The 71,423-nt window shown below is 45.4% G+C and overlaps 5 protein-coding genes and 2 pseudogenes across 7 annotated transcripts; 6 read left to right on the forward strand and 1 right to left on the reverse strand.

Moving 5' to 3' along the window:
* LOC136461837 (LEAF RUST 10 DISEASE-RESISTANCE LOCUS RECEPTOR-LIKE PROTEIN KINASE-like 2.1) overlaps positions 1–1,177 on the forward strand; it is a 1,238-nt pseudogene extending 61 nt beyond the window's left edge.
* Positions 1,178–3,424: 2,247 nt separating this feature from the next.
* Positions 3,425–4,225, forward strand: LOC136460333 (LEAF RUST 10 DISEASE-RESISTANCE LOCUS RECEPTOR-LIKE PROTEIN KINASE-like 1.2). Its single transcript, XM_066460073.1, has one exon. It carries the CDS (start codon positions 3,425–3,427, stop codon positions 4,223–4,225), a length of 801 nt encoding a protein of 266 aa, XP_066316170.1.
* Positions 4,226–12,161: 7,936 nt separating this feature from the next.
* LOC136461828 (LEAF RUST 10 DISEASE-RESISTANCE LOCUS RECEPTOR-LIKE PROTEIN KINASE-like 1.2) lies at positions 12,162–31,941 on the forward strand. Of its 3 annotated transcripts, none has more exons than XM_066461150.1 (4): positions 12,162–13,033; positions 29,462–29,494; positions 29,644–29,898; positions 30,040–31,937. In XM_066461150.1, the coding sequence occupies exons 1-4, from the start codon at positions 12,271–12,273 to the stop codon at positions 30,981–30,983; spliced, it is 1,995 nt and encodes a 664-aa protein (XP_066317247.1). In that variant the 5' UTR covers positions 12,162–12,270; the 3' UTR covers positions 30,984–31,937. The 3 variants fall into 3 exon arrangements, with proteins under 3 accessions (XP_066317247.1, XP_066317249.1, XP_066317248.1); XM_066461152.1 differs by lacking the exon at positions 12,162–13,033 and adding an exon at positions 21,476–22,744 and having other exon boundaries at positions 30,040–31,941; XM_066461151.1 differs by lacking the exon at positions 12,162–13,033 and adding an exon at positions 27,208–28,277 and having other exon boundaries at positions 30,040–31,940.
* LOC136461838 (uncharacterized) lies at positions 26,221–27,119 on the forward strand. The gene has a single exon (XM_066461161.1). It carries the CDS (start codon positions 26,339–26,341, stop codon positions 27,035–27,037), a length of 699 nt encoding a protein of 232 aa, XP_066317258.1. The 5' UTR covers positions 26,221–26,338; the 3' UTR covers positions 27,038–27,119.
* A 1,550-nt stretch (positions 31,942–33,491) lies between the features above and the next one.
* Positions 33,492–34,649, forward strand: LOC136461845 (uncharacterized; annotated as a pseudogene).
* Positions 34,650–49,529: 14,880 nt separating this feature from the next.
* LOC136461844 (16.9 kDa class I heat shock protein 1-like) lies at positions 49,530–50,328 on the reverse strand. Its single transcript, XM_066461167.1, has one exon. The coding sequence runs from the start codon at positions 50,197–50,199 to the stop codon at positions 49,756–49,758; it is 444 nt and encodes a 147-aa protein (XP_066317264.1). The 5' UTR covers positions 50,200–50,328; the 3' UTR covers positions 49,530–49,755.
* A 7,691-nt stretch (positions 50,329–58,019) lies between these two features.
* Positions 58,020–58,797, forward strand: LOC136461841 (16.9 kDa class I heat shock protein 1). The gene has a single exon (XM_066461164.1). The coding sequence runs from the start codon at positions 58,136–58,138 to the stop codon at positions 58,589–58,591; it is 456 nt and encodes a 151-aa protein (XP_066317261.1). The 5' UTR covers positions 58,020–58,135; the 3' UTR covers positions 58,592–58,797.
* Positions 58,798–71,423: the final 12,626 nt, after the last annotated feature.

The following is a 71,423-nucleotide window of genomic DNA, read 5'->3' on the forward strand; positions in this document are numbered from 1 at the left end:
TCATCAACAATGCATCATCTGGTACGATCTCCTCTGCATCTGTTCGTACTGCTCTTCTTCTCCAGCCTCGCCGCGGCCTCTGCAGCCACAGAGCGGATAATCCCGAACTCCACCACGTCGTCGTCGTCGTCGTGCCCGTCGTACCGGTGCGGCCACACCGTGGACATCCGGTACCCGTTCTGGATCGACGACGACGGCAGCGCGAGCTCGAGCGCCGGCAACGCCTCCTCCTCCTCCTCCTCCCACTGCGGGTACCCGAGCCTGCTCCTGGAGTGCCGGCGCGAGACGCCGGTGCTGCCGCTCCCGTCGGGGGACTACGCCGTGACGCACATCATGTACGGCGACCGCACGCTGTCGCTATTCGACCTCGGCGTGTTCTCGCTGTCCAACACCTGCCCGCTGGTGGGCCGCAACCTGTCCCTCCCCTCCGGGTCGCCGCTGTCGCTCACGCCCCGGGACGCCAACCTCACCTTCTTCGTGCACTGCTCCTTCGTGGGCATCCCGGCGCACCTCGTGGCGTGCCTCGAGGGCGACGGCAGGCACCACTCGTACGTGTTCCGCGACGGCGACGAGCTCGCGCCGTACGGCTACGCGGGGCTGTGCCAGAGCGTCATCAGCATGCCCGTGCTGCGGAGGTCCCTGCTCGGCGCCGCGGGGGTCGTCCACCAGCCCGCTGGACGCCGTCGTGCCCGCGCTCAACATGGGGTTCGAGCTGAGCTGGAGGCCGGAGACGGACGGGGAGTGCGGACAGTGCGAGAGAGCCGGCGGCCTGTGCGGCCGCCGTCGACGGCAGGAGGGGCACGGGCCGTGGACCTTCGCGTGCTTCCGGGCTGCGGCGAACCCAGCGTGGATTCCTCCGAAAACTCCAGGTACGCTGTACGCGCATATATTGCTCTCCTCAAGGCGTTTTTTATAGAGATTTCCTAGATTTTTGCTGCGTCAAGGTTTAATTATAAATGGGCTTAACAATATGGAGCTCTCCGAGACGCGTAGTTAAGACTTGGCCTGACAGCAAGTCAGGCAAACTATAAAGGAAGGCCCAAGTACACTGGGCCTTAGCCCGTATAAGGTCCGGTCTCCGGTGGACTTAAGATTTGTTGAATTGGTGCAATCGGCACGCTGAGACGTGAGACCTCTCTCAAGCCGGTCACAATTAGCAGCTTTAGCAGAAAAGCCATACAAACATCCAAAGAGGATGAGCTGTTTTTTTTTTTTGGTCTAAAAGAGGAGCTGGAGCTGTTTTTTTATGAGGGAGCTACTTCTAGAGACTTCTATTCTAGCTCCGGTTACTGTGGAACTTTTGGAAGATGAGCCGTGTCAAATATAGGCACTAAGATTTTACCTTGTCAGTTGTCTGGTCCATTCCCTATCACATCTATTTCGGTTTATTGACCCTAGGCAACCCAAAGAGCAAATCACCACAGTAGGCACGGCTAGCACACTATGATGTTGTACTCCGAGTCGAAATCCTAGCACTATGATCATGGTGCTCAACGAGTTAGCACTATGATACATTACCTTCGGTGATCATTAGCCCATCAGGGGTTGTGTTTCAGGGTTTGTCGGTTGACAAATAGTCCAAACCCCAAACCCTAGCATATTACCTTTATGGTCATTTGGGTCGAGTTTTAGGATTTGTGGGTTGTCGAATACCCAGAAACAATATGTGTTGGAAGGTGGATCATGCAGACACGCCATGGCCATTGGCGACGGAAGTCTAGTTGTGGACTTGTGGTATAACATATACTGAATGGTGTGTGTTCAGATAATGTAAGGTCGAAGAAAGTATTGATGGAGTCGACAAAGATAGAAGATAACGGTGGGAAAATGAGAAAAGACACCTAGACCACTGGTCAAAACGTGGGGAAGTAGGTTGGTAATATTCTAGGAAGATGACAGCTTATAATGAGATTCCAATCAGGATTAGCGAATTTCAATGTTTCTACTGATAAACAATATATTATTTTCCATTAAAATTGTACTTTTAATTTTTTTAGTGATATATAGTTTCTATGTCCACTGTTGAGAACATGTATGCCGTATTTAGTGCAGGCTTACAAGTAAGTCACATGATAAAAAAATGGAGAAAATAAAGAACTAGTTGGGTGACCAAGCTAAAGATAGGTATCCTAGGAGACTGTCCGCCAATTGGGCTAGGTGAAATCCAATGAAGCTTAAGATGCATGCCCCAAACCTTGTGGCGTCGTGCGGCGTATGCCACTTTAATTAGATACAGGCGGAGTAGGTAACGATGAACACATCACCCCAATACTTTTCTCTCACATCAAATCGGCGAACGATACTTTTCAGCCTGATTTTTCAGCGAAACGAACGAGACCTTAGGATGCATGCCCCAAACCTTTTGGCGTCGTGCGGCGTATGCCACTTTAGTTAGATACAGGCGGAGTAGGTAACGATGAACACATCACCTCTGGAGGATCACGCGAGTGAGGGTAAGGCTGTGAGTCTTTGGGCCGCTTTGCTGAAAAATAGGAAATCCCATCGACTCAGATTACCACACCCAGCTCCGTAATCCGTATGTGCCCCATTGGGCCCATTCACCCAGCTGTTGCGGTTGCAGGCAACCAAACACCGGTGTCAATGCACGCCCCCGACTTCAGTTATCACTATCGTAGGAGACGCGCAACTTAATTGTTCCGGTTCCACGACTCTAACAGCCTGTTCAGGAGGCCGTATCGTATCGTGGATTATTTACTGCTGGCTGATTTGGTGTGAGAGAAAAACACTGTTCCCGACTGGAAATTTACGATCGTTTACGAGCAAGCAAACAGGCTGTAAGATTCTACGAACTCATCTATCGTCTGCAAACGCGACGCACGATGCACGGTAACTTAACATGCAAGCGTCGTCTCTCGATGTCGAGTTCTCTTTTCACCCAAGAGGCACGACGCGTGATTTGTTCCACTCCCAAAATTCCACGTACGTACGTACTCATCTTCAGTCTTCACTCGTTTTCGCTGACAAAGTGGTAATGGTAATTGGTAACACGTACAGTCTTCAGAGCGACCCACACTTACTCCACAGACTCATCAGACTCCTCAGACCTCAGTCATCAGCTTGGACTAGCAGACACGTTCTTTTGTTCTAGTTAAAAGATGTTTCAGCACGATCCTCACCAAACAGATCTTGGGTCGCTGGCGAATGGGCCACACGGCATATGGACCCACATGAGGTCCACATCAGCTTCCTGCTCAGCAAAGCCTCCTGACCTCCTCCAGCGTCTCGGTCACCACCCAGAGCAGAGAAGTCAAGCTCGGACCGGTCAGCTAGCTGATTCGGCTTCCGCAACATCCACTGCGCCTTCCACGCCGCATGCATCATCTTCTTCTCTGTGTTCTTCCCAAATCGCATTCGTCTCAGTCTCTTCCTCGATCGTCCCTCGGTGCTATCTCCTGCCGCAGAGATGCGTGCGTGCCTTCCAACACCTGCCCTGCTTTGCCCAGCCATGCTGCTGCTTCTCACCCTGGTAGTCAGTCCCACTCCAACCACTGCCGCCCAAAACACGACAACGACGACGACGACGCCGTCCTGCCCGCCGGCGTCGTGCGGCGGCCTCAACATCACCTACCCGTTCTGGCTCACCGGCACGCATCCGCCGGAGTGCGGCTACAAGGCCTTCCAGGTCACCTGCGACAGGAGCAACGCCTCCCTCAAGAACTCGTTCTTGCAGTACCAGATCCTGAACATATCCTACGACGAAAGCTCGTTCATACTAGCCACCAACGTGGACCTGTCGGACGGCACTTGCAACTGCGAGCTCTTCTCCGACGCCTCCACCGACCTCGGCCTCGCGCCCTTCACGATTAGTTCCCAAAACCTGCAGCTGTTGTTCGTTTACGGCTGCGACCTGCGGGAACGGCATGCGCCTCATTCTTGGGCGCCCGTGAACTGCACGGACGAGGATGACTCGTCCGAGTCGTTTGCGTTGCTCGCTGGGAATTACACGCCCGGCGACACCAGTCCAGAGATGCCGCTGCCGGCGAACTGCATCTTGTCGATGATGCCGGTGCTGGGATACGAGGGGGCGACGGGGGCGGACTATCAGCGCCTGTTGAAGCGTGGATTCCTGCTCGAGTACACGGACGACGGCTGCGGGGATTGCACCGCGAGCGGCGGCCAGTGCCGGATCGACGTCGCCCACGACGTGTCCTCGTGCCACTGCTCCGACGACGACGAGCAACCCTTGCCGTATATTTGCGGTTAGTATGCATATTACGTTTATGATTCAGTAATCTCATTCTTTTTCTCTACTGTTTCCTCCATCTTTGTTTTGATTGCCTGCACAATATTCGACTCATAACCAAAGGCGTATTCGGATTTCTCACCGTGTTGCCTCGCCTGGCCTCGCTCGGCTAAGCCAGCGGAGGTGAGCTAAATTGGCTCTCTCGAGCGGGAACCGGGAAGGAGAAATCTTGAAAGCGCGGGTAACATAAGACAGAACGGTAAAGAAACCAAATACTGTGAACTTTGCTCAGCCAGGCAAGGCGAGCACCGCTGAGGAATCTAAACATGCCCCCAAAGTGCTTAAGCTTGACATTAGCAAAACACACGTAATATCAAGCACGCAAGAAAATTTCTTTACTTAAAGCGTCAATTAAATTGTTGTTTAACCTGTGTCACGACTCAAGTGCGCCATTATACAAATACAATGTCAATGGAATGCACTACCATTCATTGATTCGAGTTTACAACGTCACCCATCATTCCATCATCATGGTAAACTCAAAACAACCAAAGATACTTTCGAATGTTGAATTTTCAAGATTACTGTATTTTGGTAATAATAATGTGCGCGTGTGTGGGTGAGCAAGAGTATAATGCATAGTTTGTACCATGTGCCACGAAACTCTGCTTAAAAAGCATAGAACTCATTTTTAAAACACATAACCTGTTACCAAATGCCACGTCGAATGTGTTTCAGATGGTAGACTCGGTGCATGACTCAAACTCACTATAAAATCCAAATCATGATGCACACACTCATAATACAAAAAGAAGATTTAAACATTCTTATTTGGTAAGGTGTAGACTACCCACACTATAAAAATATATGAAAATGCGCCCTTTGGTGAAAAAGATTTATGCTTTATGCCTTTTCGTTTTGGTGAAAAGGAAAAATCTCTCCATCATTTATAAATTTAATATCAAAAAGATATATATAATTTAATCTAACGGATGATTATGTATAGACACGTGGCATGAATCCACAGTGGGTGCCCATGGGTGCATGGTGGGAATAGTCCCCACCCAATTTTTTCCATTAGTTCATGGAGAAACCATTGGTCCTGGTCATGTGTAGGACTATTTGTATCCCATGGTTTAAAGTTTATGCATTAAGCTTTAGACCATTTTAGCTCTTGAGGCTCTAAACAAATGGTCTAAAATCCCGTCTAAAGTTTAGCCAACATCACAAAAACTTTAGACCACACAAGAGAGCAAAAGTGGTCTAAATTAAAGTTTAAGTCCTCAATTTAAGCCATTAAACTTTAGATAGAGAATTCAAACATGCCCTAAATATTAAAACAACAACCTTTTAAAAAAACAACAAAGATAATATGGAAGCAGTGAGTGACGATCTTTCAAAAAAATGGAGAAAGTTTAGACTGAGTAGCTAACTTAGATGTTCAGTGTTTTTTTTCGACTTCTTCTGAAACACTTGAAAACACTTAAAAGCATATCCTTGCAACATGCATGCATATGCAACATTCAGATCTACTTTTCCAACATCCAGATAAAACACTTGCAACATACGTCTGGAACAGATGAAACATTTGTAACATACACTTGAAACATACGTGTATAGCCATTACAACATGTGCAACATCCCGATCTACTTTTGCAACATCGATATACAACACTTGCAATATATCTCTGGAACATCTAAAACACTTGAGACGTACCCTTACAATATGCGCTAGTCAGGGGGACGTCAACGGCCCAGCGTACACCCAGACGCAGGCCTCCCCTTCCTGCCGGCATGCGAGGTTGATGGGGGCGCAGGCGCAGGCCTCCCAGGCGCATGCCATCCCTGCCTCCCCTTCCACGATGGGTGAGTTGGATGGAGGCACGACACTAGATGGTGGCACGGACCGCGGAGCAGCCAGGGATGGGGCATGCGAGCAGTTAGGGATGGGCGCGGGTGCGGCGCCGCCGCGCTTGAGAAGGTCGCGGCAGGCGGGTGCGCTTCCTACGGCGTGTGGCCCTGCGCAACTGCGCTGGAGAAGATGAGCAACTTTTGTTTGAGATACAGAGGCGAAGTGTTTGAAGCAGTGAGCGGAGTGAGGGTGCATGGCATCCGGAGGGACGGACACCCGCATCCTATCATTACCGTTTATAAAAATAGCTTATAACTTATTCGCATAGCATGTTTTCCACGTCCACAATTGTCTTTGGTTTTTTTACAAACCCTTAGGCAAGCTTTATTGATTGAGAATAGTTACATCATTAGCTAAAAATCAACAATAAAACTAGAGGATCATCGTCCCAGATATAATTTTCTTTTGTAAGCATAGCTTGCCTGGCTAGTTCATGTGCCACTTGGTTTGCTTCCCTGCTTAGGTGCTCAATAGAAATCTCCTCGAAACCACTCCAAGCAATGTTACATTCATCATATATTGCGGCCACTGAATTCGCCGTAAAACCTCCATTTCCCATAATTTCAACGACCTCCATACAATCGGACCGAACGATCAGGCGGTTTCCTCCAATGTGTTGAGCTAGCATCAACCCCTCCTTTAGAGCATATGCTTCCGCCATTGGCGCATCCACTAGATGGGAAATAAAAGTACTAGTTGCTGCAATCATACCACCCAAGCCATCTCTGATAATTGCGCCTGTACTTCCGCATCCCCTAACATCATCATAGGAAGCATCAATGTTTAACATAATGTAACCTTCTGGAGGTTTTCTCCATCCTTGTCGTAACTGAGCTCCTTTCTTTGCCGCCAACTTATAGTTCTTTGCTAGGGAAACAATAGCTAGTCCTGATCTTGATAGGAGTTGAATATTTTCTCCATGCATTAGTTGCCGCCTTTCCCACCACAGGTACCAGCCACCAGTTAGGATAAGTTCGGCTAGTCCAATCTTAAGCCCATGGACCTGCTCTCCTCTATAGATAATTTCTTCCAACACAATGGACCCCGCGTGATCAATGTTCAGCAAACCTCTGAGTTTCTCCCAAACTCCTATCGAATTCCATGCTGCTCTAGCCCAATCACAAGGAAATGTCATGTGTTTAATATCTTCTCCATTATGGCACACCGGACTCTCCCCATCAGGAATAATATGTCTATTTGCCAATATTAATCTGCACGGCATCAATCCATGAAGAGCTCTCCAACCAAAAATTTTAATTTTCCCCGACACTTGGAGCTTCCATAGATTTCGCTATACCTAACGATTGCTAGTCCCACTGCCCTGTGCAACAGCTTGTCTAGCTCCAAATTTCTTCTTTCATTGGCCATGATAAGCTGATCTCACCGAAAACAAACCGTTTCTATTATAATGCCAAGCTACACAATCCTCTTTCCCCTGGGTAATCGGTATCTGTAAAATACGATTTGCATCAACACGCTCAAAAATAGAACGCACCAGATTAGCATCCCATGTTGAGTCTACAAGATTGATTAATTCATCCACTGTGCTTATTATGTTATTGCCTCTCCGTATCTGAACTTTCATATTGTGGCTGCCTAGGATCCAATTATCCTCCTAGATCTCGATCTGTGTGCCGTCCCCAACACGCCATATGTATCCAAGTTTAAAACAGTTGAGCCCTGCTAAAACACTTTGCCAAGTATAAGACATTCCATGTTTTATTCTCGTATTTAGCAATTTTCTATCGGGATAGTAACGAGCTCTTAACACTCTAGCACATAATGATTCTGGATTACATAGAAGTCTCCAAACTTGCTTTGCTAACATTGCCATATTGAAAGATTGTAAATCTCTAAATCCCATACCTCATTTTCCTTTTGGCATACAAAGTTTTCACCACTCTTGCCAATGAATCATCTTATGGTCATTGTCATCATCCCACCAGTATTGCAAAATAGCATTTGTTATTCCTTTGCAAATGTTCTTCGGAATTTTAAACACCATCATCGCATACACTAGAACAACTTGAGCAATAGATTTAATGAGGATCTTCTTTCCTCCCAAACTCAACAATTTCTCCTTCCACCCATTGATTCTAGAATTCACCCGATCAATAAGATGGCGAAAACAGTCGCTGCGATCTGCCCCCACCATCATCGGTAAGCCCAAATATTTATCACTGAGAGATTCAATCATTATGTTCAACACTTCACACACCTCTGTCTTCACATCCACTTCTGTATTGCTTGAAAAGTATATACTCGACTTTGCTTCGCTGACTTTTTGCCCCGAGTTTGCACAATATCTATTCAAAATATCACTCAAGCAATCTGCATTTTTCTTGTTGGCATGCATTAAAATGAGTGAGTCATCTGCAAAAAGCAAATGTGAAATAATAGGGGCTTCCCTGCACACCTTAACACCCTCCAATTCTCCCCTCTCTTTAGCTTCCTTCAACATACAAGATAGATCTTCATCAACTAGCAGGAATAGATATGGTGACAACGGGGCACCCTGCCTCAAACCCCTTGTTGGTGAGATAGTGTCTATTTCTATAGAATTGAAACGGACCCTATATTTCACTGATTTGACACAGGCCATAATGAGGTTCACCCATCTCCGATCAAAACCAAGTTTCATCATAATTTTCTCCAGGAAAATCCATTCAACTCTATCATATGCTTTATGCATATCAAGCTTTACAGCACACAGCCCCCTCTTTCCTTTCTTCTTTTTCATTGTATGGATGCATTCATACGCTAGTAAGATGTTATCTGTAATCAATCTTCCTAGAATGAATGCACTTTAGTGGTGGCTGATAATTTCTGGTAAAGTAACTTTAAGTCTACTCGAAAGTAACTTTGATATTACCTTGTAGACCACGTTACATAAAGAGATTGGTCTGAACTGAGCAACTTTATCTGGGTTCTCTACCTTTGGAATCATGACTATGGTAGTATCATTCCACCCCTCTGGAATAGTTGAACTGTTAACTACGTGCAACACTTCATCAATCAACTCCTCTCCCAACATATTCTAGAATCTTTTAAAGAAAATAGCATGTAAACCATTGGGGCCAGGGGCTTTAAGATCACCAATACTAAAGAGAGCTTTCTTCACCTCCTCTCTTGAAAAAGGAGCCATGAGAAGCTGATTCATATCTATAGTAACCCTATGATTTACATCCATCAGTACTCCTTGATCTACCTCCTGAACTTCCGATGCAAAGAGATTAACAAAATACTCCTTCACCATCACATTCATCTCATCAATGTTCTCATGTCTTACTCCTTGTTCATCTACAAGCCCCTTGACCATGTTTCTTCTCCTCTAGGTCAACGCATAATGATGGAAAAAAACTAGTGTTCCGATCTCCATGCTTAAGCCATCTTGCTCTAGCTCTCTAGACCCAGAGAATTTCTTCCTGCTCCAGAAGTAGCTCTAATCACAGGAGTATCTCCTTCTGTGCCGCTAACGATTCATCAGTCGACGGTCCATGCCTCAGAATTTCAAGCTCCCTCTTCAATTTCTTCATACGCTGGATAGGCTTCTTCAGAACTTCACAATCCCAAGCACACAAGTCATTGTGCACAACATTTACCTTTGTCATGAGCTTTAGGCCGTTGCCCATCGCCGCAGCACGTGCCCAGGCTGCCTGCACTATTTCCTCCACCGTTTCCTCCTTCAACCATCTAGCCTCAAATCTCCTCAGCCCTTCCCTGTTAACAATTGCTCACTACCACATTCTATTTCAACAATGATTGGGCGGTGGTCAGATTTGACCATCTCTCCATTCACGAGCTGTGCTTCTAGAAATATAATGTTCCATTGTGTATTAGCAACTCCTCGATCCAATCGCTCTCTAATCCTCCCTCTCTGCTAGGTGAACACATCACCTAAAAACCTATATCAGCTAGCTCGCAATCCATAAGAGTGTCCTAGAAAGCTTGCAGTTGTGCTTGCGATCTTGCCCGGCCCCCTTCCTTCTCATGATGGAATAATATCTCATTAAAATCCCCTAGAGCCAACCACGGGAGGGACAGATTGTCATGCAAAGACCACAGCGCCTCCCATGTCAAATGTTTATAGTCCCATCTTGGCTCTCCATAAATTCTTGTTAACCTCCACTCCTCATTGCCTTTGACCACCACATCTATGGAATACTACGAAACGCTTTGGCATTGAATCACTATCTCCTTCCTCCATAACATAAGCAAACCCCCACTTTGACCATCACTTTCGTTGATGATAAAGTTGTCACATCCTAGCCTTCGTTTCAAGCGTTCTGCCTTTGCTTTTCCTAGATGTGTTTTAGATAGAAAAAACACGTCTAGTTTCTCCTGCTTCTGGATTTCCAGAAGCGCACGCACTGCCCAGGCACTAGCAAGGCCCTGGCAGTTCTAGGCCAAGATTTTCATTGTGCCCGATCACTCTCCTCAAAGGAGAGCGCCGATCTAATATTTGTGTTTGTCAACTCATCATCCTCCCCTCCTTCGTTCCTCCTTGGCCTCTTCTTCTCCTGTTCTTTCAAAGGACTTATAGATGCATCCTTCTAGGTTGGATGCTCCAAAAGATTGACTTGCATAGCTACTCATCCTGTGCCATCTCCATGCATTTCCTCCCTTTGCTTGGATAGTGTACTGTCCGGGTCTTCATCATCTCCCAAAGAAGTTTTCATGTCTTCAACTCCATCATCTACCCAATCTCCTCTTCCTCCTCTTCCTTGCCCTCTGCCACGACCTCTGCCCCTGCGTCCACGTGAATCATCCCTCCCTAATACCGGAAGGAAAGGGACATGCAACCAATCTCCCCACTCATAGCTTTCTTTGCTATGGATTCCATCTCCACATTCAGTAACTTCATGCCCCATGCAACCACAGAAAAAACAAAAAGTCAGTAGCTTTCATATTGCACTAAGTATTTCATCCATTCTTTGAGTGTGATTGGCACCATGCGCACCAGAGGTTTCTTGAGATCTAGCCAAACCCTAGTATGTAGGTATAGCATAGAATTGATCTTGCCCTCATTCACCACTGCGGTGATAGGATCCCCAACCTTCTTCGCTACCTTCTCCGCCAACTCCCTCTTCTTCATAAGACCCTCCGGGACCCCTTGAATTCTTGCCCAGACTGGGATCTTGTCCAGCTTATAAGCGTGAACGTTGGAGAAGCCATCATACTCTTCCATCACAATAGCCGAGCCTCTAAACTACCATGGACTTCCTTCCATTACCCTCGACCAATCACCAAGGCAATGGAGTTGTACCAGGAACAGATTCGGACCCAAAGCCTTGAACTTCACCTCTTTTGCCACAGACCAAACGTTCCTTAGGGCACTAAACAGCGCAGCGTGGCTGAACGGCTTCGTAATGTGAACCCTAAAAAGGGCAAGCCAACGAACCTCCTTCACGAGCGGGTGCGGCGCCGTCGCGCTGGAGAAGGCCACGGCAGGCGGGTGCGCTGCTTGCGGCGTGTGGCCCTACGCAGCTGCGCTGGAGAAGACGAGCGACTTTTTTTTTGGAGATACAGAGGCGAAGTGTCTGAAGCAGTGAGCGGAGTGAGGGTGCGTGGCATGCGGAGGGACGGACACCCGCGTCCTATCATTACCGTTTATAAAAATAGTTTATAGCTTATTCACATAGCACGTTTTTTACGTCCACAATTGTCTTTGATTGGTTGTTTTAGTTGTCACATCTTGTGGGCCAACAAAGATCCACGCATCTAAAGAGGCAAGTACAACAAACACAAATATGATAATTAAACAAAAAAAAAAATATCACGGCAGATATAGATGTAGCAAAAGCTCCAAAATCAATTTTTTTGTTTCTTTTTAGAAACGGGGAACTCGAAAATCGAAATTGAGAACAGTAGAAGAACGACAGACTAGCGCCTTTCATCATCTCTTACGAGTCATAGCAGGGAAAATAATTATCAGTGATAAGACAGCACTGACTTTCCTACTCCTGTTGTCCTGTTGATTAAAAAGGTCCAACAAACCGGAAAGAAGACTAGTCAATCATCAATCAAGCAAATACAATTGCTATTTCTCTTTCGACCTTCTCCTCTCTTCTACGTCGATCCCCAACCCAATCGGCTCCATTATTTCTCGTGCTGGCACCGTCTCCATTAATTCGGTGGATAGCTTGAACGCTTGATGCATCCCACCTTGCTGTTCCTCCCGCTCTTGGCCTCCTTGCTCCTCCTCCTCTTCCATGACCACGCCAGCGCCGACTGCGAGCCGGCGGCATGCGGGAACCTCACCCTCAGGTACCCGTTCTGGCTCGGCAGCAGCACCGATCCGCCTTCTTCTTCCAGCTGTGGCCACCCGGACTTCGAGGTCTGGTGCAGCGGCGACGGCCGCGTGGCCTCCTTGAAGGGCACCTACATCCACGTCCTCAGCATCAACTACACCGCCAGCTCCCTCGTCGCCTCCCACGCCGGGGTCGCCGGCGACGACGGCGTGTGCCAGACAAACTTCAACGTGTCCTCCAGCATAGCGCTCAGCCTGTTCAATATTAGCCCACACAACCGTGCCCTGTGCTTCCTCTACGACTGCAACAACGGCACGGCCCCGAGCGGCCCCGAGTACGTGAACACCACCTCCAACTGCAATACTCCGATCTACGCGTACCTCGGCGGGGCCTACTACTGGGACAAGCCGCCAGCGCCGATCACGACGTGGAGATGCGAGTTCGCCTACATGCCTGTGCTCGGGTCGGAGGCGGCGGTGATGACGGCGGCCAACTACAGCCGGCTGCTGAAGGACGGGTTCGTCCTGGACTGGGAGGTGGCCGGCGTCGGCGACTGCCGAGCCTGCAACGCCAGCGGAGGGCAGTGCCGGTACGACAACAGCAGCGACGCCGCGGAGTTCTGGTGCCACTGCCCCGACGGCAGGCGCGCGCGGCCGACATGCGCCGGTGAGTCCCACGCACCTCCCCCACTTGCCCACGCCCTCCGTACACGTACGTGCCTCTCCCTCTACAGTAGTCAGCGTGTGGTGTGTGGACGCCGGCGGCCGTCGCGGACTTTCTTACTGACACTAATTGCACGAAGCACGTACTAGCTCTCGTGTCACTCTCAGTAACCTTGGCTAGCTCCTCTCAATTCACCGGTAGCTCAGGCGCGCGGCAGCTGCAGTGAGAAATCACTGATGCCATCTTCCCTGCCGGCGCAGCGGAGTGCTCGCCGTCGCCGGGTGTCAACTTCACCTGCCATGCCAATGCCATGAATTAGCTTTCTCGTGTCCTCTTCGCGTATGATTGTTCTCGTTAGTGCTCTGACGAACGCATCAAACGAAAGAATATGAGCACTTGCCTGAAGCTTCGGTGGCTTTGCTGTCATCCAAACTTTATTGCTATTCCTGGTAGTAGGTTGCCGTTAGCATTGCCAAAATGCTCATTTGAGGCAAGTGGGTCCACAACTTGTGTAGTATGGCTACGGCACTGACGAAGCCAGGGAAGGGGCCGGCACCGTCCAACCTTGATGTTTTTTTGTTCCTATTATTATATATATACACTTTAGTGATCTAACTAATCCACCATGTAATTAAAGAGTAAATAGACTCCCTATTGACATTTCTCTCTCCTAAACTAAGGCCCCGTTTGGCAGGGCTTCACTTCACTAGTGAAGCTATTTTTTTGGCTTTAGCTCCACGAACAGTTCCACCAGTGGAGCTGAAGCAGTTTTGGTAAACCGTTTGGCAAAATGGCTTCCCTGTGAGAGCATATTTTTAGGGGCCTGGAGGAGGAGTCTGGAGAAGCCACTTTTTTTTTTTTTTTTTTTTGCTCCATCCCACCCCAAATCACTGTGAGAGCATGTTTTTAGGGGCTTTACAAGTGAAGCTATTTTACTTTACCCCGTTTAATAGAAAACAGCTCCAAACGGCTCCTGAAGCCGGTAGAGAAGCCCTGCCAAACGGGGCCTAAGACTTTGCTGCTGGACTACGGTCACAGGTGGCCATCAATTTGGCGCTTTGATTTTCTTGTCGAAATTAATCGGAGGCACTATTTTATGACATGCATGACTCTCATCAAGTAGCTTTTGTTTGAAAGTCGTTGGATCCCAACTCGAATTACAAGCAAATATTGTCCTGCAGTGTCTCTGTCTCTCTGATTGAGAAATATGGACAAATCTTTTAGTGAGGTTGAGCCTCATGATAGCATTACAAGTTTGGTGACGCCCTTATGATATTTGCTTAGAGGAGGATCTACTACTTTGCTGGTGCAACTACTCTCTTCTCTCACCAACCCTCTCACCAAAACGAAAAATGCACTTCCATATACCAGTTCGATCATGACCTCAACTTTATTTAAGTGTGAGAATTAAAATGATTCAACTAGGGTGGCCATTACTTCAAACTGAACAAAGACAACTTTCAACTAGCATTCAACTTTCAATGGAGACTTGATTGGAACTTTCAATCAAAAAACCCAAATTTTGACCTTTCCAGTTTCATCATCACTCTCAAACTAGCTAAAAGTTTGCTTTAAAGTCTCTACATATAAGACAAACTATCTTCTTACTTTCAAGTGTTTGATTCAACCCACAATATTATCAAAGAGAAAAAGAGAACTCAAAGGGAAAAGTTGTATATACTCCCTCACTTCCAAATTGTAAGTTCTTTTGACTTTTCTAGATATATATATTTTTCCTATATATCTAGAAATAGCATATATCTAGATGCATAGTAAAACCTATGTACCTAAAAAAACGACTTGCAATTTGGAGCGCATGGAGTATTTGATATTGTTAAAGTATAGTGAATTGTCTCTATATTCTCCATCAGCTTAAACTCTTAGATTGAATTGGTTCGTGCATGTGACTTAATATCAAATCATGGTTAAAGATACCAAGTTCAATTCTTAGTTATCATAATTGAATACAATAATTATTGCTCGCTTAGATTCCACCACATACAAGGCTTGTGGGAGGCTCCACATTAGCCTAAGAGCCAGTTTGACAGAGCTCTCAGAGCATCTTTCAGACTAAATCCAGGAGAAGCTCTGCCAAATAGTTTTTTTTATTGAGAAGTGATTCTTCGCTGATTCTGTTAAGTGATTCTCTGAAATGAATTACGGGCTGAAAACTGAAAAAAGTAGCTTCTCCTAATTCACTCAACGTTTATTCTAGAGAACCGTTGAGAATCAATTTCAATCAGAGAATCACTTCTTATAGAGAATCATGGTTTTCACAGAAGATCTGAAGCAGGAGGAGCTCTCCTAAATTAGCCCTAACTTCGTAGTATATCTGCTGCCTCAAAAAAAAAAAAAAACGCATGCACATAGAAGTCTGGTATTTAGGAATGCTTGCAAATTCTTGAATAATTCAATAGTAACTGCCTTTTCGGAGGGAAACATTAAAATTGATTGACACTAGCAAAAGTAAAAGGCTCACACTCTCCGGCCTAGTTTCTTCATTATAATAAATATACAATTCAGAGTTTTTGCCCCAAAGAATGACTCGCAAGTAAAGTTTTTGTCGTGGAAATATTGGAACTGTTGTTGACCGTGACAAGATTCTTTCACTCGCAAGTAAAGTATGTTGGCACCTATCCGGCAAAATAGCTATTGCTACGTTTGCAATAACAGATTCCACTGTGCTAGGAAATCGACATAAACACTTTTTTTTTCAATTACACAGTACAACGCACGTACGCACACTCACCTCTAAGAACGCACGCACGCAAATTCTACCCCTCTGAGCACCTTCGAAGACTAGACTGGTAAATCTTCAAGACGAGATTGATGAAGTGACCACAGACGTCTTGCTATTGACGGAAACGTCGCCTAACATTGCCGTGAAACCCTGTACCTCAGGTGCTATTGTGACTCTCGTGAGCTACAGGCCGTCTCACGAAATCAACAGAAACACATTCAGTCTAAGAGAGAAGATACCAATAAAGATATTTTGTTTGTGGCAAACACGCATCAACATAAATCAACCGTGCAAAATCAGGAGTACATGAGTTCCGTTAAAAAACACAGTGACTCTAGACTGTTGTTACTTTGGTAGCTTTTGCAAACACACATATTCAGGTTGGAACTACAAGCCAAAATCATATCTAGAGCATTGCGATTGCGACGACCACTTCCAAAGTCTGCCTAGCAACTCCCCGTAGGAATGGTGGCTTGGTGTACGGTATGTGTTTGGCAAAACGTGAGAGGAGCTCGTTGGCCGGCCGGCAGGAGCGTGCCTGCTTACCGGCGGAGCGCGCGTCCACGGTCACGTCAGTCGTCGCCGTCGCCGTGCCCCGTCCGTCGGGCACCTCGGAAATTCCGTGCGCCGATGACGACGGCCCGAATGCCACCCAGTAAAAGTCTTCGGGTCTACGCACACGACGCGCGGACTCAGCTTCACTGTTTACTGAGCCACTACCTGTGTGCCTGTGAGGCCAGTGTGAGCGGTTCACCCTTCTGTTCGTCCTGCTAATTGCATCTTCGAAGCTTTCCATGGCTCTGGTTCCATCCTCGCTGCTGCTCTTCCTAGTTTCGTCATCGGTGTGGGTGGCCTTATGCTTACCACTGATGATACTGCGTGTGGTAGCAGCAGATGGGCTAGGAGGAGAGCACTGTCCGCCCGTGCTATGCGGCAACGTGAACATCTCCTTCCCGTTTGGGCTCATCCCGGATGGCGCCGATTGATAGAAATGTTACAGGATCACTGGCCATAAATCTAGCACACAAATTGACATTTGATGAAATATAAACTCTAGAATATGTACTAGTACGGGATTAACAGATAGTGTGTGAGAGAGATAGGGGTTGAGGAGGTGCAAACCATCGTCCGCCTTCGTAGAAGACGAGCTGGTCATGGGGTTACTTGACGGTGACGCGGTGAAGCGCCGACGGTGAAGGCGCTGTTGCGGTGACGGAAGTGCAGAGGCGACGGTGGCCGGTGGTGGAGCTTCCCGTCGCTGGCAATGCCCCCTCTCTAGATCGGCTAGGGTTTAGGGATTGTAGGTGGGGCGTCTGGCGGCTCAGGTGAACCTCGAACCTTGTGCCCCGGCCCCCACCTCTCTTTTTATGGCGCTGTACGATGGGGGCCCACCAACCATGGAACGGTTGGGCGCCCCCGATCAGGGCGCGGATCCAATTACCCAATGGGCCAATTGGTTGGAGATCATCTAACATTCTCGCTCTTGATCTCACATTATGACTTAAACTCAACTTACGACGTGGACTCACCTTCACACTATTTTTACTCCACCCCCTGTGTGCCTGTGAGGCCAGTGTGAGCGGTTCACCAATAATCACCCTTCTGTTCGTCCTGCGAAAGCCATCTTCGAAGCTTTCCATGGCTCTGGTTCCATCCTCGCTGCTGCTCTTCCTAGTCTCGTCATCGGTGTGGGTGGCCTTATGCTACCACTGATGATACTGCGTGTGGTAGCAGCAGATGGGCCAGGAGGAGAGCACTGTCCGCCCGTGCTATGCGGCAACGTGAACATCTCCTTCCCGTTTGGGCTCATCCCGGATGGCGCCGATCAGACCAACTGCGGCGCCAGCGGGATTGGGTTCCAGGTTCGTTGTATTAACAATACCCTACACCTCGGATACCGTGAGAGTACGCAGATCCTCGGCATCTTTTACGACAACCTCTCCTAGCACATCGCTCTACATAGACACCGGCATCCATATTTCGATAGGTCTAGCCACGAAGGCTGCCGAACCCCGGCGGCCGACACCTCCCCCGTACTTGTTCCTCCGCTCTCGATCAGTCCCGTCAACCAGAACCTCATCTTCTACAATTGCACCAAGCCGCTGTCGCAAGGCAGGGGGCTCGTGGAGACGGTGGACGGTGTGCGACAACACCACCTATGTTCGTGCTGCCGATGGGCGTTCCGACGAGTCAGCAGGCAGCTACTTTTTTGGAGGGCTGCAACTTTACCATGGTGCCGGTGCTGGGAGTGTCTGGCAAGATCAACGCTAGCAACTACAAGCAGCTCGTCTGGGACGGCTTCCTCGCGACATGGCAGTGGCCGCCGCCGCCAGGTAACTTCACTCTTGGAACTAGTATTATAGCGAATCTATGTATGTCTCTATCTATCAGCTTAGCAGGAAGAGGAATGCCTTTGGTCTATATATACGGAGTAGCTTCGAATCAAGGCTGACATAGAAGTGAGCGTTAGAACTAATTTTTTTAAAAAAGCGGCAAGAGCTTTGCCGGATTTTTATTAGACGATAGAAAATAAAACAGAAGTGTTAGAACTTATTAGGGTTGAACAGGATGTGAGATTTGCCTAACTCACCATTACATCTAGGTCTTAGATTAGGGCTTAATTGATACTGACCTTTAGATCGAAGATGCCCTGAAGTCCACGCGCCTGCGTGATGTAGGCGTAGTTAGATTTCCTTCTCCACTGGACGTCGGCACAGAGGTTCCCGGCGGCTGGTCTCCAGATGCACCGAGCTTACCTTGACCGATAGGTGGCTAGGGAGGCTCATCATGGACTTAACGTTAATTGACTTAGACACCGTGACCCCTTTCTTATAGCTTGGGCACCCCTAGGACCAGGCCAGTGGACGTTAGATCTGTGGAGTCCATCGGTCATGGACTGTTAGTGGGCCCTTAAACCCCTAATGACTGGGTCGTTCATTTGACTAAGCCGAGATCATTCTACCAGAGGAGCTCATATCCTTCGTAGGCCCCATGGTTGCACTTGCCCGTAGCTCTCATTCACCTAAGGCCTTGTTTAGGGCGAATTTTTTGGCGAAATGGTACTGTAGTATTTTTGTTGTTATTTGACAATTAGTGTCCAATCATAGTCTAATTAGGCTTAAAAGATTCGTCTCGTGAATTTCGTCTAAACTGTGTAATTAGTTTTATTTTTTATTTATATTTAATGCTTCATGCATGCGTCAAAAAATTCGATGTGACGGAAAATCTTGAAAAATTTTGCAAAATGAAGTGCAACTAAACAGGCACTAAGGCCTTGTTCGTTTTCTTAGGAATGAAACTGCAGCAGGAACGGTTTTAGGAGGGGGAACAAGTGAGATCCAGGTGATTTGGTTCCGGATGTCAAGAGACAGGGAAGCAAACCTGGCCGTAGATCACATAGAATGTCTAAGATGGTTCGGATTCTATTCCAGGCCAAGCTTAACCGAACGACAATCTTTGTTGGGCAGGTTTTTGTTCCAGGTCGTTCTGATCTGGGCGGATTGGGTCTCGTTCCGAGCGATTCCGTAAGAAACGAACGATACCTAAGTAACCTTGGCCGCCCTCCCCGTTCCACTGGTAGCTTTGACCAGCGGCAGCTGTAGTGATGTTTATTGGGCCTGATTGGTTCGTTTCTAAAATTTGCTATGCTAATGATTTGGCAAGCCATGATTTGGCTAATATTTAGTTTGCTATTAAAACTTGTCGAACTCTCATATTTGGCTTGCTAAATCTATGACAATGTTTTTGTTTGATTTTTGGCTTGCTAAATCTTTGGCATGACAAATTTTGGATGTCAACCAAGCAGGCCCATTATCTCGTGTGTTCATGCCCAATTGGTGGTGACACTGACGACTTGCCAGGGTGATTTTACAATTTTAATTTGCTATTCTAGGATTTTACAATTCTAATAGTCATTATTCTATGATTTGTGATTGTACCATTCAAGTTTCCATTCGATTTTGGATCACGATTTTAACAGCGTTAATTATGCTTGTAAACGCGTGTACGGTCCGTGTTTTCTTCCCTTCCTGGCAGTGGAGTGGTCGCAGCCAAGCAACAGGGGAGAGCCGGGCGTCACGTCAACCTACCGCCAGCATTTAGCATTCTCGTGTCCTGTTTGCGTAGGTATGATTAGTGGCCGACACATCGATGGAAGCATGAGTAGCTTCTTGCAGGTGCTACAATGTCCATTTGTGGCAAGTGGGAGCAGGCACAAAGTGGCCACCCGATTTGCCACAAGCGTCTGTTCGGCTGGTATTAAAGCTAATTTTGGCTGATTTATTGTAAGAGAAAAATACTATAGACTCTAGCTGATAAGCCGGTTGATAAGTTCAAACGAACAGGACTTGTAGGAGGCATTTTCTAGGGACAAGTGTCTCACAAAGTAGGCTTACTCGTTGGAACTATTAGTATGTCTCACCAGACTTTTCTTTTACATATTAATTAATGTCGTTGTTTTTAGAAAAATAACTACTATTTTACTGCTATGAGTGCAACTACTCTCATCTCTCACCAAATCCTAGAACAAAACTTACATATATCAATTCGATCTTGATTGAAACTTTAATAAGTCCCCGCAAAAAAAAACTTTAATCAAAGAACTCAGGATTTTGACCTTCCATTTTATGGGTTCATACTAGCAAAAAAGTATCATTAAGGTCTCTATAAATTTGAGACAAACCATAAAAATCTTTAAAGTGTCTGATATCAACAATTTCCATGCACAATACTAACAAAGAGAAAAGGGACTTCAACTAAAAGAAACACTATTGTATTTGTTGTAAAAATCTACGTAGTCTTCTCCCACGGCCACGATCTCTAGAAAACACACACAAACAGAATATGGCAATTAAGTTGTCGGCATGATGAGTAGTTATAGAATGTGGATTATTTGCATTTAAATTAGCACTCTGTTTAGGAATGCTTACATTTCTCTTAGAACAATTCACTCTTAGTGAATATAAATTTTTCTTAAAACTAGCCAAAATAATAAGGGTTGCACTCCCCAGTCCCCAGTCCAAGTAGTAGCATATTGCATCTTAAGTGGACCTAAATATATAATAGAACTGTTGCTTTGGCAGACACCGACAAGATTCCACTAGATTTTTTTTTTCCTAGCACGAGCATGTTCACCCGTATCCGGCAAGTAGCACCGAGTCCGCTGCTAGGAAATCGATAGCAACATATTTTTTTAAAGAAAGAATTTGTGACAAAGACATCTAAACTCATCCTGAAAAAGTCAGTAGTAATTTGGTTCCATAAAAAAAGTTAAAAAAGAACACTCAAGTTGTTGTTAATATACTTTCTTAGCTTTTGCCAACATGTTCATGTTGAACCTACAAAGCCAAAATTGGTTGATAATAGAAAAAAAAAAATAAAAGGCTCACACTCTCTAGCCTAGTATGTTTGTTCCTAAGCTGAAGTGGCCATAAATATAAATTCAGAGTTTTGCTATAAAAAGAAAATGCACTTGCAAGTAAAGTTTGTCGTGGAAATATTGGAGCTGTTGCTTTGGCTGACCGTGTCAAGCTAAGATTCTTTCATCACTCGCAAGTAAAAAGTATTCTGGCACAATCCGGCAAGTAGCTATTTCTACCTTCTAGTTTGTGCAAGGATGACATCAACCATGGCTGAAGCGTTTGGTTGAGTAGCTGGTTTGTATTCTCTTTTTGTTTTTGTTTTTTTCTACGTCTAATAAAAATTACGGCAAATAAAGCTCTTGCTGTCCTTTAAAAAAGTCATGAGCAGTTGAGTTCCGTTTAAAAAAAAGCACGCTAGGCTGTAGTTACTTTGGTAACTTTTGCCAACACATTCAGGTTGGAACTACAAGCCAAAACCAATTATTGGGTCGACCACTTCCAAAGTCTGCTAGCTCGTCTCCCCGGCCGTACGAATAAGAATAGCATTTGGTGGCTTGGTGTATATGTTTGGCAAAAAGTGAGAGGAGCTCGTTGGCCGGCCGCCAGGATGCAGGAGCGTGCCTTACCGTGGGGGGATGGAGCGCGCATTCGCGGTCACGTCAGTCATCGCCGTGCCCCGGCCGTACGTTCATCGGGCACATCGGAAGCTCCGAGAGTGCCGATGACGACGCCCCGAATGCCCCTCAGTCAAAGTTTTCGGGTATATTTCTCAGCCACACCACACGACGACGCGGACTCACCTTCACTATTTACTCGGCCACACCTGTGTCTGTGCCTGTGAGGCCAGTGTGAGCGGTTCACCAATAATCACCCTTCTGTTCGTCGTGCGAAAGCCATCTTCGAAGCTTTCCATGGCTCTGGTTCCATCCTCGCTGCTGCTCTTCCTAGTCTCGTCGTCGGTGTGGGTGGCCTTATCCTTGCCATTGCCGGTGGCAGCAGCACAGGGGCAAGGAGAGCACTGCCCGCCGTTTTCATGCGGCGACGTGACCATCTCCTTCCCGTTTGGACTCATCCCGGACGGCGCCGGGCAGACCAACTGCGGCGCCGGGATTGGGTTCCAGCTTCGTTGCCATAACAACATCCCATACCTCGGGTCCTTTCAGAGCGAGCACGACATGCAGATCCTCAGCATCTTCTACCACAACCACTCCTTGCTCATCGCCGATAGACACTGGCCTGCATATTTCAATATTAGTAGCACTGGAAAATGCCACACCTTCCCGACCAGCACCTCGTCCCGTCTCGCTCCTCCGTTCTCGATCAGCTCCGTCAATCAGAACCTCATCTTCTACAACTGCAACAAGCCGCCGCCGTCGTCGCCTGGTGTGGACCTCGTGGAGACGGTGTGCCACACGGCCCACAACAGCACGTTTGTTCGTGACGCCGATGGGCGTCCCGACGAGTCAGCAGGCAGCTACTTGTTGGAAGGCTGCACCGCTGCCATGGTGGCGGTGCTTGGAGTGCCTGGCAAGGTGAACGCTAGCAACTACGAGCAACTCGTCTGGGACGGCTTCCTCGCGACATGGCAGTGGATGCCGCCGCCGTCACCGTCAGGTAACTTCACTCTTGGAACTTCTTTGAACGAACACACTCTTGGAACTAGTAGCTTCGAATCAGGGTTGAGATAGAAGTGAGAGAGGAGCTCATATCCTTCGTAGGCAGGCTCCGTGGAGAGTTAGCTGATTAGATCCCCATTTGCACTTACCTCTCATCTCAATATCAGTAACCTTGGCTACCTTCCCTCGATGCACGGCACCGGTAGCTTTGGCCCGTGGCAGCTCTAGTGATGATGGCTATTGTCTCGTGTTTTCATGCCCAATTGGTGGTGACACTGACGAATTGCTGGGGCCGTGGTGCCTGCACTGGCCATACCGCAATCCCTGCCATAGTTGTTGAGATCTCAATTTTATGATACGATTTTGCGGTCCTAGTTTATCGAGTTAATTCTACGAATTTATTAAATACAATCTATGATTTAGTTATAATAAATTTATGATCTACGATTCTATCATTCAAGTTATGATCCGATTTAGGATTACGATTTTAACATACTTTGCTGCACACTTGTGTGCCCAACATGCTTCGTCTACTTTAGCTACTTTTGTTTGGTTTGTTCCTCCTAGCTTCTTGCAGCAATATCTGCAATTTGCTATTTAATCAATAAAGCGAAGATTAAAAAAAAACTTAATGCTTGTGAACGCATACCTGTTCCCAGTTAACCTGGGCGTCACGTCAACCTGCTCCGGCCCGTCATTTAGCATTCTCGTGTCCTCTTAGCGTATGATTAGTGGCTGACAAATCGATGGAAGCATATGAGTAGCTTCTGTGTTGCTTTGCTACAATGTTCATTTCTGGCAAGTGGGTGCAGAAAGTGGCATACGGATACGTTCACAAGTGGCCACCGATTTGGCACTCTGGGTTTCTTTCTGGTCAAAGTAGGAGGCACTTTCTAATTTCTATAGGCAAGTGTCTCACATAGTAGGTTTACTCGTTGGAACTATTATGTCTCACTAGACTTTCTTTTACATGTTAATATTATTGTCTTTAGGAAAATGTCTATGCTATTTTACTGCTATGATGACAGCAACTACTCTCACTAATCCCAGAACAAAATTTACATATATCGATTCGATCTTGATTGAAACTTTCAATCAAAGAACTCAGGATTTTGACCTTCCATTTCATCAGTTCATACTAGCAAAAATTATCTTTAAAGTTTCTACATTTGAGACAAACCATAAAATTATTTGAAGTGTTTGATCTCAACAATTTCCATGCACAACACTAACAAAGAGAAAAGGGAAATTCAACTAAAAGGAAAAAATATTATGTTTGTTGTAAAAATCACGTAGTCTTCTCCCACGGCCACGATCACCAGAAAACACACACAAACAGAGTATGGCCAATAAATTGTTGGCATAAAAAACTTGCTTGAAACTAGCAAAAATAATAGGGTTGCACTCCCCAGTCTTAGTAGTAGCATATTGCAAATCTAATCTTAAGTGGACCTAGATATATACTCCCTCCATCCCAAGTATAACTCATTCCAATTTTCTTGAGAGTCAAAGCATCTCAAGTTTGACCAAACTTATATAATAAAATAATAATATTTATGATATCAAATAAGTATTATCAGTTTCTTCATTAATTATATTTTCGTAGTATACCTATTTGATGTCACGAATCTTTGTAATTCTCTCTATAATTTTGGTCAAATTTGAGATGCTTTGACTCTAAAAAATTGAAATATGTTGGGTATTAGGCAGGCGGAGACGTTCTGCCTAGCGCTTAAGTGTACCTAAGGGTTTCCTAGGCAATTCCACATTTTCCGATCAATCAGAGCAATTCTTTGTTAAATAGAGAAGATATAGCATGTTAAACGAACAATTTGATAGTTTCACACATACATGAGTTATGACCATACTTAATCTTCCACCATCTCTATTTGTTCCATTTTCATGCATGAGTCAAGTCCTAAACCACTATAGGTAGAAAACCACCTAGGCGAGTCAGTGTTGTTTGGCTAGCGTCTATGCATCGCCGATCACTTTTTGAATAGAGCCTATAAGTTGAGCAACTCCTTTTTTTTATCACTGGTACATGATAAGGATTTTACACCCAGCCAGGGGCGAATCTAACGTGGAGGCTTGGGTTGTGGTCATACAACACTGCCTCGCCCCCTCTAAATCAGAGTAATTCTCATGTTAAAGAAAGTATTTGATAGTTTAACACATACATGAGTTATATGACCATACTTAATCTTCCACCATCTCCATTTGTCGCATTTGGCCATTTTCATGCTTGGGTCAAGTCCTAAACCACTGTAGGTAGAAAAACACCTAGGCGAGGCAGTGTTGTTTCGCCTAGCCTAGGCATCGCTGACCACTTTTTGAAACTCAGGTTATAGATGCAGCTACTCTTTTTTCTCACCGGTACATAATACCGAACTTACACATAGCAATTTGACCTTTTCAACTTTTAGTGATAGAATTCAAGTGTTCAACTGGGGTGAATCGTGACTTCCAAGTTCCAGCCAGACAAAGACAACTTTCAACTAGCATCCAACTTTCAATGGAGCCTTGATTGCAACTTTCAATCAAAGAACTAGGATTTTGACCTTCCGATTCATCGGTTCATACTAGCAAAAAGTATATTTTAAAGTTTCTACAATTGAGACGAACCAACAAATTCTTTAGCATTTCTGATTTCAACAATTTCCATGCACAAATACTAACAAAGAGAAACTAAAAGCGAAAAATATTGTGGAATATTTTTTTTGCTTTATTTAAATTAGCACTCTGTTTAGGAACGCTTACATTTCTCTTAGATTAATTCACTTAAGTGCTTCTTTGAATGAAATAGTGAAATTTGAATGCAATTAGCAAAAATAATAGGGTTGCACTCCCCAGCCTAGGAGTAGAATATGTATTGCTAATCTTAAGTGGCCCCATATATATATGATTTCAGAGTTTTTGCATTTTTTTTCACTGGCAAGTAAGCATTCCGTGGAAAATAGTAGAACTGTCTTTTTGCATTTTCCCTAGCACGAGAATGTCGGCCCTATCCAGGAAAAAAAAAACTATTGCTGCCTTTGCAAGCCCCGATTCCGCTGCTAGGAAATCGGCAGAAACACATTAGTTTAAGAAATAATTTGTGGCAGACACTTCACCCATACGAAATATCAGTAGAAACTGGGTTTGTAAAAACCACTCCATGTTGTTGTCAATACACCTTCTTAGCTCTTACCAACATATTCAGGTGGAAAGTTGAAACTGCAAGTCAAAATTGTATCTAGCGCATTCCGTTGACCACCTTTTCTTTTGGAAAAAGAGTCTACTAGTCCCTGTTGATCATTAGAGGTTTGTGTGTACAGTCGTCGCCGTTCGCTAATACCAGTCCAGGGCTTGACAAAAGAGCTTGTTGGCATGGCCGACAGTAGCGTGCCTTACCCGGTGGCCGGAGCTGGGGTCACGTCAGTGGCTGGCACTGTCCAGTGTCCATCGTGCAGCTCAGGAATTCCCAAAACGTCCAGTCAAAGGTTTCGGCCCCCTACAGTGTCCACACAGGACGCGCGGACTCACCCTCACCATTTGTAGTTAGCCACTGCGCGCTCGTGATATTTCCTTCTCCCACCATCACCGATTGTCCATGGCTGTGGCTCCGTCCTTATCGTGGCTCTCCCTCGTCTCCTCGCTCTGGACGGCATGGGCATGGTGGTCGGCGACGGCGGCAGCGGACCGGCAAGGAGAGCTCTGCCCGACCACGCTATGCGGCGGCGTGAACATCTCCTTCCCGTTCGGGATCGTCGCCGCAACGGAGACCAAATGTTTGGTGATCGGGTTCCAGGTTCTCTGCTCTAACAACATCCCATACTTCGGGTCGAGTCCATATTCGCCCCGGATTCTCGACATCTTCTACGACAGTTTGTCCTTGCTCATCGCCGATGTCCATAAGCTTGACGACTTCCATAGCTCCGCCTCCATGCCCTGTCACTCCCCGACGAACAACAGCTCCTCCAAGGTCGGCCCCCCGTTCTCGATCTGCCCTGGTAACCAGAACATGATCTTCTACGACTGCGAGGAGCCGCCAACGCAGGCGGAGCGGCAGCGCCGCGGGCTCGTGGACACGGCATGCGGGAACAGGACGCTGGTTGGCGTCGCCAAGCGCCCCGACGTGCCTGGCAGCTACTTCATGGAGGGTTGCAACGCTACCGTCGTGCCGATGCTTGCGAGGTCCGGCGAGGTGAACCCAACAAACTACGAGGAGTTCATCAGTGAAGGATTCCTCTTGACATGGCAACTGCCGCCGTCGCCATCACCGGCTGGCAAGTTCGCAATTGGAATCTAGAACTACTACTATGGCATAGAGAGAATTGTAATCATTGGGCACTGGTCAAAAAGTTGTCCAACACACCACAGCTCCACAAGAACATGAGCAGCCCAAACCACCGATCAGCGTGTTTACCCGCTGATTTTATAAGGACCGTAGCGAAACGTACGCGTGTCGTCGTTCCCAACCACGGTGGCCGGTAGGCGTTTTTTAGCTTAGCCGCCGGCACTTCGCCGTCAGGGGTCGGCAGCACGGAGGTCAACGGGATACAGTATATACTACGCGTATTAAAACTTGAACAAACAAAAGAAGAAGAAGAAACCGAGAGTAATCAAGCCTGAGGCGTGGACCACGACCGGTCAAAGGGCTCGCCAGTTGCCACCGTCCTCTGAACTTTACCCTCCTCTTCTCCCCTCGGCATCATTATATCCGTCCCGTCCGGCCGTCCCTCCTTCCATTCCATTTTCCCTGTTCCCTGTTCGGGTCCGGACTCCGAAATCCAAGCCACTCTACCGCTGACACCCCCTCCATCCCCAATCCGCTATGCAACCACTCCTCCTCCTGCTACTCGCTTCCTTCCTCCTCCCGCCGCCGGCGGCCAGCGCGGCAGAGTCGTCAGGCTGCTGGCCCAAGGCATGCGGGGACCTCAACATCACCTACCCGTTCTGGCTGGAGGAGCCCGGCCGGCCGCCGTGCGGACCGCCGTCCTTCCAGCTCAAATGCAACAGCAGCCGCGCTTTCTTGACTAAATCCGTCTACCAGGCGTATGAGGTGCTCAGCATCTTCCCCAACAACAACTCCTTCCATGTGGTGGACCACAACCTCCCGCTCGTCACCGGCTGCCCAGCCCCAACGATGAACATCTCGCTCTTGTCGCCCAGGGCATTCGTCTTCAGCACAGTCAACAAAGAGCTGCTCTTCCTTGGGAAGTGCACGGAGTCTCTACCTCAGGTTTCGACCGGGTTTCATAGTCTACCTTGCGACAATCATTCCTTCGTCAGGCTCGGCGATGGCCGGGATTTCTCAAGCCACGGCATCCAGGGCGGCATTCCACAAGGCTGCCTCTTCGCAGTAGTGCCTATTCTTGACGTTCCCGATGAAAATGGGGACGACTACATCGCCAGCATGAAGAATGGGTTTCTCGTGGAGTGGAAAGCGGTGCCAGACGATTGCCCCAAGTGCATGGCAAGGGGCGGGGAATGCAGGTACAGCGACACCGGCAAGGAGTTCGCCTGTGATTGCTCCGGTGACAAGTGCGGTGAGTTCAGGAAATTAAAAACGCCCAGCAATTTCGCCTAGTCTTCTTTGTTGGAAATAGCATTAGTCTGCTAATCTGGAAGTAGGAGTTAAGTTGGCCTATCCCAAATAGTACAAAGAGGAGGCAACACACACATAAAGAAAGGGGGACTGAAAAATCAGAGAAGTTCAAGCACAATTAACAGAGGATTGCTTTACTCCTACTCTCCTAGTAGTCAATTACCACTTTACCAGTAGTTCTTTTTCTCGAACAAAACCAGTAGTTCTTAGGTCATGCAATGCAACTATGCAAAGGATTCAATGATTCTGTAGTGTCCATTTGGGTGCCAAATACAGTCCTGCCAATGACATAAAGTCGCTATCCGTACTAATTGAAAACTAACAACAGGTCGTCTTCATACAGTTTAGCGTGATCACTGCTACATGGAATATACAATGTTGATTGGAAAAAAGTTTGTCCCACTTTTACGTGGACAGTCTGCTTCAACGGCAAATTATCTTTTGGTTGATTAGTGTCAGTTATTCCATTGATTGGGACATTGAGGCCCACTGTATTATAGTCAAACACATTGGTTGAAGTATTCAACTACACTATTTGAAAAAGATGCCGTACCAATGGCCCTTATCCCTATTTTTCTTCTACTAGTGATAGCTGAGTAGCGAACTGTTCTAGCGTGTGCTAACCAATGCACTATATTTTTTTGTAAGCAAACAATTGAATTGATAGAAGGGCAGGCCTGATGTAGCGGTGAGAGCTGTCTCACTGAATCACCAGGTTGTGGGTTTGAAGCAGCCTCTTCGCAGATTTTGCGGGGGAAAGGCTTGTCTCGGTTTATCCCTTCCCCAGACCCCACTCGGGGGAGCCTCCGGCACTTGGGTCTGCCATTTTTTTTAAACAATTGAATTGATCTGTTGTGGAATCAAGCTTCTAAAGTTGATAAGAACACACTGCAGTGAATTTATATGGTCACTATTGCTAGACATCAAGTGCTGACAAACATCTCTGTGTTTATTCATACATCTCTTTTTCCCTGGACGGTTTCTTTTCATCTTCTATCAGGCTTTATTCTGCTCATATATACTGCCATATCTTAACTGCCAGCCATGAAAGGCTACAGACAAATTTATTCTGAAAAATATTACATTTAAATCAGCAAGTTATTCATAGTTACTATTCTTATGCAGGAGGAAGCAACACCAAAAAGGTAGTCGGAATTGGTGAGTATCAACCCTGAAGCTGCGTTTTCTATCTATTATATTGGGTATCATTTCCTGCACTACCGGGACCTTTTAGCATCTTATGTGTCAGAATATCTAGGATCAATTGGTTACACATATTGCTAATGCTGTCACACTATTATGGGCAGTATGTGGAGTAGGAGGCGGCAGTCTATTGGTAGTGTGCTTCTTCTTTTTTGTCTGGCACAAGCGCAAGAGGAGGAAACAAGCTAGAGCACCAAATGGCTTCATGCGTAGTGAATCTTCAATGCAATCATATAGCAAAGACCTTGAGTTGGGTGGCTCTCCACATATTTTCACTTACGAGGAACTTGAAGAAGCTACTGATGGATTTAGTGACTCGAGGGAACTTGGTGATGGTGGTTTTGGAACTGTTTACAAAGGTGGGAATACTGTTTACCGAAATCCCTTGTCATTCCTAACTCTGCAGTCTGCATTTCATTATTTCCACATTAACAGATGACAACGATATCATTTATCTTTTTTTTTTACTTTAATGATAAGGTGACCTTTTTACCCTTCAGGAAAACTCCGGGATGGGAGAGTAGTTGCAGTTAAGCGCCTCTACAAGAACAACTATAAACGGGTCGAACAATTCATAAATGAGGTAGACATTTTGTCCCGCCTCCTCCACCAGAACCTAGTCATCCTATATGGCTGCACGTCTCGTAGCAGCCGTGACCTTATGCTCGTGTACGAGTTCATCCCTAATGGGACGGTTGCAGACCATCTTCAAGGATCCCGTGCATCAGAACGTGGCCTTACATGGCCTCTAAGGATGAACATTGCCATAGAAACAGCTGAAGCACTTGCATACCTCCACGCAGTCGAAATCATACACCGTGATGTGAAGACCAACAACATACTGCTGGACAACAGCTTCCACGTCAAAGTTGCCGACTTTGGGTTGTCACGTCTGTGCCCTCCTGAAGTCACCCATGTATCAACTGTCCCACAGGGCACACCAGGCTATGTCGACCCAGTGTACCACCAGTGCTACAAGCTAACTGAGAAGAGCGATGTGTACAGCTTTGGTGTCGTCTTGGTCGAGCTCATATCCTCTAAACCAGCTGTTGACGTGAGCAGGAGCCACAGCGATATTAACCTGGCCAACATGGCTCTCAACAGAATTCAGAACCACGAAGTTGATCAACTGGTTGACCCTCAGCTTGGTTACGAGACTGATGATGAAACAAAGAAATTGATAGATCTCGTTGCTGAGTTGGCATTTCAGTGTCTGCAGCTAGAAAGGGATTCACGGCCGTCAATGAAGGAAGTAGTGGAGGCCCTGAACTGTATCAAGAATAATGGGGATTCCCCAGAGAATAAGGCGGATAGGAGCTCCTCATCTCCTAAGGAAGATGCACACTTGCTGACGAATAGCATACAGTTTTCGCCTGACTCGGTAATCCACAGATTCCATAGCCAATCAACCACGCACTCGGTGGCATCAAATGCTAGCGGATGAGATACCTTGTATGTATACTGATCCAGAAGAAATAAAGCCCTATCGGACGAACTGTATACAGTATAGAGATTTGTTAATGAGCTGATTCATCTGGGTAAGTTGTTGTTTCTTTTTTCTTTGTTGACTGGTTCGTAGTATAAAGTCATTGTATGTAGCCACAGCAGGAGCTTGGCATAAAATTAAAACATTAGGCAAAGTAGTAGAATCAGTATCAGGCCAAAAATTGTTGTAACTATTTTTCGTTTTGACAAACGAAAGGGGACTGCGGATTGACAGAAATGGAGCAACACGAAACGAAGAAATCAAGCTGTATACTTCGTACTCTAATTGGCTGACCGGCCAGTATTTGGTCCACCATGTTTAAGTTGTATTGACCATGTGGTCTGTTCTGTTAGGCACAATCACTCCCATTTTACATTATCAATCGCATTCGCACTTATCTGCAGTCATTTTTTTGTGAGAGTGGACATGATTTTCCGAATGCATGTATGAGTGATGTTGGCATTCCTGGGTTTGCGACATTGCTCCTGTTTCTAGCAGCCTTAAGACATGTTCTATCACATGTTCTGTTTAGCTATAAGTGGGGGATCTATCAGGCATAGCTTCTAATTCCGATGGAAGTTTCAGGCCTGTATACGCTTAGGCAATACAGTACATACATACAGGGAACTATAAAAATGCATATGCGTACCTGAACAGGAGACAACCAGCCGTCTCGCCACGCGAGGCGGCAGCTTGTGCGTGTTGCGTAAGAAATCACGCAAGTATCAAACTTTATACATAAGACATTGTATTCATTTCACGATCGTATTGTATATGTTAGAGGGGATATTTATAGGGACCCTAATCTTAATTTGTATTTTACATAAAATAACTATTTTATCCCTAACTCAAATAGTTACATTCCTTTTCAACTATAAGGACGAAGTGGTCTTTTTCTTCTTTTGAGTCTTCATTCTTCAACTTTTGCACATCATTTTCATTGATGTCTTCGTCTTCTAGACTTAGTCGATTTATGTTTTGGTTTTCTTCTTCTTCCAGAATGTTAGGCGAAGTTAAATTCATGTTTTTGCCTAATCTTGCTCTCTTCTTTTCACTTTCTTCAGCAAATATGGAATCTTTCTGACGAAGTCAAGTTTCCACCTTCGTTTCACTTCTTTTTCCCATAAGTAAACTTTATTATAGAAATCATAATTTCAACTCAGGAGCTGTGTTTTATCGGAGAAGTTAAATCTCCAACAGTGCGACGCCACCGCCGCGACGGGCAATCGCCGCCCCGCCGCTGTCAGACGTTAGCGCGCAGGTTGCCTCCGGTCTCTCCTGGCCTCCTGGAGTCCTGGGTCCTGAATGGCGAACGGAATCGTCCTCCTCGCCTCCTCGCCCTAGGCCGTCCGCGTACGACTCGGCGCTACGGCGGCGTGCATAACGTCGAAATGAGCACGGGGCGCGGGCCGGACGCCGTGCCACATCTCTACAAGTCCACGGGCTGCTTCGGTAAAGAAAGTTTACCGGGCCAGGCTGTCGTGCAAAATCTAACAAAGCCCAATGTAAACTTTTGGGCCTCCTCGACAGGCGCATCTCTGCTGAAGATCCCCTCACAAAAAAAAAAAAAACGAAGTATAAAAAAGAGAGAGAAACATTTGTGAGTGCACTCTTCTAAAACAAAGAAAGTCAACAACACTAACCCACACTCTCACTGAAAATATCGATTTGGTTCACGTCAGTCGGAACCAGTCACAGCACCACCCCACTATTTTAAATCGAACGCGTCAAATCCCATCGCCCAACAACACACGCATCCCGTTTTGTCCCGGTGCAAAAACTGGGATCTGACGGCGACGTACCCACGAGTAAAAAAATACAACGCTCCGACGATAAGACGCCATTAGCCATGGCGGCGACGCCGACCGTTGGTCCGAGCACGAGCACGAGCACGAGCAGCGGTTCTCTTACAGCCCCACCAAGAATCGCGCGTCCTCTAGTGCCGCGGTGGTTAGCGCCTGACGGTGATCCTGATGCGGACGCTGGCCAACGCAATTGTTGTTTGGCCTAGTGGGCAGACACAGCCCCCGCGCCGCGCTCCCGGCCTTCCAAATGGCGATGCGAGGCGCGTCGCGGCCGTCTCAAGCTACACGTCGTAAACAAAGAAGTTCAAGGAATTTGTTTTTGCAGTTCGAACCTCGACACCCTTGCGGTGTGCCAAGCTTGTCTGTGCCAGCTGTTGTATGCAGTAGTCAAGGGCCTCGTTGGAATGGCTGTGTACAACAGGGACTGATCCCGGATAACTCTTCTGAAAGCATAGAAGAATACCATATGCGTCCATGACAAAACTGATAGATAGGTGTCAGGCCTCGTTTGGCTCGCTGAAACTTAACTGAAAACTGGCTGAAAAACACTGTTCTAAGTTAAATTGTTGTGAGAAAAAAAACTCTAGTTCCAGCTGAAAAAACAAGCCGAACAAGTCGGTTTCTGGGTAAGCCGAACAATGGCTGTATATATAATATATACTTATATAACGAGAGCAGCGTTCCAGGTTCAACTTCAGAATCCTACCTAGACTAGATCATCTCAAGTGACATTAGCACACCAGCTAAAATGTGAGGAAGAACACATAGTATATATAACAGCACGTCCACTATGCACAACACTGACTGATCAGACATCAGAGGGGGCCAATTATTGGAGCGTGACGAGGAGAATAATGGCCGTAGCAAGGCTGCTCAACAAGACGCCCAAAGCGAAGAGTTTGTGGATCCTCGTGCGGCGCCTCCTCCTCGGCAAGAGCCGCAAGCCGCCGCCGCCGTCGGCCGCGGAGGAGGATGGCGAGGAGGGGGAGAAGAGCGGACTCCTGAGCCGAAGCTCCTTGGAGCAGCTCCTTGTGATGACGGACGACTGCGACCCTGGCGACGATGGCGATGTCGCCAAGAAGCACGGCCAGCCGGTGGCGGTGCTGCTGCCGGCGCTGGCTCGGCCAGAGGCGGCGGCCGTCGCCGGCTGGTGACGCGCACCGTGGCGCCGCGACCGTGCACCACCGGAGGTTCATGTTCGGCGGGTTCCGCCGCCGGCTGCTCATGCGGCGGCCGTGGCGGCCGATGCTCGTCGCCATCCCGGAGTGATGGATCGAATAATCGCAAGTCGACAAGTCTGATTATGTGGATTACAAGCGGTGGGCGTGGGATATGATTCGGCTTCAGCATTCAAGTGCGTCAGTCCGATCAGCTTCGTACGGCGGTATTCCAGTGTTTCATTTTTTTTTCTGAGATGCACTTGTGCGTGCCCTGTAACTTTGCGTGCTCTCCGGTTCTTCTCTGTTCCTTCCTACCCGCGGACGATCTGCTTTTTCTCGCTTTTGAATAGAATGTAACCTGTACATCAACTTGAACAAGCTATTTGATTCGGGAAAGAATCTGCCAAGTATTGGGTGAGAAAAACAACGACTGCTAGTGCGTTTGTATGTGGTGAAGTAGAATGATCAGTATCTAATGATTAGTCCAACTTCTCTGCCAATATTTCAGTTCAAATTTGTAAAATTCCTCAAACGGTGTGACTGAGTGAGCTTCTTGGCAGTATCTCTGGATAGCCGCGCCCAAGCTATCAACAAAGCTACTCCTAGCAGCTTTTTTTGATGAAATACTCCTAGCAGCTTTGCTTTAGCGCACAAGTCGACAAACGTTCAATGAAACCAGGGTCATGTTTGTTTGGATCTTCGCTATCTTGCTTTCGGCGACGAGGAAGACTGGCCTCTTTAGCAGCCGTCATGCTGGGCTGGGCTGGGCTACGCAACAGAAGAACAGCTGCATTCGACTGAAGATTGGCCCGCCTCTGCGATAAACCTTGAGGAATCGGGTGTATCTGAAATGGGCCTAATCGAGGCCTGTCGGCGTATTGGGCTGATCTGCATCAGTAGGCTATTGCCTATTGGGTTAGGATTCTTGACTAATTGGGTTAGACTGGACCTGTAACTGAGACCTGGGCCTCACATCAAGGATTATTAACTTGGGCTAGTGGCCGGGAAAGGCAAATATGTGGCCGCAAGTGCTATTTCTACCGTTAATTTTCTCTCTACTACAGCACCTGTTGGCCGCTTAAATTAGTTTCACCTTTTTGATCTGCCGTGTGATATGAGAAGTGGATAGAAATGTTTCTTTATTGCTGTGAAGACCAAAACTGATTTGCTTGTATCGGACCCTACAAAGATACCTGTGAAGACCAAAACTGATTTGCTTGTATCGGACCCTACAAAGATACCGACACTGTATTGGTTCCGGCAACTGCTACAGTGTTGATAGCTCGAAATTTCAGGTTGCGTTCATTCTAGAAATTTTTGGTGCCGTGAAAGATCGGACACATTCTTGGGCATCGCAGGTACGGATAAGGACATGTCTGTGATGCCCAATATTTTTCTCGATCTTTCACGGCACAATACAACGGGAAAATAGCTTCTCTAAATGTTTCTCTCCAACAGCTAAGAAACACCCAAGATGTGACTCCGTCCGAGACTATTTAAAACAGCACAGATCAACCATAGATTCCGGCCGACAAGGAACTAGCAACAAGAGAACGGTAATGCTGGGTTAAGGCGTCCATCCGTCTGGCCGGAGACCCTGCGCGCGCGACGACGAAAAAAAAAGGGGGCATGCAGGTGTAGTCAGACGGGTCCGCACCCGTCCTTTCTGTGAGACCGTGCATGGGAGCACGTGAGGCCACTCGTTCGGCGTGGAGTGCATGCGGCGCGGGGCAGCGTATGGGAGTGCGTGCGGCCACTCACAGGATGCATTGAGGGGCGGCGCATGGAAGCACGTGCGGCCACCGGCTCGGTGTGGTGTGCAGGCGGCGCGTGGGGGGCCGTACATGTGCTATGACCATACACACATAAGGACTGGCGCTCGGAGTTTGTGAGAGGAGCGAGGGCTTATGCGCCGTTTGTTGCTCATTTGCAGTTGATCCCAATTTTTTCCGCCACCCCATGGCATCGAGCTTCGTATGTTTCATGCATTTCAGATGTATATTTTATCTAGATGTTGCATGTGTTTCATCTGGATATTTCATATGTTGCAATGGCTATACACTTATGTTGCGTGTATATTTTAAATATTTCATCTGTTTCAGATGTATGTTGTAAAGTGTTTTATCTGGATGTTGCATAAGTGGCAATACACATATGTTATAAGCGTCTATTCAAAATGTTTCATCTGTTTCAGACGTATGTTACAAGTGTGTTTATCTGGATTTTGTATATGTTTCAGTTGCTAAAACCCATGTTGCAATCTTATTACCTGTTTCAGACGTATGTTGCAAAAGTGCTTCATGTTACAACATTAGCAGGCGTAGGAAGCGGGCGCATGCAGAGACGTTCCCCGCGGGCGTAGCGGTCCCCTTTGCGTGGCAAGCGAAGGGGGCATGCGTGGTCCCCACCTACATGTGCATCGAGATGCGCAGCTGTATGCGTACGTGCACCACCAGCATGTGGGGACGGACATGCAGGCGCAACAGTTGCATGCGGGGCAGGTGAGGCAGGTGCCGTTCCATTTCTTCTTGAGTGGAGCACCTGCAGCTGCACGTAGTAGAGTGAGGGCGCTGTTGGCGCATGAGAGACCGAGGGAGTAGGGCGCATAAGTGGGTGCTCGACTGCTCGGCGCTCATCAGTTAGCGTGTGGGCCCACCGGGCGGACAGCGCAGCGGGACAGCGCGCGGGCGTCGGGACGGGGGCTAGCGTCCGGACGTCCGGGCGCTAGCCATGCCCACAAGAGAGCCAAACTTCAGTAGCAAATAAGCTGAGATTACTTGTCCGCCAATATAATCAAGAAGCCGCTCGGTTTTATCGCAGCCTAACTCAAAGCAACCCGCAATAATAATTTAATATAGAGTGATCAATCAAAGTAACAAAGAAGCATCGCCTCTCGACAATCTCAGGAAAACTCAGCAACAACCGCAGATCAAATAATTCCTCCGAAATATCAAACACAAGTAGTAGCAATATTATTGATTCCAAACCCTAGAAGAATCTTCCACCCGCGAGTAGCAACACCCACGGTTAGAAGAGATGAACTCCGATAGAATTTGCCACGAGCCCAAGCCTGAAGCTTGATCTCACGATCTTCACGACCTCAACGGATCGGCAGCTGATAGATGGAGGACAATTCGCCTCCTAGGGTTCCTGGCCTCTGCAGTGCATAATAACCACGATAAAAAAAGAACTTCCTCCACTTACACGGCCAACACCCTAGCCAATATAACACACGCAGGTGCTGAAAACGGACTTGACCTGATACACCAAGCTTTGGCCAAGCCAAAGTCCGACTCTAACCCAAACAAAGTGTATGTGAAAGCACGGCCAGGCCAAACCGACCAGGACTCTCCAGCGACATATACATGAATACATGATCATACTTTAATAATAAAAACTAACTAAGATAGCCTACGACTCTCCCTTACAAAGAATATTAAAATAATCCGGCAAGGTTGCTAATGACAAGCTAATTTAGTCCCTGATAATGAACAATGGCGACTTGAATCACGTGATGTCCAAATTTATAGAGCCAATAAATATATATTTCCTTCGCTTTATATTTTTGGCTTTCTTGAATGTTGTACCTCGGAAATGATATTTGATGACAGGCCAATGCTAGCAAATTTCTCCATATTCTTGTTATATTTCTCATCAAAATAAATAGCTCCAAATTGAAGACCAGATGATACTAGAGAATTACCGGTTGTTGTATTTGAATTATCACCGGGCATGTCTCCAGGAACATCTTGAGGAGCAGCGGCGGATCCAGAAAATATTTGGGGGGAGGGGGCTGAACAACACTGCTGCTCGATCTTAAGTCTCAGCCCCCCTACACTATAGAACTTTACCTAAAAATTCATGGGGGCTCCACCGCTCCACAGGAGGTTCCACTGTTTCGGTATGGGTAGGGGGGCTTGAGCCCCCCCCCCCCCCGCCCCACCGTTGGATCCGCCCCTGTTGAGGAGCTATGGGCTCATCACCTTCCCAGCCGCAACACGTGGGGAAAACAAAGTAAGAGCAGAGCGCGAGCCTGAGAATGTTCTGTAGTAGTTAAAATCACACGTGAGTTTGGTTTCTAGGAAGGGGGCCACCTATATATATATGTGTTCCTAAAATTGGCATCCTTGATAGGCCATCATGGACACATCAGATTCATGTTGGCTACTGATGCATGGATTCTCTTGTGGTGTATAATCTTCATTTTAGATTAAACTATTCTTTTCTAGAAACAAAACAATGACCTATATTTGTCAACGATGTGTTCTCCAAAAGTTGTAGACTTTATACCTTCCTCTTCAGGGTGACATGTCCTCCTGGATGGAGATAGGTGTGGAGAGGAGGCGCTAAATCTAGTGGTGGTGAAGCCACTCAAACTAGTGAGGTTGATGCGAGGATGACGGATGCGCGGAGAATCGCAATCAAGGTGGTTTTCAACACACACCTCCCTTGCGATGGGATGGTGGGGAGGTGATAAGGTGGAGTGAGAGATGTTGACGACGACGCTCAAGACAGGGGTTCGACCATAGCGAATGGCTAAGTAGGGTTAAGGTTCGACTTACCTCTTATATACAAAGAAGAATAATCTTGGCCGTTGACTAAAGATTCGATGTCTGGTAGATTCGGGCCAGTATGAATATGGTTTTGAGCCAAGATATACAAATATGTACGGTGCTTAGTTAAGGAAATCCTAGGTGTTAATTGACCCTGATGACAAGATGTAAGCCCATCACCTATATATGTGTTTGTTTTAGAAGCCTCGCGATTCGTTAAAGTTTGGCCCATAAAACTATGACACCTACTTTGATAGATAGGAGTAATGTTATGGTGTTATTGTAAAAGGGGTCTACACTTTGTGGGTCACTAACCAAACAAATTCATTGAGAAGAGACCCATAAAATCGTCTACACTTTGTGGTTAGTATCTAAATGTGTGAACAGCTACTAAAGAGATCTTTCCTTAAATGAAATCTAATAAGAGGATGATCCATAAATAAGTCTTTTTTAGTGGACGACCCATAAAATCCATAAAGATTTAAATGAAATCTAATAAGCGGACAATCCAAAAATCCGTAAAGAAGTCATTTTTTAATTAGAGGTGGATGAAGGCCTTCCTTCCTTGAGAATATAAAAGGCACTAATTTCACAATTCTCTAGGAGCAAAAGAAAATAAAATACATGAAACCTCATTTCCTCGTGAGGAAAAGCTCCATAGCAAAACATACTCGTACGGAACCACATTGGACAAATAAGCCCCAAGAAATCACCAATAACAACACATAGGACTGAATCAAACCGTAATACTAGTGCACAAATCAAAGTAAGGGATAAATAGACGATGCAAGATTCATACCTTTGCGATTACAAGAAGTTATTCCTCCCTTTCCTAGACGCAACACGCGGGGAAAATAAAGTGAGAGCAGAGCGCGAGCCTTAGACTGTTCTGTAGCAGTTAGAAAAAAAATCACAAGTGAGTTTGGTTTCTACCGTTAATTTTCTCTCTACTACAGCACCTGTTGGCCGCTTAAATTAGTTTCACCTTTTTGATCTGCCGTGTGATATGAGAAGTGGATAGAAATGTTTCTTTATTGCTGTCGATACCGACACTGTATTGGTTCCGGCAACTGCTACAGTGTTGATAGCTCGAAATTTCAGGTTGCGTTCATTCTAGAAATTTTTGGTGCCGTGAAAGATCGGACACATTCTTGGGCATCGCAGGTACGGATAAGGACATGTCTGTGATGCCCAATATTTTTCTCGATCTTTCACGGCACAATACAACGGGAAAATAGCTTCTCTAAATGTTTCTCTCCAACAGCTAAGAAACACAAGATGTGACTCCGTCCGAGACTATTTAAAACAGCACAGATCAACCATAGATTCCGGCCGACAAGGAACTAGCAACAAGAGAACGGTAATGCTGGGTTAAGGCGTCCATCCGTCTGGCCGGAGACCCTGCGCGCGCGACGACGAAAAAAAAGGGGGCATGCAGGTGTAGTCAGACGGGTCCGCACCCGTCCTTTCTGTGAGACCGTGCATGGGAGCACGTGAGGCCACTCGTTCGGCGTGGAGTGCATGCGGCGCGGGGCAGCGTATGGGAGTGCGTGCGGCCACTCGCAGGATGCATTGAGGGGCGGCGCATGGAAGCACGTGCGGCCACCGGCTCGGTGTGGTGTGCAGGCGGCGCGTGGGGGGCCGTACATGTGCTATGACCATACACACATAAGGACTGGCGCTCGGAGTTTGTGAGAGGAGCGAGGGCTTATGCGCCGTTTGTTGCTCATTTGCAGTTGATCCCAATTTTTTCCGCCACCCCATGGCATCGAGCTTCGTATGTTTCATGCATTTCAGATGTATATTTTATCTAGATGTTGCATGTGTTTCATCTGGATATTTCATATGTTGCAATGGCTATACACTTATGTTGCGTGTATATTTTAAATATTTCATCTGTTTCAGATGTATGTTGTAAAGTGTTTTATCTGGATGTTGCATAAGTGGCAATACACATATGTTATAAGCGTCTATTCAAAATGTTTCATCTGTTTCAGACGTATGTTACAAGTGTGTTTATCTGGATTTTGTATATGTTTCAGTTGCTAAAACCCATGTTGCAATCTTATTACCTGTTTCAGACGTATGTTGCAAAAGTGCTTCATGTTACAACATTAGCAGGCGTAGGAAGCGGGCGCATGCAGAGACGTTCCCCGCGGGCGTAGCGGTCCCCTTTGCGTGGCAAGCGAAGGGGGCATGCGTGGTCCCCACCTACATGTGCATCGAGATGCGCAGCTGTATGCGTACGTGCACCACCAGCATGTGGGGACGGACATGCAGGCGCAACAGTTGCATGCGGGGCAGGTGAGGCAGGTGCCGTTCCATTTCTTCTTGAGTGGAGCACCTGCAGCTGCACGTAGTAGAGTGAGGGCGCTGTTGGCGCATGAGAGACCGAGGGAGTAGGGCGCATAAGTGGGTGCTCGACTGCTCGGCGCTCATCAGTTAGCGTGTGGGCCCACCGGGCGGACAGCGCAGCGGGACAGCGCGCGGGCGTCGGGACGGGGGCTAGCGTCCGGACGTCCGGGCGCTAGCCATGCCCACAAGAGAGCCAAACTTCAGTAGCAAATAAGCTGAGATTACTTGTCCGCCAATATAATCAAGAAGCCGCTCGGTTTTATCGCAGCCTAACTCAAAGCAACCCGCAATAATAATTTAATATAGAGTGATCAATCAAAGTAACAAAGAAGCATCGCCTCTCGACAATCTCAGGAAAACTCAGCAACAACCGCAGATCAAATAATTCCTCCGAAATATCAAACACAAGTAGTAGCAATATTATTGATTCCAAACCCTAGAAGAATCTTCCACCCGCGAGTAGCAACACCCACGGTTAGAAGAGATGAACTCCGATAGAATTTGCCACGAGCCCAAGCCTGAAGCTTGATCTCACGATCTTCACGACCTCAACGGATCGGCAGCTGATAGATGGAGGACAATTCGCCTCCTAGGGTTCCTGGCCTCTGCAGTGCATAATAACCACGATAAAAAAAGAACTTCCTCCACTTACACGGCCAACACCCTAGCCAATATAACACACGCAGGTGCTGAAAACGGACTTGACCTGATACACCAAGCTTTGGCCAAGCCAAAGTCCGACTCTAACCCAAACAAAGTGTATGTGAAAGCACGGCCAGGCCAAACCGACCAGGACTCTCCAGCGACATATACATGAATACATGATCATACTTTAATAATAAAAACTAACTAAGATAGCCTACGACTCTCCCTTACAAAGAATATTAAAATAATCCGGCAAGGTTGCTAATGACAAGCTAATTTAGTCCCTGATAATGAACAATGGCGACTTGAATCACGTGATGTCCAAATTTATAGAGCCAATAAATATATATTTCCTTCGCTTTATATTTTTGGCTTTCTTGAATGTTGTACCTCGGAAATGATATTTGATGACAGGCCAATGCTAGCAAATTTCTCCATATTCTTGTTATATTTCTCATCAAAATAAATAGCTCCAAATTGAAGACCAGATGATACTAGAGAATTACCGGTTGTTGTATTTGAATTATCACCGGGCATGTCTCCAGGAACATCTTGAGGAGCAGCGGCGGATCCAGAAAATATTTGGGGGGAGGGGGCTGAACAACACTGCTGCTCGATCTTAAGTCTCAGCCCCCCTACACTATAGAACTTTACCTAAAAATTCATGGGGGCTCCACCGCTCCACAGGAGGTTCCACTGTTTCGGTATGGGTAGGGGGGCTTGAGCCCCCCCCCCCCCCCCGCCCCACCGTTGGATCCGCCCCTGTTGAGGAGCTATGGGCTCATCACCTTCCCAGCCGCAACACGTGGGGAAAACAAAGTAAGAGCAGAGCGCGAGCCTGAGAATGTTCTGTAGTAGTTAAAATCACACGTGAGTTTGGTTTCTAGGAAGGGGGCCACCTATATATATATGTGTTCCTAAAATTGGCATCCTTGATAGGCCATCATGGACACATCAGATTCATGTTGGCTACTGATGCATGGATTCTCTTGTGGTGTATAATCTTCATTTTAGATTAAACTATTCTTTTCTAGAAACAAAACAATGACCTATATTTGTCAACGATGTGTTCTCCAAAAGTTGTAGACTTTATACCTTCCTCTTCAGGGTGACATGTCCTCCTGGATGGAGATAGGTGTGGAGAGGAGGCGCTAAATCTAGTGGTGGTGAAGCCACTCAAACTAGTGAGGTTGATGCGAGGATGACGGATGCGCGGAGAATCGCAATCAAGGTGGTTTTCAACACACACCTCCCTTGCGATGGGATGGTGGGGAGGTGATAAGGTGGAGTGAGAGATGTTGACGACGACGCTCAAGACAGGGGTTCGACCATAGCGAATGGCTAAGTAGGGTTAAGGTTCGACTTACCTCTTATATACAAAGAAGAATAATCTTGGCCGTTGACTAAAGATTCGATGTCTGGTAGATTCGGGCCAGTATGAATATGGTTTTGAGCCAAGATATACAAATATGTACGGTGCTTAGTTAAGGAAATCCTAGGTGTTAATTGACCCTGATGACAAGATGTAAGCCCATCACCTATATATGTGTTTGTTTTAGAAGCCTCGCGATTCGTTAAAGTTTGGCCCATAAAACTATGACACCTACTTTGATAGATAGGAGTAATGTTATGGTGTTATTGTAAAAGGGGTCTACACTTTGTGGGTCACTAACCAAACAAATTCATTGAGAAGAGACCCATAAAATCGTCTACACTTTGTGGTTAGTATCTAAATGTGTGAACAGCTACTAAAGAGATCTTTCCTTAAATGAAATCTAATAAGAGGATGATCCATAAATAAGTCTTTTTTAGTGGACGACCCATAAAATCCATAAAGATTTAAATGAAATCTAATAAGCGGACAATCCAAAAATCCGTAAAGAAGTCATTTTTTAATTAGAGGTGGATGAAGGCCTTCCTTCCTTGAGAATATAAAAGGCACTAATTTCACAATTCTCTAGGAGCAAAAGAAAATAAAATACATGAAACCTCATTTCCTCGTGAGGAAAAGCTCCATAGCAAAACATACTCGTACGGAACCACATTGGACAAATAAGCCCCAAGAAATCACCAATAACAACACATAGGACTGAATCAAACCGTAATACTAGTGCACAAATCAAAGTAAGGGATAAATAGACGATGCAAGATTCATACCTTTGCGATTACAAGAAGTTATTCCTCCCTTTCCTAGACGCAACACGCGGGGAAAATAAAGTGAGAGCAGAGCGCGAGCCTTAGACTGTTCTGTAGCAGTTAGAAAAAAAATCACAAGTGAGTTTGGTTTCTAGGAATGGGGCCACATGTGTATATGTGTTCTTAAAATTGGCCTCCTTGGATAGGCCATCATGGACGCATCTGATTCATGTTGGCTACTGATGCAAGGATTTTCTTGTAGTGTATAATCTTCATTTTAGATTAAGCTATTCTTTTCTAAAAATGATGACCTATATTTGTCAACTTGTGTTCTCCAAAAATTGCAGACTTTATACCTACCTCTTCAGGGCGACATGGCCTCCCACATGGAGATAGGTGTGGAGAGGCGGCGCTAGATCTGGTGGTGGTGAAACCATTGAAACCGGTGAGGTTGATGCGAGGAGGACAGATGCGTGGAGAATCACAATCAAGGTGGTTTTCAACCAACCTCCCTTGCGATGGGATGGTGGGGAGGTGATGAGGTGGAGTGAGAGATGGTGACGGCAACGCTCAACATAGGGGTTCAACAATAGCGAATGGCTAAGTAGGGTTAAGGTTCGACTTACCTTTTATATACAGAGAATATTAATCTTGGCAATTAACTAAAGATTTGATGTCTTGTAGATTTTGGGCCAGGATGTATGAATATGGGTTTGGGCCAAGATATACAAACATGTACGGTGCCTAGTAAACATGTCAAATATAGTAAACAACCACAACAACTTAAAGAAGGACATAGATATACAAAACAATATTAATGTACTGCATCCAAGAATTCCAAGGCTTCCATGGCACCTCCCGCAACATTTATTGAAGAAAATGAAAAACACACATTTACACACAAAGAACAATGGATCATAGTAAAATAACAGTGCATCCTTATAATGTTTTGTCTACTATATAGATGCTGCATAATATGTTCTGAATTTCTATTTACGATGTAGTTCAAGGTGCAGATAATTGCAAATGAATAAGTGAGGGTATCATATCTGAGATAATATTGTACCAATATTCTCTATTGTTTAAAAGTATGTGAAAATCACATTACTAAAATAGTAAGCCAGAACTACTCGATAATTATTTTTAAAACTCATAATAACCATGATACCTCGAATGTTGAAACTATTGAGGATAATCGATGCAACAAGGCAATCAACACGGGAATCAATCATCCACAATGAGAACATGGGGAGTTTGGGTGGCCATGGAACTAGCCACACAGGTTTCTGTGTGTTAACCTTTGGTATAGGTAGTTTGCATTACAATGTTTTGTATGATCGAAGGTAGTATAGACTTGTTTTTATAGTAAACCATGAATAATTAACAATATCCCTAAGAAGCTAATGATATCCTTAAGATATGGAATTAACAATATCCTTAAGATATGCAGATAGCAAATACTAGTTGGATTTGGCTGTCATGTCTCATGACACGACAAGATGATCTATCATTTAACGGTAGCCCGATCCACCTACCACATCTTGAAATGTGAAGATTAATTATATCTTGCATATTGGTGCCTGCTACATCTTCATATCTATCCCTAAAGATCCACTCAATATTGTCCAGCAACATGGAAATAATAAATAATATATAAGAGCGGTGTTATGGTGTTATATGGTAAAAGGAGTCTACACTTTGTGGGTCACTAACCAAACAAATTCATTGAAAAGAGACGCATAAAATGTCTACACTTTGTGGTAGTATCTAAATATGTGAACAGCTACTAAAGAAGTCTTTCCTTAAATGAAATCTAATAAGTGGACGATCCATAAATAAGTCTTTTTTTATGTGGACGACCCATAAAATCCATAAGGCATTGTTTGGATACGCATGTATTCATCTCAATCCACATGGGTTGAAGTGGATCGGAGTGGAAATGAACTAAATTCCATTCCATTCCATTCCACTCCAACACATGTGGATTGAGGTGGATACACATGCATCCAAAATAGGCCTAAAGGAGGCTTAAATGAAATCTAATAAGTGGACGACCCGAAAATCCATAAAGAAGTCATTTTAATTAGAGGTGGATGAAGGCCTTCCTTCCTTGAGAATATAAAAGGCACTAATTTAACAGATCTCTAGCAGCAAAAGAAAATAAAATACATGAAACCTCATTTCCTCGTGAGGAAAAGCTCCATAGCAAAACATACTCGTACGGAACCACATTGGACAAATAAGCCCCAAGAAATCTTCAATAACAACACATAGGACTGAATCGAACCGTAATACTAGTGCACAAATCAAAGTAAGGGATAAATAGACGATGCAAGATTCATAACTTTGCGATTACAAGAAGTTATTCCTCCCTTTCCCAGCCGCAACACGCGGGGAAAATAAAAGTGAGAGCAGAGCGCGAGCCTTAGACTGTTCTGTAGCAGTTAGAAAAAAAATCACAAGTGAGTTTGGTTTCTAGGAATGGGGCGAGATGTGTATATGTGTTCTTAAAATTGGCCTCCTTGGATAGGCCATCATGGACACATCTGATTCATGTTGGCTACTGATGCAAGGATTCTCTTGTAGTGTATAATCTTCATTTTAGATTAAGCTATTCTTTTCTAAAAATGATGACCTATATTTGTCAACATGTGTTCTCCAAAAGTTGCAGACTTTATACCTTCCTCTTCAGGGCGACATGGCCTCCCGTATGGAGATAGGTGTGGAGAGGCGGCGCTAGATCTGGTGGTGGTGAAGCCACTTAAACCGGTGAGGTTGATTCGAGGAGGACAGATGCGCGGAGAATCACAATCAAGGTGGTTTGAGGATGTGTCGGCCGAAGGCCTAAGGCCCAGCGGGTCGAGGCTTGGGCTCTGGTCCTCGCCGTTGTCGTAGCGTCCGCCGTGACGAGGGTGGTAGCCCTGGCCGGCTTCCTCTCTCTTGTCGCTTCGTCCACTCCTACGGGCATCCAGGGTGTTACGTGCGTCACGGTAGAGGGCGAGACACTCATGCACCAGGGCCACAACGTGCCCCCTGCCGCCACGCGGCGCCTGGTGGATAGACACGTCCCTAACATATCATCCCGAGGGCCCGTGTTGACTGGCGTCGAGCTCACGTCGCTGAGACAGTGAGCTCTCCGCCTGCCGCGCCATCACGCGCTCGAGCAGCATGCGGTTCTCGCAATGGGCCTGACAATCCTTGGGTGTGGCGGGCTTCGGTAGCCCTTGGAGCAAGGTCACCGCGGCAGCGATGTTCTGGCTTGCTCGGGTGAAGTGTAGGAGGGCTCCATCGTCTTCGATGATTCGCCGGTTCATGTCGCGGGCCATGGTGCGCGCACGACCACCGTCTCCACGGTGCTCGATCTCTCACTCAAGCTCTGCGTGCTCCTGCTCGAGTTGGAGTCATGCATCCTCGAGCTCCTGGTGCCGCGCCCTTAGCTGTTCCACCCGTATGAGAGGAAGGGCCCCTGCATCTTCCTCGAACTCATTGTCGAGGTCATTCAGTGGGGTAGCCCCTCCCTCGTGGATGCTTTTGACGCATCCCTCGGGGGTACCTATCATAAAACATTCTCACGAGGGGTGATGGCTCCCCCTGCTGGAGTCAGAGTCGGAGAGCGACTCTAAATCTTCTGCGAGAAGGTCATGGAAAGATTCCACGACGTATTCGGTCATCCCCACAAACTCATCATTCATAGGGGATGGGTGCATGCGCTGCGCCATGAGGTGGCCAACGGTCCCCGCAGCATTGCGCAGATCGAACGGGAACACTACAGGGTGCCCCGAGTGAGGTGTTCCGGGGAGAGCGGTTCCCCTTCGGTGAGTTGGATCATGACGTAGGCGAAGGAGAAAGTAAGGCAGCGTAGCTCCTCTCGGAACAGTCAGGGTCTTAGGAAGGTGTCGAGTTGGTGCTCTAGCCTCCCGTAGTCAAAGCCAAGGAGCTGGTCGCTCCTAGGGACATGGGCCTCCGATGCGTGCAGCTACAACCCTTAAGCGCCTCGACGATCGCATCGGGGCTGACAGAGTGGAGAGGCTAGACGGCGGCAGGAGCCTGCGCCAACTCTCCCTCCATTGTGACGACGAAGTCTAGGCTCCCGAAGCGCACGTGCGCTCCCAGGACCCAGCTGACGCCGTGACGAGCCATTCGAGGCCTGATGTGGACGTCGAGACGCGCAAAAACCCCTACCTGACGCGCCAACTGTCGGTGTTTTGAACCACCGGCTAGTAAATTTGTATCTGCACGTCTGGCTCGAATGGTGTGCTCGGAGGACACAAGGATTTATACTGATTCGGGCGAAATGTCCCTACGTCCAGTCTGCTGCTCGTGTTACCAGCACTAGTTTGTAGTATGGGTTACAAACGGGCGAGAGAGAAGGTCCCGAGTCTCTGGTGAAAAGATCGAACGGAGTTGAGTCTTTTTGAGCTCGTTCAGCCGTGTTCTCATGCCTCTCCTCCTCCATGGGGCGTCCTGCTTCCCCTTTTATAGGTGAATGGAAAGACGCATGCTACAGAGAGAGAAAGAGAGAGAAAAGGAGAAAAGCGAGGGAAAAGAAGGCCTCTAGGGTCGTGGCATCCTTCATTTCCTTTATGTAGGTTCCGCTGGTCCTGTAGATGATGACGGGGACAACACCACGTCGCGGCCCTATTCGTCACTGGCGCCATACGCAAGCGTCGTCAGCCGCTCACGGCGCTCCGTTCCGTTTCAGTGGGCGGCGTGGTCAACAGGTACTCCTGTCAGAAGCCGTACGGGGATTAGGCAGCACAGCGTCGGCACGCCCGACACTGTTGACGACATGAGCCCCCAGGTATGGTCCGTCGTGGCCACGGGTCATGTCGAGACGTGCCCGCTTCTCTCTCGGTGTCAGAAGTTTGACCATGGAGTCGTACTCTTAGGCCCGTAGTGGTTGGAGGCGGTATGGATCCCCGTCGGGCGAGACGGAACCCGCGCCCGAGGGGTCTGGCGAGACGGAGCCCGCGCTCTCGGGGTCGGGCGAGACGGAGCCCGCGCCCTCGGGGTCGGGCGAGACGGAGCCCGCGCCCGAGGGGTCTGGCGAGACGGGGCTCGCACCCTCGGGGTCGAGCGAGACCTTAAATACGTCTTAGACCATCCAGACGAATTAACGTTCGTGGCCGTTAACTTCCTTCCTCCGGGTATCCCTAATATCGATACCCGATATAAATACTAATACTATTTACTGTAAAGTTGGTCAAACATGAATTACCTTGACAGGCACGATTCCCATGATTGCATTCTTTCATTGACGGAGTGAGTAGATCATTACATGTTAAAAGTAACTTTAGTAGAGCAGCGAGATATGCGTTTATTAGGAATGGAGGGATCGAGTATATGTCTACAGTGGCGGAACCTATGTCTACAGTGGCGGAACCAGGGGGGCCACACACACTGCAGCTTGAATGTTTGATAGCCACTGATGTGTAGGTTCTGATAAGCTCAGCCATTTGTGTAGGTGACAACTGTGACAAGCTCCTCTCGTCATGATTATGCTCCTCTCCTTGCAGCTTTTTCAGTTTCTTTTGCAGTATGTCTATTTCCTCCTGCTGAATACCCATACTTATATGATGCACTAGGTGATTTTCTTTTCTTTTTGTCACCAGAATTAAGGAGATTCAATACTTCAGTGCTATCATATGATGAACATTTTATTCCACATAATCTATATCACTATTTCTCTGAACCAGCCACCTGATGTTTTCTTACCTATCACAAGTTGAAACCGTGTTTCTCATAATATTGTGATTTTTCATTACGATTACTAACTACATATATAAAAACATTAAAAAAATTGTTAAGATATACACTTAAGTACATATTTATTACACCTAGAGATGTCTATTTATCTGGTTAATTTTTTTTTATTTATTCACTCCGAGAACATACTGAGCCGAGCTCAACATACAGGTAAAGTACAAACTAGTACAGTACATGACACTGCTAGGAAGCAGTACCACTACCATGAAACACACCTGAACAGTACCAACACACGCACGAGTCGCGTAGCTGAAAACTGAAACCGGAGGTCGTCCGACGCCGCGAGCTTTCACCCCGCGCCCATGGCTCTTCAACCGGAGATCTGGATGCTCTTCACCTCGGGCTTCTTGACCTCGGCCTTGGGCACGGTAACCGTGAGCACGCCATTCTCCAGCGCGGCCTTCACCTCCTCCGTCTTGGCGTTCTCCGGCAGGCGGAAGCGCCTCGTGAACTGGCCGCTGCTGCGCTCCACGCGGTGCCACTTGTCGTTCTTGTCCTCCTCCTCCCTGCTGCGCTGGCCGCTGATGACCAGCACGTTGCCGTCCTCCACCTCCACCTTGACCTCCTCCTTCTTCACGCCGGGGAGGTCGGCCTTGAACACGTGCGCCTCGGGCGTCTCCTTCCAGTCGATGCGGGCGTTGGCGAAGGCGGCGGAGGAGGCAGACGGGACGATGGAGCGGAACATGTTGTCAAAGGGGTCCCACAGGTCCATGGAGAAGGGGTCGAACACGTTGCTGCGCCTCACGAGCGACATTGCTGGTTTTGATTGCTAGCTGCTCGGTGCGTGCGAGTGCGAACTGGGAAGTGAGTCTGTGGATTGGAGGATTTCGCTGTGCGCTGCTTGGTCTGATTGCGATCTTTGCTCTGGATTGGGATGAGTTGTGGCCTTCTGCGGTGACGTATTTATAGCATCGTCAAGAGCGGTCGCTGAATCGTCTGGAGTTCTCTCTGCTCTCCCCTTTCTTCTTTTGCTTTCCAGAAGAGAGACGAGAGGTCGAGAGCTTTCTTCCCCTTGTCTCCATCTCTGTCGACAAGGCCCCACATGGTTCCAGACCAGGCTACGTGCTGCTCGCTGGGGTAAGGAGTATACAGTAACTACTACTGGACTAGGGCCCTCTCTTCATTGTGCTTGCAGAATTTATTTTCCCTGAATAATTTTGCTTCCAGGGACAGGTAACACGTTACCAGTGTGCCACATGTACTGCCCCGTAATTTTTTTTTGGAAAATCTACAGCCTCTTCGGCAGTCTTGAATTGGCTGGCTCCAGCCAGCCAAGCAGCTGCTTTCAGCAGCCAGCTAGCCCCCAACCAATTTAAATTGGCTGAATAGCCATTTGAAATTTAAACTTTTCTCCTCAACCAATTTCAGTTCTCTAAGGCCAACAAAACTACCAAACACTAACAAAAAAAAGTATGTAGCCATGGCACTTGTATTAATCATTTCTCATGGTATTTCAGTCCTTGAAAACCAGCTTGTTCTTTAGCCTCAACTGAGAACATCTTCCTGCCTTCTAAGAACTCCTAACAAATGAACAAAGAATCATCAACAATGGTCCAATCAAAGACAAAAGTCAATAACACTACAATGAACAGGGATCGAAGAATTTTCTTCGATTCAAAGCAACAGCTACATACAAAACAATCAAAAATCAAAAGAAGGCATCCAAGTTGTGTCATCCAGTTCTCGACCCCTACTATACATCTTCTAAGCAGGCATATCAACAACCTGTACAAAGGAAGTAACAGTAGACCAATAATTATGTCTGTCTAAGTGTTCTTCACAGCTCAAATATAACAAAGAAGTAAAAGTATAATGTGCTGCTGCCACCAGAAATAGAATTTCACAGCTCAAATCTTCCAAGTACAATATAAAGTCATCAACAAAGAAGTGAGAGTAGAATAGAAAAATGAAAAGAAAGGAAATCAAAATATGAGAGCCAGATAGCCAACCTTAACCAGTTCCACCAGCAATAGAGTGACAAAGGACAAAACCCTCTAGGCTATCACTTTCATCTGCTTCTCTGTCAACCATGTCCATGATATCATCAACAACTTGTTCACCCTATGAGAATATGAAAATGCAGTTGACCATTTATTTCTAAAACGAGAAAAGGAACAATTAGCCTAGTGACAAAACAACCAAGTCCACTGGCCTAGTTGTTCCCGGCACCACCATCGTGCTCAGCAACAAATATGTTCACATGGTTGTACAGGTTCCTGTACTCGCTGTTCTGAATTCCATTGATCACTCTCGGCTCCAGGTCACTGAATGCTGACAACTCACTTTTATCTCGCATAGAAATTGCAAACACGTATGTACAGCTACAGGCTACATGAATGAATGATCTGGGTGTTGGGTCATTTTCATCCCACCCTCACACATAACTTCACAAAATAAACTTACCAGGTCAGTGACATATTCAACAGCAATGTCCTTCACTAGTGACTATAGTTGGTGGCTGCAAAATCAAGAACACCACATATGAGCAAACAATAATGTCTTCTATTATCACTTACAATGTAAATTACTAATCTAAACTGTATTGGATAATTGATTGCAGTATAAACTTAATAAAATAACACAAGATTAAATTAAGGAACTAGAAAAAGGATGAAATAATCTTGGTCCATTCAGTTACTTACCTTGTACAGATGATACATGCATTTACTCAACAGGATCTGCTTCTAGTTCATAGCTACCAAATGTCATTCCATTACAAATACCCAACAAATGACACTCCATTTGTTCAATCCATACAACAAAAGATTACAACACCACTAGGGTTAACAAATCATGGCCCACACTAGTTCAATCCATACCTAACTTAAATTCAAGTACTAAAGTAGGTTCATTATATCACCTTCCCTCAATCATATTCCACTCCACACTACAGCTGATATCAACTCCCTTACTGTAGTTGTTTGAGTTCCACTATTTAGAACCACCCACTCTGGTAGCTCATACAACGGTGCATTATGTCCATACTTACACAGCCACAAATAATTATCCATTGCAAAGCATGATATGATAATCATCGCCTACTTTTTCCTCGCAAAGTAAGGAACCCGTTCAAGAATATGCCACCGTTCTTATAGCCCCCCAAATCTTCGTTCAATTACATTGCGCAGCCTCGCGTGAATGTAGTTAAATTTCTCCTCGCATTCTAACGTCTCCAACTCTACGCCCCTAAAGTCATTTATATGGTACCTTGTATTCCGGAAAGGAGTCATGTATCCTTGAGTCTCCATGTATCCCACGTCTCCCAGGTAGTAGCATCCTACAATAATTGAAATAATTCGACAATTAGTGCCAACAATGTCCTGCCAACTACCTACACACATACTGCATCAAAGATATTTGCAAGTCATCACGAACCTGCGCGTGGATGCGGGAACCATTCATAGGTCTGACAGTCTTTTAGGACCGCCATGTCATGACATGCTCCCGCCTTCCCGGCACCCACATAGGTGAAGCGGCCATCCATATCCATAATGGCGCAAGCATTAATTGAAGTTTCTCCTTTCCTATTGAAGAAGTCAGCTTTGGCTTCCTGATTAACCTCTATCTTTATGTGGGTACCATCTATAGCACCTATGCACCCATCAAACCATGGTGCATATTCAACAAGTTTCTGGCTGACTCTTGGGTAGTTCCTATCTGCTGGAACTAGTATAGTCTATGTCCATCTATACATAACCTCTGCTAGTGCAGTTACCTTCCTACTAACCGTATCTAACGACCTTTCAAATTTATCTTTGCATTCTCTACTAGTAGACTGGTGGGCACAAGTCTAGACATACATTCCTAAAGCTTCAATGGAACTACACTTGTCTGTAGATGGCAGCCCAAATGGAAGCAACATGTTATGCAAATGCATGAAGGCATCACGGGACATACGCAAATTGTCTATGCATTTTGTGGGGTCGTCAAGAGTAAGTTTCATCCATTGCACGCCGGTGAGCTTGGGTATGGGACAAGGAGGATTTACCGTAGGACGTTGTTGCGCTAGCATGCCTTTCAACCTTCTAGCACCATAGCTGCCTTCTCCAAGTTCACCATGCCCGGTCCTTCACTGGAAGTGTCGCTATTGGACGGCTCCTCATTGCTGCTCATGCTGCAATATTGAAAAGGGCACAAACCAATAAGATGTGACATCATATATTGGCATGGTATCGTACCAGAAATAACAAAAAAGAATCACTTTCAATTACCTCAATACATGTGGAGGCACAACCAGTCAATTAACGAAATTTCTGTAGTCAATTAATGAAATATCTGGGACCCACCATCTCCTGCTGCCAAAGTTTACTATACATGCTCAAATCAGAAATTGACATCAAATAGAATGCAGATGGCGCTTCAACTAGAATGCTCACAATACACCACACATTTAAGTGAACATAGTTCTCGACAATGGTCTTTATTACAACGAAAGAACATAACGCTAACAAGGTACATAAACAACTCAACATGCTTACGCTGGAAACTAAACCAACTAAAGAAGCCGCAGGAGGAAGTATGGTGCTGATCACTTTGACTTGGAGAAAACAAAGTCCCACGAGACATTCATCCAGTTCAGCCGGCCCTCTTTTGTTTCCAAATCAAGAAAAAGCCCGACGACGGATCCTGTTGCTGCAAAGATTAAGGGCTTTGGCAAAGACTACATCACTCTCGATGTAACCATCTTGCTTCAGAATCTGATTGACTTGGGCAATCTCCTCGGCATCAGTGGCTTGACGGGCCTTATTCCCCCTAGCATCCCTGATAATGTCGCTCAGGTCATCAAGGCAGTCATCAAGGGTTGGAGTCCTGCTACTCTTCTTACTGTGAGGACTGTTAATGGAATGGTCCCTAGTGACTCTCTTAGAGGGCTGACCAACACTACATGGTTGTACGGGCTCATCGAACAAGGCTTGAGGAGTTTGAGGGCTGGCACTACTGGGTGTACGGTCAGGTTGATGTCCCCCTGTAGATACCAACTCGCCCCTATCATGTGGGGTGCGTCCCAAAATCAAGGGCAGTTGCTCAGAGCATGAGAAGTTTGACAAAACTCTAACTTCGGTGAGCTTTGCCATTGATGGGGTTGGTAGATGTGTGTACTATCGTCGTGGTGGAATGAAGGAGTTATATTATGTCTGTATGCGAACAACATTCTAATATTTGGTACAAACATTAATATCAATGAGGTCAAGTCCTTTTTCAAAGTTTTTTTTATATGAAAGAAATGAGATGGGCTGATGCAAATCTAAACATCAACCTAATTAAGGGTCTGTTTGGTTGTGAGCTGTGGAAAAGTTCTTATGAGCTGCAACAAAAGTTGTTGTGAGCTATGTGCTGTGGAAAAGCTATAAGTTGTTTGGTTGAAACAACAATGAAACCTACATACACACACTCCCTCTCTCCCTTGAAACAATTATGAAACATCTCTCTATTTCTTCCCATTTGAAAAAACAGAAATCCAAAATCCAAAAAAAGGTACAAGGTGGTGCAAAAATTGTACTATGTGAAAGTAGCAACTTCTAGTTCTACTCGTTTGGTTGGTGTTTTGCTTTTTGACAGCATAAGTACTTTTCAGAAGTTGAACCATTGCAATCTCACAATGTTGAAAATGTCTTGAACTCATTTGGCTTTATGGATATCAAGGCTTCTCTAGCACCTTACGGTCCCAGTAAGACACTTCAAAAGAACAAAAGAATAGTAAGAGACCAATTGTGGGACTCTTAGATTATCGGTTCACTCATGTACTTAGCTAGCACATCAGGAGTAGACATCCTTTTATTGTGAGCAAATTAAGCAGATTTATGATGATCATTGGGATGCATTTGAGAGGGTCTTGTGCTATCTTAAGGGTACCATTAGTTATGTGATTCACTATTTAGGGGGACCCAGCTATGCTTGAAGAATATAATTAATAGTTCAATCTAGATATCTGATGTTGATGAGCTTTACGTTAGAAGTCGGTATGTGTTTACTCTTGGTGGTGGTGCAACATCATGGAGGTCATGCAAATAGTCCATTTTGATGAGCTCAACCATGGAAGAAGAACTTATTGCTTTGGATGCAGCTATTGCAGAGACATAATGGCTACATGAACTCTTGAAGGACTTGCATGTCGTTGAAAAATTAATACCGACTATGCTTATAAATTGTGGCAAACAAATTCTTATTTTAAAGGTGAACAATGCTAAGGATAATGTTAAGTCATCAAGACACAAAATACACGTTTGTCAGGAAATTTTAAAACTCTGGAGTGATAGCTATTGCTATATATTCAAATAGACAAAAACCTGGCAGATCCCATTACAAAAAGGCTATCTCGGAATGTGATAGAAAATTCATCGAGGGAGGTGGGTATGATACCCAAGTGAGTTTTACCATATTGGTAACCTAACCCATTTTTTATCAGAGATCCTGTGACTCTGGACGTAGGAAAAATAGGATATTGGTTAACAGAGGAGAGTAATTTATAACCCTCTCTAAGTGAAGATGCAATACTCTCAAAGCTGTAAGGCGGATTAGGTCATGTCCTTAGTAAGCAAATATGTTGTCCTAGAAAGCATTTTTAAAGAACTACACCTATAAGAGGTATACTAGATTGTTAGGCACTGTAATCTATAAGACTGGTGATCTCTAGTAATCTTGTGACGAAGAAACCAGGGAGTATGATGTATATACTCCACTCATGGAGTAAGCTATTGGCATCCAGGTATTGGTTATGACTTTGGGTGAAACATGTTTGCACAAAACTTGTAATCGAAGGCATAGTCCATTAGTCAAGTTGTGGATGGGTGTAGCCTAAGAAGCTCTTTGCTGATGTTCAACTTAATAAACTCTGCTAAAACACTGGTATATAAATAGTAGTGGGAGAAGGAACATTTTCTATATTGGGCATTTGAGATCTGGTGGAGGATTTTTAGAATTTATATAGATTGGTTACCAGAAGCCCATATGTAGAAATTCTAATAAATTTCGAATGCCTATTGCATGTGTTCCCTGATGACCTTTAATGTTTAAACTCACAAGTAGAAGTGGAAGGTGTGCCATTAATTAGTACTGTATTGCTAATTGATGTGGATGTAGGGGGCCTCCCTCATATGTATCAACCTCTCCTAGGAAGGGCGCATCAGAACTGCTATTGGGGGGCCTCTAGTGTTGGAAATATCTAAGATAGTTAATTAGATTTCCCCGCTTCTCTATTGCGATGTTATCGTAGTCTATCCCATCCCAATCACCGGTACACACACCAGAACTACGATATGAGTGCCCTTCTGATCACTGGTGGCACCAATAATTGAGAGAGCAAGTTTTCAACACCTCTCGCTCTTGTAATCCTGCACCGAGAGAGGATGGATAAAGTTTTTGGGAAGCGCTTCACATGACTTCTCACATTCTTCAGCAAGAGTCGCCATTAGGGCAAGACAGACGGTGTCTGTTGCAAGTATTTCATCTAGATGTTGCATTGCAATGGCTTACAAGTGTTTTGCAAGTGTTTGAGACATATGTTGCAAGTATTTCAGCTTTTTTCGAATGTATGTTGCAAGTGTTTTATCCGGGTGTTGCAAAAGTAGATTTGGTGTTGCGCATGTTGCAATGGGACCCACTGTCGCAACCACCTGCTGCAGCCGCTGGGTGACGTCTGGGCGGTACGGGCCCGCTGCTGGGACGCTACCAAGCGGGCGCAAATGGGCTCGTGAGAAACCAAGCACAAGCGTGGGGGCCATGCGTTGGGGCACGCAAAAAACAGATGGTGTGGGGTCCTTCTCCTACGCCGCAGCGCCGTTACTACAAAATCCAGGCGCTAGCAAGTCCGTCACTACAAATGCTCTCTTTATTGCACAGTATAAGGGCTTGATTAGATGGCTTCCAAAATATGGGTCGTTTGCGATTAAAATTTGTCATGCTAAAGATTTGGCAAGCCAAAGTTAGGTAAAAAAGTTACCATAGATTTGGCAAGCTAAATGTGAGAGGTTGGCAAGTTTTGGTAGCCAACCAAATATTAGCCAAAATCATGACTTACCAAATCTTTGGTTTGGCAAATTTTGGAAGCCAACCAATCTGGCTCTATGTCCTGACAAAGATTTGGCAAACCATGATTTTAGCTATTATTTTGTTTGCAACCAAAACTTGTCAACTTCTCAAATTTGGCTTGCTAAATCTACGACAATTTTTTTTATCTAATTTTGGCTTGACAAATCTTTGGTATGACAAATTTTAGTCGCAAACTAATCAGGTACCTAAATAATGACCTCTTACTATCGCACTCACAAAATATGTATATTACTAGAAAGCTTCCAAAAAAACGTTAGATAAATCAAAATTAATCAAAGTAAAAGAAAAGCAATCGTGTGAATCATTTTTTTTCTCAAATATGCAAGAGCGTTAACGAGTTTACAGTACAAGTGGCTTCAATCGTGTGAATCGTCCAGTGCAGGGAGATTTCTCTCGAATGGAAGCGGGCCATTTCTAGTTCTAGAAGCAATAATTGTGGACAGCAGTGGAGATAGCTCTAGATGTCTCAGGAATGGGTTGTACTAACTCATGGATGATCTGATCCTATAAATACCCCGCCACGCACAGAGCTGCAACCCACCCAGGAAATCACAGAGCGATACTCCATAGCAATAGCAAATTAAGCACACTTCCTAAAGCACTCTTGCAATCCACTGATTTCGACGCATAGAGCATCGACAATGTCTCTGGTGAGGCGCAGCAACGTGTTCGACCCCTTCTCCCTCGACCTCTGGGATCCCTTCGACAACATGTTCCGCTCCATCGTGCCGTCGGCCTCCACCGACTCCGAGACCGCCGCGTTCGCCAACGCCCGCATCGACTGGAAGGAGACGCCCGAGGCGCACGTGTTCAAGGCCGACCTCCCCGGCGTCAAGAAGGAGGAGGTCAAGGTCGAGGTGGAGGACGGCAACGTGCTGGTCATCAGCGGCCAGCGCAGCAAGGAGAAGGAGGACAAGAACGACAAGTGGCACCGCGTGGAGCGCAGCAGCGGCCAGTTCCTCAGGCGCTTCCGCCTGCCGGAGAACGCCAAGGTGGATCAGGTCAAGGCTGGCCTGGAGCACGGCGTGCTCACGGTCACTGTCCCCAAGGCGGAGGAGAAGAAGCCTGAGGTGAAGGCTATCGAGATCTCTGGTTAAACATCCATGGACGTGGATTGAAGGTGTACTACTGCTGTGGTGGTCCGTGGCTGTCCTGCATCTGCATGGTTTGTTTGCACTGTGGCTGAGGATGTTTGCTGTGTCTTATACGATATGCACTTCCCTTTGTTCCGTATATGTACATCTTCCTCGTGTGGTTCATGTATTTTCCCTTTGAATAATAATAAATAAAATCGGGTTTTCCATATCGGATCGGTTGCTTGTATTTGTGTGTATGGAGAGTGTGGTGTATTGTTTCATCTCAGGTTGTTTACATCAAGAATTCAAGATATACCAATGTCATTAACCTAACTCATTTCCATGAGGAGAGGACGAACGCATAATAAGTAGATTGATATTTGGTAATCATTCAAAACAGGGGTTATAAGATCTTCATTTGTAGAAGTTTTACACTACTATATTTACAATCTTTAGAGGTGGGCAAAAATGGTGGCAGAAATGTCCATCTCTAGACAAGCGCTTCTGTTAATCAGGGAGAGCACATGCAGGCTACACTGCTCGCCTATATAAATAAGAAAAAACAAAAAATTGGGAGCTCGGTGTTGGCCCCGTCCATGTCAGCTCCGGTGGCTTCACAATCTAGTCCTTACTAACCCCATCTTCAGAATCTGAAATGTTTTCACGTTGTCTACAATTGTTTGTGAGAGAGTGAGGGTTAGAAAAAAGAAACAGAGGGGGGGGGGGGGGGGGGGGGGGATGCCGTGTCCTCGGCGCCACCACCGCCCCTGCCATCCCCACACCCGCCCCCCCTTTGCATCACCGCCCAGCTCCGCATTGCCGGCGAGCACACCAGTGATCTCCACGCGCCAACGAGCCTCCATTAGCCGAAGTAGCAAGGAGATGTTTGCGCTGAAAGAGCATGTTCCACCGTATGTTTCAAGTGTTTCTGGTGTTTCAGAGGTATTTGCAAGTGTTTTATATCGATGTTGCAAAAGTAGATCGAGATGTTACACATATTGCAATAGTTATACACGTATTTTCAAGTGTATGTTCCAAATGTTTCATTTGTATCAGACGTATGTTGCAAGTGTTTTCATCTGGATGTTGCAAAAGTAGATCTGGATGTTGTATATAGATGAATGTTACAAGCGTATGTTTCAGTGTTTCAGGTATTTTTATACGTTTGTTGCAAGTATTTCATCTAGATGTTGCATTCCAATGGCTTACAAGTGTTCTCCAAGTGTTTTGCAAGTGTTTCAGACATATGTTGCAAGTATTTCAGCTATTTTCGAACGTATGTTGCAAGTGTTTTATCTAGGTGTTGCAAAAGTAGATTTGGTGTTGCGCATGTTACAATGGGACCCACTGTCGTAGCCACCTGCTACAGCTGCTGGGTGACGTTTGGGCGGTATGGGCCCACTACTGGGATGCTACCAAGCGGGCGCAAAATGGGCTCGTGAGAACCCAAGCACCAGTGTGGGGGCCATGCGTTGGGGCACGCAAAAAACAGATGGTGTGGGCTCCTTCTCCTACGCCGCAGCGCCGTTACTACAAAATCCAGGCGCTAGCAAGTCCGTTACTACAAATGCTCTTTTTATTGCACAGTATAAGGGCTTGATTAGATGGCTTCCAAAATATGGGTCGTTTGCGATCAAAATTTGTCATGCTAAAGGTTTGGCAAGCCAAAGTTAGGTAAAAAAGTTACCATAGATTTGACAAGCCAAATGTGAGAGGTTAGCAAGTTTTGTTAGCCAACCAAATATTAGCCAAAATCACGACTTACCAAATCTTTGGTTTGGCAAATTTTGGAAGCCAACCAATCTGGCTCTATGTCCTGACAAAGATTTGGCAAACCATGATTTTATCTATTATTAACCAAAACTTGCCAACTTCTCAAATTTAGCTCGCCAAATCTACGATAATTTTTTTTATCTAATTTTGGCTCGACAAATCTTTGGTATGACAAATTTTAGTCGCAAACTAATCAGGTACCTAAATAATGACCACTTACTATCGCACTCACAAAATATGTATATTACTAGAAAGCTTCCAAAAAAACGTTAGATAAATCAACATTAATCAAAGTAAAAGAAAAGCAATCGTGTGAATCATTTTTTTTCTCGAATATGCAATAGCGTTAACGAGTTTACAGTACAAGTGGCCTAAGCCGGCCCGGCTTCAATCGTGTGAATCGTCCAGTGCAGGGAGATTTCTCTCGAATGGAAGCGGGCCATTTCTAGTTCTAGAAGCAATAATTGTGGACAGCAGCGGAGACACCACCCGCCGGATCCGGGAGAGGGGAGGGGTGGCCATCAGGATGCCGCCGGATCCAGGAGGGGAGGGGCCGCAGTCGGATCTGGGGAAGGAGTGGAGGGGGCAGCGCTGAGGAGAAGGGAAGGGGGCGGCGGCCGGGGGAAGGAGGGGTGGCCTAGCTATCGCCGGATCCGGCCGGGAGGGGAGGGGCTGCCGGCGGGGAGAAGGGGAGGGGGCATGCGGACGCAGCACGGGGAAGGGAGGGGGCGTGCAGACGTGACGCAGAGAAGGGGAGGGGCGTGCGGATGCGGCGCGGGGGAGAAGGGGAGGGGGCAGCGGTCGGGGGAAGGAGGGGTGGCCGGGCCGTCGGATCCGGCCAGGAGGGGAGGGGGCGTGCGGACGCGGCGCAGAGAAGGGGAGGGGCGTGCGGACGCGGAACGGGGAGAAGGGGAGGGGGCCGTGCGGGGAGAAGGGTAGGGCGCGTCCACTGGGGCGTGTTAAAAAACATTTTTTCCTTTGCCGAGTGTCCTAGATCTGGGCACTCGGTAAAGTTTTTTTTTCATTTTTCTTCTTCTCCTTCTTTCCTAGAAAAAATATTTTTTTCCCTTTGCCAAGTGTCCTAGATCTGGGCACTTGACAAAGTTTTTTTTTCATTTTTTTCTTCTCCTTCTTTCCCAGAAAAAATATTTTCTTTCTTTGCCGAGTGTCCTGGATCTGGGCACTCGGCAAAGTTTTTTTTCAATTTTTTTCTTCTCCTTCTTTCCTAGAAAAAAAGATTTTACTTCTTTGCTGAGTGTAAAAAAACACTCGGCGAACCCCATCTTTGTCGAGTGTTTTTTTTTGACACTCGGCAAACCTCTTCTTTACCGAGTGTTTTTTTGCCGATTGTTTTTAGCGCAGCACTCGGCAAAGACCTTGTTTGCCGAGTGCCCCAGAGAATACACTCGGCAAACATAAAAACACTCGGCAAATTTGACGTTTTCGGTAGTGCATGTACCAACGAAATCAGATGATTTTCAGTCGGGGTCGTGTTTCTTGCAATGACTTTGGTGATTGCCACGACGAGTTCGCCATTGTAGGTGTTGATTTCATGGGCAGACGGCCAATCTATGGCCTTTATCTGCAAGGGGAGGGGTGCTTCTGGGAGCCCCCTACGAGGACAACAACTCTGGGTCATCGATCTCATCATCGATGGTCACGGAGAGGAATTCAAGGTTTGGGAAATAAGAAAAGACAAGGAAACAAAGGGAAAAGCAAGTGAAATAAAAAGGTTTGGGAAGTGTCGATGCTGAGGGTGGGACGCCAGATTCTTGCCAAGGTTAAAGCAAGTGCATGATGAACTTGTGTCTGGTCTTTGCGCGTATGGATTGAGTACTCAATTGGTTTGATTGTTTCATGTGCTATGTTCCTCTTCATGTGATTCGAGTTCCATGTCTTCCTTTACATTCAATTCATTTTCTGGGGAATTCGGATGTGCAGTGTGGTTTTCAAATTCAAGTTCTAATTTCAAAGTTTTCATTTACATTCAATTCCTGTTCCGGTGAATCTGGATGTGCAATTTGGTTGTTATGTTCATGTTCCTGTGAGTAAGTGTTGGCTCCACTTGCTCGGCTTTACGGGCAAATGCTAAGGATTCAAGTTCGCCATTTCAGACGGAAACTACTATTTCATGGATGTTCTGGTTCTTTGTTCATGAATTCATATGTTGTAGTTCTTCTTCTTGTTCTAAATGTACTTGCTTAGTGTTTTTACTCACTCTTGTGTTTATTTGGTTTTTAGGTACCAATTGATCGTGACATGCATGGGACCAGGAGTAGCACATTCATGAGCCAACCACTTAGTTAAACATGCTTAATTATCTAATTCAAAGTTTTGAACTGTAATATATAGAAAAATTAAGAGGTCGCTTAAAGGTTGTTTTCGATGAGATGGGCTTTGCTCGGGATAGTCCTTTTATTCTGTTTTGGGTTGGGCTATGATGATTATGTCTTTACTTATGAGGTTACATCATCTATGTTGTATGCTTTGCTTGTTAAGAGTTCTAGTTTACTAGGGAAACTCTGCCAAAATTTTAATAATGTCTAAAATTTAGTAGAATTTAAGTGTTGTCTTGTAGCCTCCGGTGGTATTTCTAGACAGGGTGTTACATTAATACCAAGTATAATCTCTCTACAATATTTAACACATGACAGTAGTGTATCCTGTCATGCTCTAACTTCCTGCATGAACATTTGAAGTGCAACTTATTATCTGTTAATTTAAATTTGTATTAATCTTCTCCGAATTCAGAGTCATTGTATTATATTTTCCATTTTAATTCAAACATTCTTTCATGAATAATATCTTTCACCCCATATGCTATTGTATTTTTTTAATTTGTTTTGAACCTTTTGAAATATTAAACTTGTATAGATTGTCGATGCATGTTGCACCAGAAAATTATATGATCATTTGTTTTGACACTTAACTTCAAAATTGTATCTGCAACGGTCTAGTGTTAACAAGTTTTTTCTTATATGTTCTCATATGTATCGAAGAAATTCACAATTGTATCCTTTTGTGTCACATATCCCTTAAACAATGCATTTGTGCTTTCACTCCTTCCTGTTGTACTTAAAAGGGATAAAATGAGCTCATGAAATATGTCGGTACCCAAAACCGGCCTCGGTTCAAATTCTTATGTTGTGAATGAAATCTTTACATAATATTTCGGTTCCTTGTACAAATTGGTTTTTGCAGGAAAATAGTCCCATCTGTATTCACTCTAGTTATTTAACTATGTGCAAAAAATAGAATTTTCTTACTAATATTGAAAATGTTGCTTTTATAGCATTTGCCATTAATTGATTTTGGTCTATGATTATGGTCGTTGGCATTTTTTCTCCATTTGTAATCAAGAAAGTATTAGATAACCATTCAAATTAATGTCTCAGTTTTTTTTTGGCCATGTAGTAGTCCACTTCCAAATAGCATTATCTTGTCGTGGTTATTTATGTCAATAATAGGTACAAAAACATATCATACACATCTGTACTAAAAGTGATGTTGAATGTTACATAGTCTCCTTAAACTTTGTAATTAGATATTCTAATAACATTTGTCCAAAAGTCATTTTGCACTATCTCATCTTGATCTGATTTTATGTTGTAAGAAAAACTTGGAATCTTTTTTATCTTATTTTAAACAAATTTACTACACTTTTTATTGCAGACATCGTTTGTATCAAATCCTATGCACCTCAAGTGGCCTCTTAGTAGTCGAAATATAGATATGATTTTTCTAGGTGTCAATATGTTGTTTTAGCAGTATACTGATGCAACATTTTCTCTCACTTTTATACTGATCATCTCCATCCACCCATCGCATCAGTGCACCGATCACTGGATCATCGACCATCTGTCTCTCTCATCTCTTCTTGTCTTCAAGTCTCTCGTGCAGCAGAAGCCATGCCGACTGCCACCATGCCCAAGCCGTGAAAAAGAGCGTGTTCAAGGTGGTTTACTGCGTGTGCAGCACCAACACTGACTACTCACTCGACGCCATGAACTCACACAGCCAATGGCATGCGGCCACTAAGAAGAAAAGGGATGACACCACCAACTAGGAGGACAAGGCCCGCCGCACCCCCTCCGCTGTTAGACAACAGGTGTGAAAAATAGCGGCCTCTCTCGTCCTCCACAGATCCCCTTCTCGAGCACGCCTCCTCCTAATCTCAGATCATTTTTGCTCATAATCTCATAAAAGTTTCTCACAAATTTGTTTTCTGCTTTTACTGCAGTATGGCGTCTTCAAACACTTTCCATATGAAATTACAACCCTGATTTGAAGAGGCGGCAATAGCAAGTCATAAATAGTCTACCCGTAGGAGTTATTGTAGTAGTAATATCAATATAATTTAGTAGTCTTTCAGTCAGTGGTTATGATCTAGGTGTACTCCAGTCCCAAAGCATTGCTCTGATTCTAGCTTCACACGTGCTAGTACTTTGCATACTGTGCTTTCAACAATACTTAGCATTTTAGATCCTTAGATTTGGCAACATGATTTATTAGACCCTTTTTTTGTTTGATAAAATTTATATCTCCTCTTATGCATAGCAAAAATTATAGCAGGAGCTTTCCTGGGGTGAGTTGTGTGTGCTACAAGTGAAAGAGGAGGGTCCATATTTATAGCAGGAGCTTTCTAGCGAGAGTGGAGAAGCTCTGCAAGCAACTAGAATATCTCCAAAAAAAAATCACCAAACTGTTCAAACATTTACCTGGTCTCCCCAAAAAGCCAAGGGGAAGTATCTTACCAACAAACTGGATTTATAAGAAAGTGGAGAGAGATGGATAGGAATAAATACATCATTGGCAATGGAGTATGCTCAATAATAGAACAACCAACAAATAATGTGAAGCGAAGACATCATTGACAATAGACTCATGGTCAGTAAGAAAATGCACGGAACGTAGCAACAAACGAAAACAAAACAACACATGCCACTACTAGAAATATCCACACTATACATCATAGAAGAGCGCAGGGTTTCGTCACAGATCACTCGTGCGACACATCTGTGACGATCTAGTTTAAACATATGACGAACAGGGCTTCATCATTGAACTAATTACACATCTGTAACGGATAATATTTGATCTGTAACGAACGGCTTCGTTATAGATCTCCACACTATACTTTCTCCATCCGATGCGTACCTGTTGGACCTGTAGTTACTCATCCGTGAAGCTTGCAATTCGTCATAAAAGTCTCTGCTCGATCCTTTCTCCATACGTCATGTACCTATGGGACCCTTCTCCATCTGACATGTACCTGTGTTACCTGCAGTTATTCATTCATGATGCTTGCAATTCGTCATAGAAGTCTCCGCTCGGTCCTTTCTCCATCCGACGAGTAACTGCAGGACCCTTCTGCATCCGACCTATGGGACCCGACGGCTTATGCGTCACATGTACCTGTGGAACCGTTCTCCACCTCCATCCGACATGTGGGACCCGACGGACCTGTGGGATCTGACGGCTTGCGTATCACGTGTACCTTTAGGACTTGACGGCCAGTGGGACCTTTCTCTATCTCCATCCGACCTATGACGACACACAGCAATATCCCAGATCGATGCAACCGTACTTGAACTAAATAAGAGTCGATAACTAGCTTATACCAGAGTCGCAGTGGAGGTCGATCGGATCGATGTAGCCATATGAACAGAAGTATAAGCCATGACGAAACTTATAGACAAGCCGGAGGTCGGCCGAACCGATGCAGCCCTGCTCGTTGAAGAACTCGCTGAGATCTACTCTACTCCTACTCCTAAGGGGTGGCCAGAGCCAAAAAAAGTAAGTAACTTGTATTTAATTGACTGTGTGTCGTCATACAATAGTCGGGGTCCGATATTTATACCCGGAGCCTAAACATGAATCCTACTCGAGTATGACTTATTACAATCTTCGGCATAGAAGAAAACATTCCTAATTTAAGATAATTTTGACCCTAATCTTTCCCTTTTTATAGAGTCCGATATGCAATTTCTCGGTGCCAACCGTAGCTCATCATCGCTATCTGCTAACGTCATCCAAAGAGATCCGATTCCAGAGTCATATCTAAATCAGCTGATATCGATCCTTATGCAATCAATTCCTTGATCGACATAATTTTGGAAGCTTTGAGTTCCCGCATTTTTCTCTCCAAATTTTGGTGTAAACACATGCCCCCTAATTTTGGGATAAAAGTGATTTTATTCCAAAATTCCTATTTATCCGTTTACCATGCCGCAACCATTTTGCTCCGAGATATACGCGTGACTCCTGACTTCCCGGGCTGAGTCTTATATAATGTCCCAACAGTATCCTTTCTGACTCACTCGGCCTGTTTCCTTTCCCCTTCTTTCTTGAGCAAATCTTAATAGCCGACGCTGCCATTGCCAAAGCTTCAACCCTAACAAATCTTCCGCCCCATTAAGCTCTTATTCAAGCGGTCTTCCTCAGATTCACATCTGTCTCGGCGGTAATGGTGACCAGCGACCATATCCCTGAGGTATGCTTTCAAATTCCCATTCTCAATACTGTTCGCCCGATCTCAACGGTCAATAGTCGACCAGACGCAGCAGCTAACAGTGACCGGACGCTGAACCCCCAGCGTCCGGTCATTTCTAGTAAGCTTCCAGAAATGATTTTTCCCGACCGGACGCGTCCAGTCATGCTTGACCGGACACAGCCAACGTCCGGTCATATGGTGTCTTCCTTTGTGCTACCACATCAGCATAACCGAATGCATCCTTCCAGCGTCCGGTCGCTGAGTGACCCAGCATCCGGTCATGAGACCGAAACACACGCCCTCTGCTGCTACTGACCGGACGCGCTGGTCCAACAGAGACCAGCGTCCGATCACTTACAGTGACCTCCGTCTTTTCTGTCTAGGGTGCCAGTGGTACCGTCGGACTATCCGCACTCTATGGACGGACACTCTGCCGGTGAAGTTCCTATCCCTTGCTCAAATGTGCCAACCACCAAGTGTATCACCTTGTGCACATGTGTTAGCATATTTTCACAAACATTTTCAAGGGTGTTAGCACTCCACTAGATCCTAAATGCATATGCAATGAGTTAGAGCATCTAGTGGCACTTTGATAACCGCATTTCGATATGAGTTTCACCCCTCTTAATAGTATGGCTATCAAACCTAATTATGATCATACTCTCTAAGTGTCTTTATCACCAAAACAAACTAGCTCTTACCATTTATACCTTTGCCTTGAGCTTTTTGTTTTTCTCTTTCTTCTTTTCAAGTCCAAGCACTTGATCATCACCATGGCATCACCATCATCATGTCATGATCTTCATTTGCTTCACCACTTGGAATATGCTACCTATGTCATGATCACTTGATAAACTAGGTTACCACTTAGGGTTTCATCAATTCACCAAAACCAAACTAGAGCTTTCAACCCCCCTCTAGCCATTAGGACCTTTCAAGTGGTATCAGAGCCGAGGTCATCGTGATTTGAGGCTTAACAACCTTCGGTGTAAAAATAGCTCAAATCAACAACACCAAGAAGCCACCCCAATTTGATGGCACAAATTATCCGTATTAGAAATTAAAGATGACCACACATATCAAGTCAATCAATAGAAAAGTGTGGAAGGTGGTAGAAACTAAAATTGAGATTGGTGATCTAGAGAATCCCACCGTGGCTGAAGAAGTGCTTCTCCAAAACAATGACATTGCTCTAAGTGCCATTCATGATGCAATTGATGAGAGAATATTTGAGCAAATCAAGAATATTGAGATGGCTCATGAGGCTTGGAAGAAGTTGGAAGAATCATTTGAGGGCACTCAAGCCATGAAGGGTGCAAAGGCATACATTCTCAAAGAGAAGTTTGCAAGCTTCAAGATGAAGGATGATGAGAGTGTGCCAGAGATGTTTCATAGGCTTCAAGTGCTTGTCAATGATCTCAAAGCACTTGGAGAAGAGGTGAAGGACAAGGACTTCTCCCACAAGTTCTTGAGATGCTTACCTTCAAGATTTGGCACATTGGTCACTATTCTAGTGAGAAGTGGTTTGGACACTATGACACCAAACCAAGTGTTGGGAGATATAATGACCGATGATACATATAGAGATGATGATGAGAATGAAGAAAAGAAGGAGAAGAAAGATGAGAAGAAGGATGAGAAGAAGAAGAGGGTGGCATTCAAGGCCACATCATCCAAGGGCAAGGCAAAGCAAGATACATCAAGTGAAGATGATGGCTCATGGGATGATGATGATGATGAGAAGATGGCTCTCTTTGTCAAGAAATTTGGCAAGTTCATGATGAAGAAAGGGTACCGAGCTAGAAGAAAGAAATCTTCATCCAAGAACAAGGAAGAGTTAAGAAGATGCTTCAAATATGGAAGCAAAGATCATCTTGTTGCTCAATGTCCATACAATAGCGACAATGATGACAACAACAAGAAGAACAAGAAGAATGATAAGAAGGAAAAGAAAGAGAAGAAGGACAAGATGACCTTCAAGAAGAAGAAGGGTGGTTCATATGTGGTCACTTGGGATAGTGATGCTTCCTCAAGTGATGATGATGATAGTGATGATGACAAGACCACCACACTTGCAAGCATTGCAATCAATGAGAAGCCTTCTCTCTTCGACACTCCATCATGCTTCATGGCTAAGGCCACTAAGGTACAAATTTGTGATGATGAAAGTGATGAGGAATATGATAATGAAAACAAAAATAAAAGTGATAGTGATGATGATGAACCTACTAAGGATGAACTATTTGACATGCTAGAAGATGCTAAAGAACACTTTGATATCAAGAGAAGGGAATGCAAAAGCTTACATAAGGAACTAAAAGCCCTTAAGCAAGCCTTTGATGAGCTCAATGCATCTCATGAGAGGCTAGAGTAAGCCCATGAGAAGCTTGGCAAGGCTCGCAAAAAGCTTGAAAAGGCTCATTCCTCTTTGCTTGATGAGCAAAATAAAAAGAAGCATGTTGAAACTTGCAATGTAGGTTTAACTTGTGATATAATTGAAGAATCATTATCTATGCCTATCATTGTTGCTCCCACTAACCCTTCTTGTAGTACTTCTACTTCCACCTCATCTAGTAGTGATGGTTTCACTTGTGATGCCTCACTAATGGTTGAGAATGATAACCTCAAGAAGGAGGTCAATAAGCTCACTCACACCTTGGCTAAGGCCTATGGTGGTGAGGACCGCTTGCTTATGTGCTTGGGTAGCCAAAGAGCTTCTCTCTACAAAGAGGGATTGGGCTATACCCCCAAGAAAGGTAAGGTGGCTTTTGCTCCTCACAAAACTAGTTTTGTGAAGAACAATGGTCGGATTTGCACTAGTTGCAAGTAAGTTGGTCATAAAGAGCATGAATGCAAAAATAAGAGCAAAAACGCTAATGTATCCTCCATTAAGCTTGATTCTTTCTATATGCTTACAAAGAGTGCAAATGGTGTAAAGGCTAAGTTCATTGGTAAACCATGGATGGGCTCAAAGAAGAAAGCCATTTGGGTACCAAAGAGCTTAGTGACTAACCTTCAAGGACCCAAGCAAGTTTGGGTACCTAAATAGAATTGATCTTCTTTTGTAGGTTAATTACAAAGCCGAAGGAAGGCATTGGGTTCTTGATAGTGGGTGCACTCAACACATGACCGGTGATGCAAGAATGTTCAACACAATCAACACCAATGGCAATGATGGTTATGATAGTATCACATTTGGTGATAATGGAAAAGGCAAGGTCAAAGGGCTCGGTAAGATTGTAATATCCAATGACATGAGCATTTCCAATGTGTTGCTAGTAGATAGCTTGAATTTCAACTTGCTATCCGTGGCTCAATTATGTGATCTTGGATTCAAATGCATATTTGGGGTAGATGATGTAGAGATCATAAGTGTAGATGGCTCTAACTTGATTTTCAAGGGTTTTAGATATGAGAATCTATACTTGGTTGATTTCAATGCTAGTGAAGCTAAATTATCTACATGCTTGTTCACTAAGTCTAGCATGGGTTGGTTATGGCATAGAAGGCTTGGTCATGTTGGAATGAAACAATTGAATAGATTGGTTAAGCATGACTTGGTTAGAGGTTTGAAAGATGTGTTTGAAAAGGATAAGCTTTGTAGCTCTTATCAAGCCGGCAAACAAGTTGGAAATACCCATCCCAAGAAAAGCATGATGAGCACTAGCAAAGCATTTGAGTTATTGCACATGGATTTGTTTGGGCCAACTCAATATACTAGCATTGGTGGTAACAAATATGGCTTTGTGATAGTCGATGATTACACTAGATACACATGGGTATTCTTTCTAGTGGACAGAGTGATGTGTTTGCAACATTCAAATCATTTGTCAAGGACATTCACAATGAGTTTGAAACAACCATCAAGAGAGTTAGAAGTGACAATGGTAGTGAGTTCAAGAACACTAGAATTGATAAGTTGTGTGATAAATTTGGAATTAGACATCAATTCTCAGCCAAGTACACTCCATAATCAAATGGCCTTGTTGAAAGAAAGAATAGAACACTCATTGATACGGCAAGGTCTATGCTTAGTGAGTACAATATGAGTCAATCCTTTTGGGCTGAATCTATCAATATGGCTTGCTATTGTAGCAACCGCCTCTATTGTCACCCATTGAAAGAGAAGACACCATGTGAGCTCTTGAATAGTAGAAAGCCCAACATTGCATATTTTTGGGTCTTTGGTTGCAAATGTTATATCTTGAAGAAAGGCACTAGATTGGGCAAGTTTGACAAGAAATGTGATGAAGGATTCCTACTTGGTTATTCCACTGCAAGCAAAGCATATAGAGTTTGGAATTTTGATAGTGGTACTCTTGAGAAAGTTCATGATGTTGAATTTGATGAAACCAAGGGTTCACAAGTAGAGAATGAGAACTCGGAAGATGTTAGAGGCATTCAACTTTCAAATGCCATGAAGAATATGGATGTTCGTGAATTGAGGCCTAGGCAAGTGAATGATAATGAAGATGATCAAATGCAAGTGCTCTCTAACTCAAATATGCAAGATGATACAAATCAAGCTAGTACAAGTGACTCTCATGACAATGAACAAGATCAACTGGCTAGTACATCATCTCAACC

Source organism: Miscanthus floridulus, chromosome 6 (assembly GCF_019320115.1).
Source record: "Miscanthus floridulus cultivar M001 chromosome 6, ASM1932011v1, whole genome shotgun sequence".
NCBI lineage: Eukaryota > Viridiplantae > Streptophyta > Magnoliopsida > Poales > Poaceae > Miscanthus > Miscanthus floridulus.

What these genes read in the sequence shown, in the direction of transcription:
- LOC136461844 (XM_066461167.1), bottom strand. Translation starts at nt 50,199, where the DNA reads ATGTCGCTCGTGAGGCGCAGCAACGTGTTCGACCCCTTCTCCATGGAC.
- LOC136460333 (XM_066460073.1), top strand. Translation starts at nt 3,425, where the DNA reads ATGCGTGCGTGCCTTCCAACACCTGCCCTGCTTTGCCCAGCCATGCTG.
- LOC136461828 (XM_066461150.1), top strand. Translation starts at nt 12,271, where the DNA reads ATGCATCCCACCTTGCTGTTCCTCCCGCTCTTGGCCTCCTTGCTCCTC. An exon ending in CGCGCGGCCGACATGCGCCG is followed by an intron (nt 13,034 to 29,461) that starts GTGAGTCCCACG and finishes ATTCTTATGCAG; the next exon opens with GAGGAAGCAACACCAAAAAG. An exon ending in CAAAAAGGTAGTCGGAATTG is followed by an intron (nt 29,495 to 29,643) that starts GTGAGTATCAAC and finishes TATTATGGGCAG; the next exon opens with TATGTGGAGTAGGAGGCGGC.
- LOC136461838 (XM_066461161.1), top strand. Translation starts at nt 26,339, where the DNA reads ATGGCTGTGGCTCCGTCCTTATCGTGGCTCTCCCTCGTCTCCTCGCTC.
- LOC136461841 (XM_066461164.1), top strand. Translation starts at nt 58,136, where the DNA reads ATGTCTCTGGTGAGGCGCAGCAACGTGTTCGACCCCTTCTCCCTCGAC.